The 72089-nt window shown below is 39.1% G+C and overlaps 1 protein-coding gene and 2 pseudogenes across 3 annotated transcripts; 1 reads left to right on the top strand and 2 right to left on the bottom strand.

The window, feature by feature from the left end:
- Window positions 1-12518: 12518 nt before the first annotated feature.
- On the bottom strand, window positions 12519-57121 carry EMB (embigin). 3 transcript variants are annotated; one of them, XM_042995034.1, is made up of 12 exons: window positions 56929-57120; window positions 45036-45125; window positions 44473-44562; window positions 43902-43991; window positions 43331-43420; window positions 26687-26870; window positions 26366-26454; window positions 18153-18280; window positions 15475-15754; window positions 14417-14450; window positions 13501-13555; window positions 12519-12920 (listed from the first exon to the last, which is right to left on the bottom strand). In XM_042995034.1, the coding sequence occupies exons 1-12, from the start codon at window positions 57032-57034 to the stop codon at window positions 12903-12905; spliced, it is 1254 nt and encodes a 417-aa protein (XP_042850968.1). In that variant the 5' UTR covers window positions 57035-57120; the 3' UTR covers window positions 12519-12902. The 3 variants fall into 3 exon arrangements, with proteins under 3 accessions (XP_042850968.1, XP_042850978.1, XP_042850971.1); XM_042995044.1 differs by lacking the exon at window positions 44473-44562 and having other exon boundaries at window positions 56929-57121; XM_042995037.1 differs by lacking the exon at window positions 43331-43420.
- On the bottom strand, window positions 33410-33580 carry LOC122232425 (annotated as a pseudogene).
- A 4235-nt stretch (window positions 57122-61356) lies between the features above and the next one.
- Window positions 61357-70363, top strand: LOC122230678 (annotated as a pseudogene).
- The last annotated feature ends 1726 nt before the right edge of the window (window positions 70364-72089 follow it).

The raw sequence follows: 72089 nt of genomic DNA, 5'->3' as shown, positions 1-72089 counted from the left end.
AAGCACATTATTATCTTTCGGTCGGCGTACTTTCTGTCCCTCAGCCTGTCATGCTCTCCCCAGATATATATGTAACTTTAGTCTGGTCTCTGCTTAGACCTCCTCCGGAAAAGCCTCCCAACTACTGTCCTTAAACAAAAGCACAAGTTAGTCTTTCTTTGCTTTATTTTTTTATAGCATTTATTAATCCCAGTTAATATATATTTTATTTGCCTTTTCATTTATCTGTCTTCTCCATTAGAAGGTAAGTTCCATGAGGTAAGCACCTCACTCTGTTTGCCACTCCATCTCCCAGACCCTGAACCCTTACAGGCACAGTTGTATAATATATACATGAATGCATGAGTGACAGATTATACATCTAGGCATCCATCTGCTATTCTTATATTGTCATGAAGTACATATCCTATATATTATACCCAGAGAGTTAGGCTCATAAGCTGATATGACACTGGGCACTTTTTGTTTGATGGTGAGTTTGTTAAAGTTTTCCTGAAGAGCCTTCAAAATCTTATGTGGTGAATTACTATGTTGTTGGTTTCATTTGACACACAAGAAATAAGAAGAAGTTTGGTGAGATTAGGCCATAAGATTAGTTGTAATTTTTTTTTATTTGATAGGAAGAAACCAAAAAGGAAATGCAATGAATTTGGTGTGCCCCGTTGTTAACTGAACTGGTTTTGACACAAGTATTATCTACTATTATACAATTCAAAATTCAGCAAATATACCGTTCTCACACTATTATGGGATTGTTTTATGGACAAGAGTAGAATTTTCCCTCAGTGGATATTTCTATCATCAATCACACTGGAAAGATGTCAATCTTGAGGAAGAAAATGAGCCTCCAGAGGTACACCAGAGGCTGAGAAGTGCAAAAGCTTTCATTTTCTCTAAGCGTTTTTCAGACATGTGTCCAGGACTCTGAGAAGGTGAGATGGTGGGAATTCTCCCACTGGTGGAGGCAGCCTGGATTCACACAGGAAAGGAGTCTGGTAACCATTCTGCAGTACAGGGCTGCAACCCTGTAAGAATTATAAATTATTTTCAGGACGCCTGGGTGTCTCTGTCGGTTGAGCATCCGACTCTTGGTTTCGGCTCACATCATGACCTCATGGTTCAGGAGTTCAAGCCCTGCATTGGGCTCTGTGCTGACAGTGTGGAGCCTGCTTGGGATTTTCTCTCCCTCCTTCTCTCTCTGCCCCTCCCCTGCTCATGCTCTCTCTCTCTCTCTCTCAAAATAAATAAACTTTAAAAATTACTGAAAAGAAAGAATTATATTTTCTATGCTATATTTCCTTATAGTGTAGTGAAGCTTATAGTAACATCTTGGTAAATGTTCTCTATGTAGTGAGGAATTTATTTATTACTGCACTAAAGCCATCATCCCATTTTAACAAAGGCCACCTAGATAAAAATCTCCTTTATGTGCTCTTTTCTATTTATATCCCAGAAATTATTTAGCAGAGAAGAAACCATTTTTCATATTTTATCAAAAATTGGCTCTTAGTTTTTCACCCACCACTAGTCTATAAATTCTTTAGGAACTGCTCCTTTCACCCATGAATTCCCAGTGGCAAGCACACTACTGAGCAAAGTAAGCCCTCAATAATGGCTTGTGGTAGGCATAAACAAGTCTTTCTAACAGCATTTACAGCCATTCCTATGACTTGAATGAAATAACATACATAAAATTTCTGTCATAACAAATTTAATTGAATCTTATGTGGTGCTATGGGCCTTTGACAAGTGAAGGCTAAAAAAAAATGAGCAAGAAGAATTTCAGTATGCCTGTATTGCAAACTAGGAGATGAAAGGAAGTGACAAGAATGTTCTGTACAACTTCCATCGAAGTTCTTTCCCACGTTTTTGCAATTCCTATTCCATCTTTCAAGACACATAAAACTAAGATTGAGGGTAAAGAACCTGGAAAGAGACTTGGGGATAATTCGGGCCCTTTCCTCTCAGCCCAACTGTGACCTAATTCTGAGAAAATAAACTAGCTTCAAATTATGACCTCTCTAAATACCTTCACTTCTTTCCCCAAAATGCAACTTCTTGGATTTCTGAGGCTAAGGCAAAGGAAAGTGCTGGCTAATAACCTAACTTTGTTCCTCACTAGATATGGGTAGGCAACGGTTTTGCCAGATAACACTTAGTAAACTCCACTGCATTCTATTATGTGTGGTATGAAGGGGAAATTGATAGAAGATGAACATGTAAGTTCCTATTTATGATCTCAATGGCTCAAAGCTCCTGAAAGTAAAACATTTTGCCATGGCTCCCAGGATTTTGCAAAAATTCAACTGTCCTAGTTCATTCCTTTGGCCACATTCTTTCTCAAGTCAACCCAACACAAGACCTTTCAGCTCCTGTCTTCTAATAGCTCTCTTTTGGGCTGAGAAGCTTCCAGTCTAAGCTCAATCCTATGGACACTGATTGCTTTTGTGAGACATATTATCACAAGTAATCAGAGCCCATTTAGTCTGCGTGCACAATGGTAGGGACACAGATACAAAGGAATTAGTACTTTTGGCAAATCCCTATGATTAAAACAGAAAAGTAAGAATGACAGATAAATTTCACATGGTGGAAAGTCAGACCAAGAGCCCAAAATGAGATGATGTCTCCTGCTATTTCACAAGAGAACATTACCATTTCTTTCTACAACTGACTTTAATGGACGAGTTTTTGGGTCATGAACTCAAAGTGTACTTTCATGATGAATTGTTAAGCTCTAAATGATATGATAGAAAATAGCAAGACACTACTTAATAGTTGTGAGATCAGAAGACTAATTTTCATGGCTAAGGATTCATTTTCTTAATTGTGGGTTTCCCCTATATAAATAGATTTACATCATTTCTATCATCTCTTCATGTACTTTTATAACATTTAAAAACAAAACAAAACAAAACAAAACCTGGGAATACAAACTGGTGCAGCCACTCTGGAAAACAGTATAGAAGTTCCTCAAAAAATTAAACATAGAACTACCCTATGACCCAGCAATTGCACCACAAGGTATTTATCTGAGGGATACAGGTGTGCTGTTTCGAAGGGACACATGCACCCCAGTGTTTATAGCAGCACTATCAACAATAGGCAAAGTATAGAAATAGCCCAAATGTCCATTGATGGATGAATGGATAAGATGTGGTATATATTTACAATGGAGTATTACTCAGCAACCAAAAAGAATGAAATCTTGCCATTTGCAACCATGTGGATGGAACTAGAAGGTATTATGCTAAGCGAAATTAGTCAGTCAAAGACAAATATCATATGACTTCACTCATATGAGGACTTTAAGATACAAAATAGAAAGGAAAAAACAGAAGGGAAGGGAAGCAAAAATAATATAAAAACAGGGAGGGTAACAAAAACATAAGAGACTCTTAAATATTGAGAACAAACAGTAGGTTACTGGAGGGGTTGTGGGAGGGGGTATGAGCTAAATGGGTAAGGGGCATTAAGGAATCTACTCCTGAAATCTTTGTTGCACTATATACTTACTTGGATGTATATTAAAAAAATAAATAAAAATAAAAAGCACCCTTGGCTTCTGTTTAGATGAAATATACTTATTTGTTATAATGCATTACGCTGACTTATTTTATATTTAACTAAAGGTTTTCTTTGCCCCAACTCAAGAAACTTCAGGGCTTTACTAGGAGCAAAATTAAAATGTAATTTGATTATGAGTTTCAGAATTTCAGGAGAAGTTTTGAAAACATAGAATGTTTCCAAAAGCATAGAATTTTAATGCTTCCTGAGCTACCTAATCTAGAAGAGTAAATAGGCTGGCTCAAGGTGTCATGAGAGGCAGATGTCTGCCTCCCTTGTAAACACATACTGCCAAATGCGATCTCTATGCACAAACTGTCCCCTGACACTGCAAATCACTGGGAACCCTGACTGATCACCCTTATCTCCTGCTCCCCATGGTAGCAACAATAATGGCTCCACACCCCTATTTAAAGAAACAAATATGAGTTAATATAGTTATGATAGGGAGATGATGTGAATATGAGTATTTACTATTATTTTGCATGTGCAGATATATTTTATAAACGTAAAAGGTTTCGATTCAACCTCCTTGATTACGGATTTATTTCCAAAATAATGCAACTTTGTTGTTGTTGTTGTTAGCATAAAGCTAAATTGCTCACATATAGTTAGGTACAATGAGAGATTTAATATAATTTCCATTTCTTACATAGATACAATAGCTCAGAATAAAGGTTCTTATGCTCAGATGATCTTTCTCAAGTTTGTACATAAATATTGTCAACCTATCAATGATGGGAAGAAACTTATAAACTTGCATTGACATTTAAACAAGAATAAGAAATGGATTTCTTTTTTCCTGGCCAGGACCATCAGATAAGAAATTACAATCTTAGCTCATCGGTTTGTAACCATCCCTACTCTTTACTTTTTCACCAGCTTTGAGCTGACCTTTTAGGTTGATTTTCTACCTGAACCTATAATTAAAAAGTAAACATTTCTACCATATTCTTTTCAGAATCTAATCATTTAATGCCTAGCCTACTCAACCATTTCAAACATTTTCTTAAACATTTTAGTTTGAAAAAATTATAGATTCATAGGAAATTGCAAAGATAGTTCAGAGAAGTCCCATTTACCCTTAATCCTATTTCCCCCAAAGGTAATACCTTAGGTAATGTAGTACAATATCAAAAGAAAAAAAAATGGCATTGGTATAACGTGTATGTAAAGTTCAATGCCTTTTTCACATATGTAGATTCACACAACCACCAAGATACAAAACTAACGGATTATCACAAAGGTCTCCCGAATGCTATCTCTTTGTAATTACATCTGTGCCCTCTTCCAGCATGGCTAACCCTTAAGAAACATGAATTCATTCTCCATCTCTATAATCTTGTTATTTTGAGAATGTCATATAAATGGAATCATACTTTTTGAGATGGCATAAAGTCCTTGAGATCCAACTGGTTTACATGTATTAATAGTTTGTTCCTTTTTATTGCTGAGTAATATTCTGTGGTTTGAATGTAGTACAATTTGTTTAAATAGTCATTTTGGTTGCTCACAATTTGAGGCTATTATAATTAAACCTGCTATGTACAGTCATGTACAGTATTTTGTGTCAACATACGTTTTCATTTCTCGGACATAAGTGCCTACGAATGTGATTGCTCAGATAAGGAGTGTTTACTATTGTTAAGAATCTGCTACACCAAAATGTCTATACATCTCCACAAGCAATGTAGGTGAGATCTCATTTCTGTGCATCCTTGCCAGCATTTGGTATCGTCAAAATTCTTTATTTCCACTATTCTCATATGTATATAGCAATAGCTCTTCATTTGCATTTCCTTAGTGACTAGTGATGTCGAACATGTTTGTATGTGCTTATTTGCCCTCTATATATCCTCTTTGCTGAAATATCTTTGTGGTTTTTGCTCATTTTCTGATTGTATTTTTTCTTTTTGTTTCTACTACTGAGTTTTATGAGTTCTTTATATATTCCAAATATGAATCCTTTGTCAGGATACATTTGTCTTTAAAAAAAAAATTTTTTTTTAACATTTATTTATTTTTGACACAGAGAGAGACAGAGCATGCGCAGGGGAGGGTCAGAGAGAGAGGGAGACACAGAATCCAAAACAGGCTCCAGGCTCTGAGCTGTCAGCCCAGAGCCTGATGTGGGGCTCGAACTCACGGACGGTGAGATCATGACCTGAGCCGAAGTCGGACACCCAACCGACTGAGCCACCCAGGTGCCCCTGGATACATTTGTCTTTTTATCCTAAGGGGATATTTTGCAGAGTAAAACTTTTAAATTTTGATAAAGTATAATTTTTTTCTTTCATGGATTGCTTTTTTGATGTCATGCCTATACTCGCTTATACCAAGCCCTAGGTTCCAAAGATATTATTTTACTTTTTCTGCTAAAGGATTTATAGGTTTTTTTTTTCATTCTATTACTCTTTTTTTTTTGTTGTTTTAAATTATAATAAGGGGAGCCTAGTTGGCTCAGCGGTTAAGTGTCTGAGTCTTGGTTTCAGCTCAGGTCATGATCTCGCATTTCATGAGTTCAAGCCTTGTGCCGGGCTCTGTGCTGACAGTGCAGAGCCTTGCTTGGGATTCTCTCTCTCTCTCACTCCCCATCTGCCCTCCCCCACTCATGTGTGCACTCTTTTCCAAAATAAATAAAACTCTTAAAAAATTGTAATAAAATTACCATAAAGAATATTTGCCACCTTAACCATGTTTAAATGTACAGTTCAGTAGCATTAAGTATATTAACATTGTTGTAAAACAGATCTCCAGAAGTTTTCATCTTGTAGGACTGAAACTCTATACCCACTAAACAGCTCCCCCTTTCCCTCTCCCAGCAGGAGCTAACCAGCTCAAGGCACACTTTTTTGTTGGGCTCTCTTGAGAAGGATGAATTGTTTTACCAAACTTCCCATAAGTATAATGAAAGGGAAAAAAATCAGTTTTTTCTATTGAAAATTGAAAATATATTTTCTTTTTTAAAAATGTTTATTTACTTTGAGAGAGAGAAAGAGAGAACAGGAGAGGGGCAGAGAGAGAGGGAGAAGGAGAGAGAGGGAGGGAGAGAGAGAGAGAGAGAGAGAGACAGAGGTAGAGAGAATTCCAAGAAGGCTCCATGCCAATGAGGAGCTCCATCACAGAAACTGTGAGATCATGACCAGTTGGTTGTGGAACTTAACCAACTGAGCCACCCAGGTGCCCAAAAATATATTTTCTAATACTCACTTAAATCCTTAATTTGGAGGAAATTTTATTGAATTTAATTGCATATTAAGTACAACAAAAAGCTGTCTTTAAACATTCCAATATAGACATTTTCTGTGCTATTTACATAAATCAGAAAGGCATTAATGGAAATTTAGACACGTATGCTAAAAAAAGAGAAAATATTAAAATTATTAGGAAATATGTCATCATAAATCCATGGTCCTTGATTTAAAAAAAAAAAGTAAAGTTTATGGTCGAATTTTTATCTTAAGAGATACAAAAGCTGTTAATATAATCATATTTTGTGATATTTTTGTGCCATTAAGTAACATTATAGTTAATTTCATATGTAATATGTCTAATATTTCCATTTATCAAATAAAACATAGAAAAATGAGAATTTGTGCTTTCCCTGAAGTACAGTACAAATTAAATAGCAAAATCAATTTTTGTGAGCAAAAGTTCTGAACCATAATAGATAACACACCAAAATAATATAAGATTTTAACCAATATCCTGTAAACAAGTTTTCCTAGCATTTTCTTATTTGGAAAATGAGAGAGTAAGAAACATAGATGTCCAAGTTAATCACGTGATTAAAAGTAATTTTGACAATGCTATTCATGAGTAATCTTCACCAATTTTGTAAGTAAATTTTATTATAAAAGCATAATGAGGCATTCCTGATTCACTGACAATCACAGATATTATTATGATACATTAATCACGAAGATAAGCAGATCCAAAGAATTGCCCAATTCATTTCACAGGTTATCAAAAACATGACTTTCTTTTCCAACATCTCTCACAACTGTGAATCATACTTTTGAATTATAATAAATTTTAATCACATTACCTTTGGAAAGTAATAAATCTTTAAACTTACTAAATTGTCTCATAATAGGTATTTGTCTATAGTGACTCTCACCTGGCATTTTCTAAAGATAGTTCTTTCCCTGACCTTGAATTTATCACTCAAACTTGCTATACATGTTACTGCTATGCCTAGGCTAGAATATCCATAAAGTACTTAGTTCTTCCCTGCAGACGAAAAATGTGACCATACAGGTCCATTTTCTGTCTGTTGTCCTGGTGAAATGATACATATGCTTTCTTTCATTCTCAGTGTTTGGATGATAAAGCTAATGTTCACACTAACTACTGAGGAGTAAAAATAGGGGGAGGTGGGAAGAAGGACTCTCCAAAGGAACAGAAGGGTCATGATTCCCCAGCACCACTCATAGGGACACAGCACAGATCCTATAAGCCTTGAGGATAAGATTGTGGAACTTCTTTAACTGACCATCTGAGAAAATAAAAATTTTTTTAAAAGATACTTGATATAGATAATAGCCTCATTTTCTAAGACGCATGTAAGCAGGGGCTAAAGATGTTCAACATGGTTGTTAAACGAAGACTCCTGAGAAGGACTCCTTGAATTTCCATCCCAGCTCCAAACACCGTCTCCCCAGGTTTTGGGTTTCTCATCTCTAATACAGCAAATGGTAATATTTCCTGTAGCATAAGGATGTGATGTAGGGATTCAAGGAGGCAACACATGTCAAAGCATTCAGCACAGTGCCTGTCACATGCTAAGCACTCGACAAATGTCAGGTTTTATTATTTAATGAAATTTATATATTCTTAATGAGGAACTCAATTTGGCATCTAATTGACCATCTAGATTCAGTGCAAATACATTCCTAAAGACCACAGAATTGAACATAGGCAGTTTCAGTTTTCTTTTTCTCTGGATAGGATAGAGTCAAAGTTAATCAATCAGAATCAAAGTAGATATTATGTAAATATGTATAATTTAAGATTCCAACATAATTGAGTCATTCATCTATTTTTCATTCATCCAATAAATATTAACTCAGAGCATGCTTTAAGTAGGTCACTGTGCCTTTTTTTAAATGTTTATTATTTATTTTTGAGAGAGAGAGAGAGAGCGAGCCTGAGTGGGGGAGGGGCAGAGAGAGAGGGAGACACAGAATCCGAAGCAGGCTCCAGGCTCTGAGCTGTCAGCACAGAGCCCGATGCAGAACTGTGAGATCATGACCTGAGCCGAAGTTGGACACTTAACCGATTGAGCCACCCAGGCACACCTGTGCCTTTTAACTAATACTGCAACACATACTTGAACTCACTCCCACCTGAAGATGAACAAGGGTAATAGGGAGTAAGTCCCCTAATTCACTGACTGCATAGCCTTTTTCAATTAGAAAAGTGCATTTTCTGTAAGGAAGTATAGTAAATATTCAGTAACCGTCTTGTATAAATCTATTTAAATGCCTCAAAGATGAAGACCTAGGGAATAAGTGAGCGGAACTGACATTTTTTTTCTTTCATGAATTTGATTAAAGACAAATCTTCAGTGATCAAAACCAAACAATGAAACCTTTCTTTAAAAATTTTTATTTAAGATAAAATTTTGAATGGGATTCCGAGATACTCTAAAGTACTATAAGGTATTGGTGGGGAAGAGAAATGAGAAATGAGGTGGGGGGGGCGGGGGCGCAGGGGACACTACAGCACCATGCAAAGGCTATAATTGCTAAAGTTGTTTATATTTAAATTCAATACATTATCTCATTAAAATAAAAGATAAAAATAGGGTTAATATTCCAACTGTCCATGAAAAATAGAGGACAATAGGAATTTTAAATAAATTGAAGGGGGCATACCTTGTATAGCAGTTTAGGAATCAGAGCTCTCTTCACTCACTAGATATTAATACATTATGAAAATCTGATGACGCTTTTGACTCTATTACTGTGTAGTTTTCAAAGTAATAGAAGCAAACATTGACTCAAAACCTTGTTTATCTCTGTTAAAATAATGTGTTTTAATTCTGATGTCACAATTTAGATTGTTCTAAAAATAACTACAAATTTATGAAACTTGATTTTTACTGATACATTTACCTATTCAACACACATTTTGTGACATCTCTAATGCACCCTCTCTGTGGTAGGTTAGGTACAGGACACAGGAAGAAGACAGATGTTACAGGGTAATAAACACAAAGAAATGTGGAGTTATTTGATGAAATAACATGGTATATATTCCACTGGGTGTGAAAGATCTACCAGGAAATAACATCAGATTAAAATTTTGAAAGCTAAACTCGGGCCAGTCCATGGAAGGAGCACAGGGTGGGGGACAGCATTCTGCACCGGGTCTCTGCATATCAAGGCTAAATCAAGACACTGGGGAGAGATTAGCAACTTGGAAAACTGCAGTATTAAGAAATGGGCACCTGGGTGCTCAGTCGGTGGAGTCTCCGACTCTGAATTTCGGCTCAGGTCATGATCCCACAGTTTGTGAGTTCAAGCCCTGTGTAGGGCTCTGCGCTGGGATTCTCTCTCTCCCTTCCTCTCTGCCACTCCCCTGCACACACAGGTGCGTGAGCACATGCTCTCTTTCTCTCCAAATAAACTTAAAAAAATAAATAAAAGGAATATCAAAGGTGAGTCTGCAGAATGGAAGCTGCCATATTAAGTTAGCATAGCGAGATCTGTGTTTTAGAAAGATGAGTCGGGCAGCAGTACAAAAAATGGACTAACAGAAGATGAGACAGAAGAAGGAAAGCCAAGCCCTTGCTACTGCAGTGGTGAGGGTGGGGTGGGGAAGGCAATGGGTGGATTAGTGAACTACTGAGAAGGGTAAAGAAACAGATTCATTAATAATGAGTATTAGTTAATAGAGGAGAAGAAAATGTCATAATGAGCTCTGGGTTTTGGCCTGAGTACCTAGATGCTGAGAAAAAAGAGACAGATACAATGGGGGAGAAGATTTACATTAGAGCATAAACTGAATATGAAAGTATCTGGGAATTTTAAGACATCATTAAATCTACTTATTCTGCAAAACTCTGTTAGCTGGAAAGATTAATAGAACTTCCCAACATGTCTAATATATAAAGATAGAGCAGTTTTCCTACGTCAGCTTTTCTGCTTGCTTAGAATTTTCAGCCAATTTACAATTGGTTATTATGAGTTAATCCATCTATCTTCCACATGAGGTTAGTTAATGGAAGCCTTCCATTTTTAATCTAAGAGTCTGAAGTAATTTTCCAGAAGTTCTTCCAGAGAGGATCTAAAAAGCCAAAACTCAACTTTAATTTTCTGAGTACTTTTTCTGCTTAAAGTCACTGAAATGAATTGCCTTTGCTAGGAAAAATAGCAAGCATTGACCCTTAAAAATTCAACTTACTATTTAAACATTTCAGATTACCAAGGGGCAGCAATTTTTCTTGCTTGAAAAATATCTTAGCCTAAATAGTGTTGCAAAACGTAAGGATGCATACTGCCTATGAGCTACAAATTGTTTTGTATATGCCAATCATAAATACACCATTTTGAATTGTACTTAGTCAAATAATAGGTCTCATTTTTCACTGAATTCAAATTGTTTATATTAATTAAGTGACCTGATTGGTTGTCTGCCATCATATAGATACCATCCAAGAGAATTTTATCAAATACTGAATTAAACCAAAACAATGCAAGGCTTATGGCTCTGAGACTAAGAACGAAATAAAATCTGCCATTACTTAAGGGATATCTAGTTCAATAAAACGTGTATGTGTAGTTAACATGCTTTACACAAAATACTCTGCAACAAAACAATGAGCAGCTTCTAAGTCACGACTTTATGTGTATTACTCCTATTAGTAATACTTTTAACATTAGTTAAGATGCCATATAAACTCCAATTTTCATTAACACAATTTTATTATTTTCTCAGCCAGGACACAATGTAAATTTCTAGAAGTTATTATTATTATTATTATTATTATTATTATTATTATTATTACAAATCACTGAACTCCTCTTCTCCAAATGTGAGTCTCCTAGTCACCAGAAATCATGGGTTTCTTGTCACCGTCCCAACTCTTCCCTCTTGGCTTCTGCTTGTTCTGATGGCTGCTATACTGGACCCACCAGCACTAGGGACACTGAGGCTTCACATCATCATCTTCAACACAGTCTAGTGTCCTGCAGTATGATTTTAATAGTCCACTCAAAGCCACTGACAATTTTTCATGATCTATTTCATTTGATTTAGTTAAAGTGATTTTATGAAATATTTCAGTTATACACACCAACGGAACCATTCTAATTTTGAAGAAAAGTCTACGGCATTTACAACAACAGAGAAGAAATACTTTAGTACCTCTGGGTTTCAAACAAAGGAATCGTGACTAGAAAGCACTAGCAAAGCCTTTTTAGATATTTAGCTACCCATGAGTATCAGGGCACCAGGCACCAAGTCAAAGATACCAGGAAACCATGAACCACAGAAGCAGTGCTTCTACAGAACCCTGTCGCAGTGCTATATTATGACTATATGGACCTATAGCCTACAGCATCAGCCCAGGTGTAACTTATGAAATCCCAAACCCATGGCATTTAAAAAATGCTCCGCATAAAGACTAAGAGTCATTTTTGCCTGCTGTCTGAAAGCAGTGGAGAGGAGTGAAACAAAGGTCGGGAAATGGGCTTTTTTTGTGGTGATGGGAGATTTGGGGCAAGTATATGGTTATATTTCCTTGCCTTAAACTGCTATTTGTGGAGGAAAAGTATGTTTTTCTTGTGGCGATTGTGAATTGTTAGCAAAGGCAGAAAGTATTCATTTCCTAGTGAAGATGGTTTTTTTCCAGTGTGACAGAGGACGAACCTTACATGAAAATTATTACAAATATTTCTATACGTAGTAAGCATGATTAGAAAAAAACAACTTTTTAAGGCAAATGGCGAAGATTTTCTCTTTAATGAATTCTTTGGTTATAAACAGGTCTTGAATGACATTAGTTCTGTGTAGTATTAACTGGTTTTGCTGGTATCTGTTCTGTGCATCCCTTGATGACCAGGATGAAATTAATTATCCTAGGTTATAGCTCATAGAACATATTTAATATAATTTACCTTGCTTTAATGTAAAAATAACTGCAGACTGAAAATATATCTTTAGATCCCACATACATATATTATTACAAAGCTACTGCTGAGCAATATATTGCATAAACTTTTCATCCTTTTAAAAATAAAAATTCAGATGTTCTTAATAGGAAGCATAAATAAAGCTGAAATACAAACTGCACATGTTCCCATGACTCTTGACACGATGTTTCGCTCTCATTGGCTCACGGATTCCTGAGTTAAATAAAGCATAATGAAACATAATTAGCATGTCCTAATCATTCTAGAACTACTTATCACTCTAGCAAAGCAAAAAGTGCTAGCAAGGAGTGATCCAAACCACTGCCAAAACCAACAGTATCCATCCTAAATACTGTGGAAAAAATGTTGATGAACTATGAAAATTTGGATTCTAATCAGTAAAGAAAATAAGCTAATATGGATTTGTTCATAGCACCAAATATATGGCAGTATATGAGAATAAAAGAGGAAGATCCAGAAAATCTATGATAGAAAAAAAAATAAGACTATATGAAAAGTAGTAAAAGGAACTAGCTAGCCCATGGTGATATATATATATACACACAGTGCAATAGATCTACTTTTAGGTTTGTTGCTACATGTTCTATGGTAGAAAAAAGATGTCATTTATTCTTGCAGAACTATAAATTTTCTTCTATAATATTGTAAACAAGCATATTCAAGCACATAGTAAATGATTAGGTTTGTATGAAACTAAAAAGAGTAGCTGGAATAAGAGTCTGTGTATATGAATTTTTCCTTTTATTTGGAATATCCTTTGGAAGTAACTTACATTTTTTCTGTGCCTGGGGGCATTATTTTCTACACCATTGGTATCGTCTGATTTCCTGTATAGAAAACAAAAAAGAAAACCGCTAGATATTTACATTACATCAAATCAAGTCAGTACACCATCTATACCGTGGCCATCAGGTTAAAATGTGAAAGGTCAATACAGACAATTCATTTTTCCCAAAAATGTTTTACTCATAATGTTGATTTTGTTTTTATACCATTGCTTAGAGAAGAACTATTGCCATAGATGACCGTAACCAAGTCCTGTTTATTTTATGCAGAGGGAGAACTGCTTCTCGCCCAACATGAGTGAGGACTTGGGTATATGAGTATAACTTGTGTGCTGTTTTGAGGCCTGCAAGATAACAGCCAATCAGAATCCGAAGCAGGCGCCAGGCTCTGAGCTGTCAGCACACAGCCCGATGCGGGGCTCCAACTCACAAACTGTGAGATCATGACCCAAGCTGAAGTCGGACGCTTAACTGACTGAGCCACCCAGGCGCCCCCTGAGCAATTGTATTTTTAAGGAGCATCCTAAGTAACCAAAGATATAGCCAAGTTTGAGAAATACTACTTTACACAATAATACTTCCTTATGGTTATTGAACACCCCTGTGCATTAAAGCCTAGGCTAAGCATTTGGTCCAAAAGCCTTATACGGCAAATGCTATCATTAAAGCCATTTTGTTGAGGAGAAAACCGAAGCACAGAGAGGTAAAAGTGAGTGGTGGAGGGAGGAGGGGAGGCTCCCTTGCAGGCAAGCCTCCCCACAACACAGATGTGTACAGAAAATAACACCTGCATGATGTTACACTTGTGGGTTTTGTTTTTTCACCTGCAAACTTTTATATTCAATTTCATACTTGTCTGTATTTTGCTCAAGTGAAAATTAATCTGTAAAAAATAATACTTACAGCTGTTCAACTTGTTCAAATTCTTTCCCATCATCTGTGCAGCAAAAGAAGAATTTATTAAGATTGGTTTGTTATTCTTACGGATCACGTATGTTGAATTCAACTTTCCCCAAGTTAAAAATGCATTTGTGCAGTTTTCTCTCTTTGGAATGAAAGAGAGACATACCACACAAGACACTTCCATATCGATCATGTTCTCCCTTTTCCCTGCTCTCTAGACCTCAACTGCAATTTTTTTTAATTTTAATTTTATTTTTTTAAATGTTTTATTTATTCTTGAGAGAGAGAGACAGAGACAGAGCATGAGAGAGGGAGGGGCAGAGAGAGAGAAGGACACAGAATCTGAAGCAGGTTCCAGGCTCTGAGCTGTCAACACAGAGCCGGACGTGGGGCTTGAACTCACGAGCCGTGAATCATGACATGAGCCAAAGTCAGATGCTCAACTGACTGAGCCATCCAGGCGCTCCTCCTCCAATCTCTGATCAGGCATAGTCTAGTGTCTTGGATTTTCAAAATAGGGCTGACTAATTTGTAATTATTTAAGTTAACAAAAATTTAGTACAAAATCAGAAAAGTATATAGAATGTAAGATACATTTTCTTAGGGGACCATTGGCTTCTCAACCTGTAATCTGTAAGATACATGCTACAAAAATAGAAAACTGACCAGAAAATGTCTCTTTTATAAGAACTCCAGAATGTTTGATAAAATATTTTTGAAACGTGTTATCTAACTGAAAGACAGTCTTTGAGATCTTCTATGTTAAGCTACGAAGGGACTTACTAATATTCCAGTACCAAACCACATATCACCTAATTGGTATTTAGGTACCAGCAACACCAAAGAAAAAGGGGGAAAAAAGTATATTTTCATACTAAAATATTTTAGGAAGTTGAAACAGAAAGTCTATCAGTATAAATTCATAGTACTTTCACCATTAATATTAACATAAATACCACTCCAAATAACAAAAGTTAGACATTTCCCCCAAACTCTTAAGCCACTATAATGTATTAAGTCATAACATGAGAAGATTACTCAAAAAAAAGAAATCTTACCTATGTGCTTCTTTTTCTTTTGGGTGTATGTTTCACAAAGCAGAATAACAGCCACTAAAATAGCAACCTCAACAACTATTCCAAGAAATGGTTTGAGCGGCACCAAGTAACTCAGCACCACAAGTTGAACGCGCTCTTCACTCTCGCCTAACTGGAATACTGCATGGCACCAGTAAGATCCCTGATTGTCCTCTGTAAGTTGCATTATCTTCAGCCTTGTTTCATTAGCATTTGTTCTATTGATCGCATACTTCTCGCTCATTTGAACATCAATAGGAACCTAACATGAGGAGACATTAAAAGCCATTCCTATCATATTGCATAAAAGATACACATCCTAAATAATCTAGTTTGAGCAAAAGGTATAAGGCATAGTAACAGAGTCCAAGAGTTTGCTCTCCCAAAGGTAGCAAAGGAAAGGGATATTTTAAGTGCTAAGCACTCAGTCTTTGAAACTATAGTGTATAGGTGCTCGTGGGTAAATATCAGAATTAAAATTACACAAAAATTCCAGCCATCTGGGTTACATGTTCTAAGCCCTAACTAGCTGTTTAAAGTCCTTCCTCCCTCCCATACATCAAATCAACTACTGAACTTAATGAAGCTATTTTTTTTTAAATTTGTTTTTTAACGTTTATTTATTTTTGAGACAGAGAGAGACAGAGCATGAACGGGGGAGGGTCACAGAGAGAGGGAGACACAGAATCTGAAACAGGCTCCAGGCTCTGAGCTGTCAGCACAGAGCCCGACGCGGGGCTCGAACCCACAGACCATGAGATCATGACCTGAGCCGAAGTCAGATGCTTAACCGACCGAGCCACCCAGGCGCCCCTAATGAAGCTATTAAATCTGATCATTTGTATAAAGGAAGATCACTGGCCCCTGGCACCGGGAGGTCCTCAGACTGGAACTGAGGGTGAAATCTTCAGGCCTTTGAAGCTGACATAGAGGGAATGGTAGAAATCCTCTGTGAGTCTGGTAAATGTGCTTGTCTGCACACCTTCTGTCTTCTCATACTGAATTTCTTTCTTTATCAGGCAAGGTGGCTTCTGGGATTCACTGGATTTTCCCCAGCCTCTAAAGAGCCATACGAAACTGCTGTGGAGCTGATTTATTTAACCCGTTTAAATTAAAATTTATTCTCAGGCCATTTGATGCCTTCACTGCACTATCACTCAACTGCCCTGCTTGATAAGTGCTAATCTGCATACAAATATTCTTAGAGGTTATCTGATAAAGAATTGTCTGTGAGTTTATTATTTGCACCCCCCACCCCGCCAAAATTTTAGCAACCTGGCTCCCTGTGCACAGAGCTGCCTGTGACGTTCAAATGAAACCCTCTCTAACTCAGAACTGATGAATCACAGTAATGCATGTTTAACAGGCACCCCGGATGATTCTGATGCAGATGATTTGTCTACATTTTGAAAAAGAACACTTGACTTAAAGTTTTGACCTGCACCCTCTTCCTTACACTTTCCTCACATCCTAATATGACCCAAGCTGAGGACCAAATTGAGAGAAAATTACGATAGCAAATGAAGAGAGGCACGGACTACATCCTGAGAGTTTAATATCATCAGATTTAGGTTATTTTTTCCCTAGTATCCCATATACATAAATAAATCAGGCTATCTATTTCAAGTACTACAATTGATACTTATCTTTATAAATTTACATACTTAAAAAAATATTTACACACACAAAAGGATTGCCTTTCCTAATCACCAATGAGAAGATAAGCAGAAATGTGACTGGTTTAAATTTACTCCTAAGTGACTTGGAGCTTTCTCTGAAAAATCAAACCCATAACAGAATCAGACACTCTCCCTTTTAAGCCCTTCCTCTGGTTCTCTTCAATAGTCTATGGCAGTATCAATTTTGTCTAAGAAGGAATTTAGTATTTCATTGTAAGGTCTACACTGTCTCATGCTGTCCCTCCTAGAATTACAGCTTGTTTTAATTTCACTGTTCACTAGTAGCAGAGTAATAGACGGTGTTCCCCTGGAGGACAATGTGCTAAATTTCCTTGCTCTTAGAGGCTATTTGGGAGGAAGAAAAAGAGTGAGAAATGATTTTTTGAATGCTCATGTTTTTCTTATTATCAGCTCTTTGAACAGCCATTAATTCTTTAACAGGAACGTAAAGTCTTTGGCTTCCCTTAGGACTCTGGAAGTCCAAGAAAGGCCAATGACACTCCCAAGACCTAAGTTTAAGTTACCAAATTTTTATTCTTTTCTCAAATGGCGCCACTGTGTTGCATTCTATCACAAATGTTTCCAGAGACAGAAGCTGAAAAAGAAAACTCTCTACTTTTTCTAGATACTTTCATGGGATGATAAGAGAAGAGAATCTTTTTGTTAGGGTCATTTCTAAACTCATCAACTAAAAGCGAATTATAACTTCCTTTCAAAAAAATGAAATTAAGTCTCTAAATCTAAGAAACAAAGTACCAGTTAATGAAACATTAAGAGTATCTTCAGATGTAAAATGTAATATGCTAAAAACATTCAATGACAACGGCATTTATCACTGTTCTTCTTCATGAATACATATTAAATAGTAAGATAATAGAAGTACAAATGGTCCTAGAAATTCTGATTCTGCTGGTAATCTTATTATTTATGAAATAAAAGTTTCCATTTTGTTTTCTTCAGATCAAAGAAATACGATCTTACCTGTACACTCCCATTACTATGGTACCAGGTCCAATGTAAAGGAGAGCAATGTTGACATTTACACATCAAGACAGTTGAATCCCCCACGTAAGTGATCAATGGTTTGTTTTTTCCATGAATCTCAGGGACTAAGAAATATTTAGAAAAACATGTTACTGAAAGAGTTTGAATAAGGAAACTCATTCAAGTTGAGGACAAATTCTCCTTTCTTTCATTTTCTCATTAATATAATTTGCTTTATGTAATTTTAGCTTCATACAACATGAAACCATTTATTTTTTAATTGGAGCACAGATGACACACAATATTACATTAGCTTCAGGTGTACATCACACAGTGATCAGATAAGTCTATATGTTATGCTTACCACATGTGTAGTTACCATCTAACACCATGCAACACTATTACAGTATCATAGACTATATTCCCTATGCTGGACCTTTCATTCCACGCCGAAACTGGAATCCTGTACCTCCTACTTCCCTTTACCCATTTTGCGCATTTTCCCCACCACGCCCCACCCCTCTGGCAACCGCCAGTTTGATGTCCCTATTTATGACTCTTTTTCAGTTTTTGTCTGTTTGTTTTGTAGGACAAATTTCCTAAGAAATTTACTACTCACCGGTAACAGAATCAAAGTGAACACTGAATTTAGAAAAATTAAGTTTTAAGGATGTGAATGACTTGGTAAAGAAAATTAAAACAAAAGAACATAAGCAAAGCAATAAAAAGACAGCCACCAGCTCCATGGTGGAATCAGTTTCTTCTTATTGACCTCAAAGGATATATTATGGAATATACTTACACTAGAGATGTAGACTGATCAACAAAGATTACTTTTATTTATTTATTTTTTCTTTTAGTCATTTGAGCAGATTTTTGGTTTTGTGTTGTTCTTCCCTTTTTTGTTTGGCAACAGAAAGTATAAAAGATAACTGGGCACTTGCTGGATGTATGAATTGTAAAGATGAGGAAGGGGAAAATAATTAGTAATGACTAGGAAAGAAATTCTAACTTGTATAATCGCCAGGGAAATGGTAAAAATAGGTTGGAGAATAGGTTTTCTTTATAGAATCTGTCCTAGGTGATTAATGTTACAATGATGGGTGTGGGGAGTCTTCTTTATTCCTCATTGTTTAAATTGTGCCTAAATACAATTGTGCATATCACCCTCTCCTTCATCAAGACTGCTGACCAGCAGAGTGTTGAATGAGGCACTGCTAATAAAAAAGAGATGCAAATAAGAGGAACATATGTCACCCATGACAGTATAAATGCTTTAAGTAATCATAAGAAATGTAACTGAGCAATCTACAAATCAATGGTTCTCAAGCTCCTCAAAACTAAGGAAACATGTTTTTATGAAACTGAATGGTCTACAATTTTACATTAAACAAAGATGTGAACTGCCAATCTGAATTTATAATCACTCACTGATAGTATATGAAAACCTAGTAAGGTTCCACTAGGGTGCTCCTGAGAGAGGAGAGAGGTGCGTATATATGACTATCTTGATTGAAGACATCCCAGCCAGAGAAGATATTCTGTGCATTCCTTTGACTGAGACCACTAGTGTCCCACACTCCTTATTGGTCACCATTAGGCTGAGGGATATTTAGTTAATATGTGGTTAGTATGTGTGCATTTCAAAGGTCAAGTCATTAAGTGTTTGAAGGAAGTCAGCCCAATGTGACAATGATGTGACAAAGAATTGATTTGGGTGCAGGAAATACATACATTAAAATTACAGTTTCAGTGTTACTACTGTTGAGGACGTAGGTAGGACATACCTATCCTGCAGTGTTGTCGTAGAGGATTAAGTATGGGATCATAAAACATTAAGTACTTGGTACAGAGTAAACACCACAAACTTTTGATCATGGACTAGCTCTGCTTTTCTTAACCGATCCTTCTTACAAGTTGTAATGCTCATGGCCTTACTACATAGTGTCATTAGCCAGCTTACTAGGATAGATTATCATTATGTGCGAGGATGATTTCTAGGTCATGTAGTCGTTTTGGACAGAGAAGAAATAAGACTTAGAATAAAAAAAGAAAACTGGAAATTCATCTGAATATATCTCAGAACTGTAGGGACCTGTAAAAACACTCCAAAATGGGGGAAAGCCTCCAAGCTGAGTCCTTGATGGACCACCCAGCCCATGTGAGAAAGGACATTATCAAAGTAAAATAATGAAAAATTCAAGGGATGAATTCACAGGAAACAAGACCCAAAAGAATGTAGAAACAGTAGCTTTGAGATGTGGGTGATGGCACCAATCCATCCTTTAATAACATACATTAAACAACTTAGTGAAGCTGTAAAACAAATTCTACTGCTTGACACACACATTCAAGTACTTGGTGAAAGCAGTTAAATAAGATTTTGTTTGTATAAAGATTACAATTTCAGTATAAATTAAAACAATTAAATCAGAGTGCCTCATTACTGTTCCTTTGAATGAAATTAGTTGAAAGTTAAGAAGTTAAAAAGAAAATCTTGTCAGGGTGCCTGGGTGGCTCAGTCAGTTAAGCGTCTGACTTCAGCTCAGGTCATGATCTCACGGTTCATGGGTTCGAGTCCCACATCAGGCTCTGTGCTGACAGCTCAGAGCCTGAAGCCTGCTTCGGATTCTGTGTCTCCCTCTCTCTCCACTCCCCCTCCCCCCCGCCCCTCTCTCTCTCTCAAAAATAAATAAACATTAAAAAAAAGAAAAAAAAAGAAAAAGAAAGAAAGAAAATTTGTTTCCAGACCTATGTAGTATACGGAGCAGAAAGAATATATGGAATAATTTTACATACTACATATAATCTAAGAACAAAAAGAAAAGGGCCCATCTACCACACACTAGTTTTCACAAGAAAAAGCAGAATAAAGTAACTAATACTTTAACATAATCTATGACCTAAATTTTTAAATCACAGAATAATTGCTGTCCATGTGCCTTTTTAAAAATAAAAGTAGAGTGTGTCCCTTGCATAAGTGTTCTGTCCTATTAAGTCAAACCACTTTTGTTCAGTGTCCTAAGTCTGTGGCTACCCCCCCCACCCCGGGCTCATTCGTAGACCTGGAGAGCCCACTCTAATGTAGGAAAATAACCAATATAAGAAAACTGGAAGCAACTCTAGGATCTAAGAGGATAGATTGACCATCTGTCCTGATATTAACATGCCTGTATTCTAATTCTTGAGAAGACCATACTTTTCAGTGTCAAGATGTTACAGGCCTACATTATGCTGAACCATAGGACATTTTGTTCTGTTTTGTTTTTCTTATGGTAGATCCAGCTTCCTCACTGGACACTGGAGTTGGTGGCTATAGAAGCCTGGACTGAAGCCCCTGGTGACCTCAACAGAGGTTCCCTTCTCCCATCCAGCCCTCCAGCTTCCCAGTCCTAAAGAGGAGGATTATCCTGTATTGGTCGTGGTCCAGGGCACTGATCAGGCCCTGTTCTTCAGGGATAGAAATTTGGAGGTATAAATACCATAGCCTCACACTCAGCATGTTTTTTTCCAGCTCAGGAGGGTATATACTCTTGTCTTGGTAGTAAAGACCAAATGGACCTTGGGCTGAGAAGGAATATATGGCTCTGCTTTAGTTGAAGGTCAGTACAATCTAATTGAGAAAAGAGAAGCCTTCCATGTGGCATAGGCTTCCAAGAATTTCAGCAAGGTTTGTGGCCAAGACTGGCCAATAACAAACTGTTACTTTGCTTGACCATCCCTTTTTTGTGTATATTTTCTTATTTGAGATTTTGCTGTGAGAAGGAATGACTGGACCTAGTGAGAATGAAGTTATTTGTGGGCCTTCTGACAAAACACGATCTATCAATTCAAGATCACTTCCTAATCATACTTCATCCCAGTATGTCCAACACCTGGTGTGGCTTTATTCTTAAATGAAGTATGAGAACACAGAAGCTCTTGGAAAGATCAACCCTCCTTCAGGTGAGGCCTCAACTAAAGACTTATAAATGAAGCAGAGATTTGAGCTTGGCTAAAATAAGGATTCTTTTCGGAAGCCACGAGGCTCCTTCCAAACCTCAGATGAAGCAGAGCCACACTTCTTGAGTTCCACATGAAAAGGTACAACATGTATATATCTGGCACTGTTTTTCAGTAGTGCAGCTCTGTTATAGTTACTTCTAGAGCTAGGCTAGGCTCGCCTCGAAACAAACACTGCTTTGAAGGCAGACTTTGAAACCAGTTGTGTTGGCCACTAGTCAAGGGCACAGTTTCTGCTTTCCTTGTGTGTTGATCTCCTATCCCAGATACCTTTCCTGGTTCTCAATCTCAGCATGATTCTTTCTGGAAATTCATTAGGACATGCTTTATTGGGAAAATCCGTGTTGAAATAAGATCAAAATATTGAAATCTACCTGTAAGCTAAGAATCAAAAGTGGAAGAAAGGCAAAATTTGGGGGAAGAAACATGGCAGAAAAACACTGTTTTTCAGTAGGCCTCTAAGAGGCACAGGGTTGGAAAGCATGACTGGTAGCTGAAAGGGGATTTTCAAGAAAATCTGGGATATTTTATGAGGTTTGGGTGAGGAACATACAGCTCTCCTGCTAAATCATTCCAATGAAATGCTAAGATCAGGGTACAGACAGCAGACAACTAACTGTGCAGTGACTTAGTGATGCTACAGGGAAACAAAAGCAAAATTCTATTTTCTTTTCATCTCCTCTGTTTTCTTGACTATCCCCTAGACTCATGACCAAGAGGACATGAACCACTGCTCTGCTATGCTTTATATGGCTGATAACAGCAGTATGGATCTAAATAATAAAATGCACTATGGTCAGGAAACATGAATTTGTTTGAACTTCTCCAGAGGTCACAGTTGGTTGTGGGCTGCTACTTATGTTTGGAAATATTTATGCAAAGAAGGACAGTGATACAGTAGTCGAATGTGTTCTGTTGACCTTCTGAAACTTTGGATAAAGCAGGACAGGTGAGAGTCTTGGGAATGGAAGAATCCCAAGTTTGAAGATGGCAAAATTGCTAATTCAAACTTGTGTCTAATAAGATGCAATCTGGGATGTACCTGGTGACAGTAAAAGCCCAATGGAGTTGTAAGGTGAGAGATTTACATTTGCATATTCATGGACTAGAAAAAATCAGCTTGTGTCATTTTGGGCTCAAAGACATAAGGTATTATCAAATTAGGAAAAAGATCCTTTTCCATAGTTGAAGATAGCTAACTAGACTTCAACACCAGGGTTTGAAGCTGAAGTTCCAACTGACTCTATTATGCTACTCTTCCATACTTTGACTCCTTGGAAACTTCCTAGTAAAGGCAGATGGCCACTCCAAGACAGGTTGTGCAGTACTTGGTACTATCAAAATCTCACCATGACTTCTAAAAAGTTCTATGTGCTATTACTTGTCCTTCACCAACCAAATTTCTGCATCTTTCTACTACGAGATTTTAACATTGATGAATATCGTAGAAGTTTTCAGCAACTATGTCGGAATACTTGACCCACTGCCGAGGAACACCATAGCCCAGCATTCATTCATCTTTCTTGAGGGAAAAGTAACCACTGACATATTAGCACTTGCAAGCTTCCACGATGACTTTGCTCTCTCGCCTGTACCGGCACCAACAGCCAAACACACAAAGTTTGCTTTATACTAATCAGTGATGTTGAAGCCTTTTTACAGTCTTGTGGTAATAAACCAACCCGCTCCCATAAAGGCCAAAGCAGGGATTTTGCGGATGAACTGTTCTGAGGACTCAGGCTCATACCCTATAGTTGACTCATATAGTCAAGAGCAGAATGCGTTTTTTGGCTGGATTTGAAATAGAGGATAAAAAAGCCTTTTCAACCACACTCAGCTGTAGCATTGCTAAGGAAAAATAACCCTTCTTCTTAGGAAGAACCACAAACAAGCCATGTGGAGACATAATATAGTAGGATATTTATAAAAATATGTATCTTACAGATCTAACTACATAATAACTAGTATGAATGAATTATTCTGCAGATGCCTTGAAATTGTAATCAAATGCAATTTCTCCTCCAAGCAATATTCAATCTAGATGAATTAAAGGAAATTATTATTTTACCAAAGAAGATCTGGAAAGCCCAAACTTATTAATTTTCTAAATAACTTCAGGATACAGTACTTAAAAGTTACATTAATGATAAGTGGACATTAAAGACCAAAACACTGAGCTAAACTACTTTAAGAATACTATAAAAAGAAAAAAATAGTAAATATTCAGTGGCTCTATGCATTCCTCAAGCATTTGATTTCAAACCTAGGCCCTGTGTTGGTGCTCCGGAGACCAGCCAGAATTAGCCTCGATATCACAAAATAGATATGGAATCCAGAGGCCTTCTCCAAGAACACTCAGCATTAAGTGTATTGGCACATTGAAAAGTAAAATGCTTCTGTTCATCTTCACATTAGAGGCAGGAGAAATCACTACTAAATAATAATTTAAGTAATGTATTATAAGAGAGCTGATAGGAAAAAGTATAATATATTCAATATTTAAATTCTGAACAGGCATTACTAGTACATATTTTTATTTATTTTATTTTATTTTTTTAATGTTTATTTATTTTTGAGAGAGAAAGAAAGAGACAGAGTGAGAGTGGGGGAGAGACAGAGAGAGAGGGAGACACAGAATCTGAAGCAGGTTCCAGGCTCTGAGCACAAAGCCTGATGCGGGGCTCAAACTCACAAACCATGAGATCACGACCTGAGCTGAAGTCTGACGCTTAACCAACTGAGCCACCCAGGCGCCCCACTAGTACATATTTTTAGAAAACAGTACTATTTAGGAGGGGGGAAAAGCAATTTTTAAAATTGAATCTCCTGGAATCATTTTAAGCCTGAAGATTTGATGAGTATTTCCTCAAAACTATAGGATTTCTTTACACATTGAAGGGAGACTCAATAAAATGTTTACTAGGATTGTGTGTATGCATATGTGTTTAATATTCTTTTAGCTCATTAGGAAGGAAGGAAGGGAAGAGGGGACTGGGTGAGGGGGAAGAGGAAGGAAAGACAAAGACAAGGGAAGGAAGGGAATAAGAGAAGGAAATGTATAGTGTATCTATCCTTTACTAAATTAAATTAAGCAAACAGAGGAAAAGAGGTTAAGAGAGAATGTCCATGATCAAATAATCAAAGGATGGTAATAGTTTCTGCCTTTGCAGAGACCAAATTGCATGAACACAAGGATTTATTACATTTACCGAGTAGGAACATTTACAAAACCACATGAAGGAAACGAATCTGTGAGTATAGAGGGAATATAGGGAGGGATGTAGGAGCAAACCATCTTAAATGAAGACAATACTGAAGCAGGCCATTCTGCTCTTGATGGGGCTTTGGAGATGGTATCCATATTTTGTCAGAACAGCTAGCCAGACTTCAACATTTTCAGGAAAAGTAGAGAACAATTTCTCATGTACGCTGGGAAATTAATGTAAAGCAAAGCCCAAAATAGTGAATATGGCAACAGACCACATTTCCCAAATACCAGCATGGACATTGTGGTTCTCGAATCCATCACAAAATAGGGGTTTTTCATGAAGATAATTATCCAACTCAAAGATCAGTCTTTATTATGAGATTGAGATCTTTAAGGTTTTGGTTTAATGATAGTAAAAGTAAAATACTCTGATTTTCCTTTGTTTGTACCACAGGAGAGTACTATGGATTGTATTCTGGAGTGTGTCCTTATTTGAGGAGATCAAAAACAGGCAACCCTTTGTGCATCTCCATATTATTTTTAAATGTTATGGATCCCTGAAACCCCTAAGTCCTGGAGCCACTGATAGATACATAACACCAGATCGCATTCTCACAGTCCAGGGGTGCAATAACAGATACCTAGAGGGATAGTATAAAAGCTCTGAGTTTAGTGGGCTAAGCAAATGAAAAAATAAATGAACTCAAGAGACTGTTATGACTTGCAAATAACCTGGCACCCCAATCTTTCAAACTAAAATTTGTGCTTTAATCTAGGGGAGGGAGGCTGGATGGCAAGTCGATTGGGAAACACAAAGTCTACCACTGGGAAGACTGGGAAGCTCCATTTTTAAGGTCACAACTTAGGATTCAGTGAAAAGCATATGATTTTCTCTCAGCTCATTATGTTTAGTGCTGTAATGATAACTTAAATATTTGGATATTTAGAATTTTAAAAATTTAATGCTGAAATTATCACTCTATAAATTATTAGTACTGACCTTTGAAGTTAAATGTACCTCTTTGTTCCTTTTCTCCTCCAAAGAAACAAGAATAGCTTCCCATTTGTTTGCTATTAATGATGGTAAACCTAAAGAGAATTTATTAATATAGACTTAGTTCTCAAAACACTTCTTGATCAAACTGAAAAAGACTTAGCATTCAGTCAAAATTCTAAAATAGAAACAGTCCCGTAAATATGCAAAATAGAACATTAGCATAACTTTCAAGAGACAGCAACGGAAAGAATGCCCAGTCAGCAAAAATGTTAAGAAGTTAACAAATTTCATCTAGCCATGCAGGTTAAAATTTTATATACTTACATGTACTGGGCATACAGGATGCATCCTGTTGCATTGGTGAGATAATTCTCAAGTAGTTCATCACCTTTTTTCCAAGTCACATTTACTGAATTCACACCCCTAGATATTGTGATTTGGCATGTGAGTTCTATATTAGAAGGTCTTTCTAAAGTGATGTTTTTTTCCACCGGTACATTGGAATGTTCTATTAGCCACAAAAGAAAACCAAGAAAAAAAAAGTTGTAAAGTTACATTTAGGGGAGACCCAACATATATATATAGATAGATCTATATCTATCTATATATCTATATCTATATATAGATATAGATATATAGTCTATATCTATCTATATATCTATATCTATATCTATATCTATATCTATATCTATAGATATAGATAGATAGATCTATCTATCTATATATATATGTATATAAAGCAGTTTTAAGTAATCAATAACAATGCTCTATCAACCTTTTTTTTAAATGTTTACTTAGTTTTGAGAGAGAGAGAGAGAGAGACAGAGCATGAGTGGGGGAGAAGCAGAAAGAGAGGGAGACACAGAATCTGAAGCAGGCTCCAGGTTCTGAACTGTCAGCACAGAGCCCGATGTGGGGCTCAAACCCATGAACCGTGAGACCATGAAATGAGCCAAAGTCAGATGCAGACCGACTGAGCCACCCGGGTGCCTCAATAGTTTCTTAATGTAACATTCCTTTGAAGAATTATTCCTCTGTCAACATAGATTAGGTTCCCTATATTAATCTTTTTCATTGTCACAGCTGAAGAAAGGGTTTGTTACATTGACAGAATAGCAAAAGCCTAAGGCTATGATGTTAATCTTAAAATCTCCAGCTGACAAGGATGTACGGAATGAGCACTGTATAAAGGAGTGCCTTATGCTGATAGCACAGAAACAGTCCAACTGCAAAAACAAAGGAAACCTAAGGGAGAGAATGAAGTAACTGTTGGGACTCCTTTCAGGAATCATGTTCTTTGTAGTTCTGACAAGAATGTATCAGTATCCAGCAAATGAATGAAGAAACTCTAGAAATCTGACACAATGATGTTGCAGATCTGGGCATTTTGCATGAATTGCTGCAACCCTCCCCAACACACAATTGTGTGTCCCTTGGGGAGGAACACCCCACTACCTAAGCTGTACTTTTGTCCCAAAATATAAAATAAAATAAAGGGGGAGAGGGTCCTGAAACGAAGTCTCTAGATCCATCTACCAGTTTACAGGAAATACAGAGGATGGGAAAAACATGTTAAACTGCACCCCGTGAAAGTGATCAACAAAATCTGGAGTGTGAGAAAACTCTACAAGACGAATGATCTGGTTTTGTCAACTGATAAATTAGAAAAGGGAAAGAAACGAACCTAAAAATAAAAAGATACTTTAAAAACACGCCTTTAGAAAAGGAACTAAAACCAACCTGTAATATTTAGGGATGTACACCTGCGTAATAACACAATTTTAAAAACCAAGGCTGTGACTGTATAAAAATCAGAGTAGTGCTGGTTACTCTTAAAGGGAAGTAAAGGGTTGTGTTTGTGGGAGGGCACTGCCTTATAGAAACATGTTTCTCAATCTCATGCTCAGTAGCGTGGTATCACTAAGAGCAGAACGCAGAGCCAAAAATGTGGAAAAGAAAAAAGAGAACCTAAGTAGCATAACATCACTTTTAATTCCACTTAAAACTTTACAGAAATGCTTCCTTAAGCAATGACCAGGTGCAAAGTTAGCACAGGTAGTGTGAGGTGCTTGGTGAGCACAAGCTTGAAATAACTGCTCTCGGAATTACAAGAGTGCTGAGTAAACAACAAAAACAAAAACAAAAACACCTAGGTATAAACAGATCTTAACAACATCCAGTTATACAGGGAAAAAAACTGAGTCAGACAAACTGGAGGAATTTACACGTTTTGGCTCATTTTCTGAGTGCACCAAAAATAAGACTAGGTACTAGTAAGCATGAGAAAATGTTTTAAGATTTTTTATATTCGGTCCTAAACTTCTATCTTCTGTTCCTCATTCGCCTTCAGCTCTGGGGTACCCTTAAAAGTTAGTCCTGTCTCTGTCAAATGAAGAAATTTACTTCACTAGTCAATTTCATAAAGGAGTTCTCTACACAGTCTGTGCCTTCACCCAATATAGCATATTCTGGTATCTTATTACCACATTACAAAAAGTGCTTTACCATAGGTTAAAAATGGCCTTGTTTAACCTGACTACCTCTTTTCACAGCTCATGTTTTCTTTAATGTCTCCCAAGTATCAGCCATTGATTGCCAGGGACTACATACGCCTTGAAATTCTCTTTCCCTTGCTTCTATTTCAGGATTTTAATACTTTGCTGGCCACACCAACTCCTCCAACCACCCATAAATGTGGTATCCCTTGGAACTTTGCTCTCTGGCCCCTTTCCTTTTCAATTTGACACTCCCATGTTGGATTCAACTATTATCTCTAATCTCCTTTATTCACAAAACTCTTAGCTCCATTCCAGACTTACTTCTGGATCCCCATGTCCATAGCTCTGGGTGTCTACTGAGCATCTAAACCTAGATATCCCGCAGGTGCTTCAAACTCAATATATCCAAGGGAGATGGATTAGCCTTCTCTTCCCCTGACCCACAACACTGAATCACATATGGGAGAGTTCAGTTGATTCCACCTCTGAAATGCAAATATATTTGCCCAGTTGTCTCCAGCCACTTTTAATGTATGCCTTTGAGGTGATTCAGGACACACTCCCCTCAAAATATGTCACCTTGGTATCCTGGATTTTTAAAAACATTTTAAAATGTATTTTATTTACTCTGAGAGAGAGAGAGAGAGAGAGAGACAGAGAGAGGTGGAAATCAAAAGATGGAATCAATTTCCACCAAAAGAGATGGAAATTGGCAACATGCAACAACATGGATGGACCCCAAGGACACCAACCACAAGTGAACTAAGCCAGCCATGGAAGGACAAATACTGAATGACTGCACCCATCTGGAGGGGTCTGCATTTCTTCAGCATTTGCTCATAGCAGTTATGGTCTTTGCTGGTCCTTCAGGGATCCTTAGAAAGCTGAGCTAGTTTGCTTTATCTCCTTGCTGCTGTGTGACAGGAAATCTTAACTTAGAGAAGGAAGGGGCCACAGGAGGTCAAAATGTCCAAGGCGCGTCTATTGAAAATTCTTTCACATCCTGCAAAACTGCTCACTTGTTGCTTCAGGGACAAAGTCTTTGGAGATTTCTGTGAGTCTTTTCCCCAGGGCTAAGCTGAGTGTCAGTCATTACTGCTGGCCTCTGCTCAGCAGAGTTTATGCTGGCAAGGTACCCCTGCTCAGAATGAGGAGTCCCAGGCCTTGGAGCTGCAGGCCATCGAGCTGCCAGAGGCCCGAGAGGCCGGAGCACCCAGAGAAGGCTATTTTGACCCTTGCATTATTTCCCTGGCACCTCGTGGGGCTGATGACAGACTATCTTTCTTGCGGGAGGACTCGCGAGAAGACATGGCAGCACTATCACTCCTAGCGAGAGGCCTTTACATTCCAGAAGGTAACTCCGGGACACCACGCTCTTTTCAGTGATGTGGCTCATTGGAGCCTTCCAACATTAGGAAGTTATAATATGAATTTTCACCCCCATTTCACAAGGCAGCCGCCCAGTGTCAGGTTCCTTGCCTGACATTGCTGACAGGGCAATACAAAGTATCTTCATGTTGGACACCTCAGTTTCCTCATCTGTAAAATGGCACAATACATATTTCCTGAGACTGCAGAAAGAATTAAATGAGCTATCATGGGGTAAATGTTAGTAATATATTAATTGCTGAATAATTCCCCCACTTAACTTCCTATCACCATTTATCTCACTGGGGAATATAACAAAAGCTATGTTACCTAAAGTTATGTATTTTTCACATCATTCCATCTTTATAGCAGTTCTATGACATAAGTACCATTTTTATCATTCCTACGTCAAAGATGAGGAAGCTGAGGCAAAGGAAGGTTACCCATCTTTCCCTAGATCACATATCAAGACAACGACAGATGTTAATACAAAATTAGGTGTGGCCGGGTTCGGATTCTTACAACCAATGATGTGTACCGACTCTCAAAGATATGAAATTCTTATGATAATGGAATGCGCTTCCTCATCACTTTCAAACTATTAAACTGCGGTCTTAAATGAAAGAAAATATAAATAAAAGATGAAATAAACTTATAATGCAGCAACATAGCAATGTGATGACAGATGGTGTGATCAACATACTTTAAACATTCACACTTTCAACTGAATGCGTGTAGCCTTTCTTTGTGTCAGGCCAGTTTCTCAGCCTTCCTTGTCACCTCCCTGCTTCTTGGAATACTTCGCAGAAGCTTCTGCAGCTTGCTTTCCTATCAGAAGATCAAAAACATGTAAAAAGTCTTGCCTCTATTTTGTAGTTAGCCAACAAACTAATATGTCCATTGAACTCAATGGACAATGTTTCAACTTCCCCAAAACCACAACTGCAATGTATTTCTGCTATTTTGGAGTGTTGCAAAAACATCCATGACATCAACATTTCTAAGACTATACCCAATTGCTCAATTTCTGAACTATATTTTTAAAAGGCTGTTCTTAAAGTCAAATGGTAATTTACATCTGTCTCTTATTTTCCTAATTCTCTTTTATTTTCATAATTAAAAGTTTTTAAGTATATGGACATTTAAGCAATTTGAAATCTTCAGAGAAATGACAACAGTAGGAACTTAATGGGTCTATTTAGGAATCATATCACTCAAAATAAAAGTCTACTTTGTTCCTCTATAGAAAAAAAAGTGAAAAAGGCAAATTGAAATTTCTTGCATAAGACAGTGTTTCCAAATATGCTTTAAAAGCAGTAACTTTTATTTGCAAGAGTTAAATGTACCACAACATAAAAAAACTGGTAAAATGGGACAATTCTGACTGGGGCAGAGATAGGAAATATGGGGCTCTTCTTTATTTTACTGTAGATGTCAGTGAGGTCCCATGTTACATCCTAAGATATAGATGGAACATTTAGAATCTTGACAGAAATTGTCAGAAGGCCACTTGAACATGAGGCCAACATCTGTACACAAAACGGATTCCTATTTTTAACATTTTGTTGCTCCATTTATATGATGCTTCTTACTGTACGGAGTTTAACTGACTTTATGAAACAATTCCTCTGAATAAGAATAAAATATGGTATCTTAAACTTCATATTCAAAATTTGTACAATAACACAAGAAAATTGCTCCTTGCTTCTTGTAATTTTCAGCTCCTCCCAAATTAAATTTCATATTGAAGTAAAGAATCATGATTATTTTTTTTCTCTGCATCTGTTATTTAGATGCCATCTGATCAGCACAATACTGATGTGATAGAGTCTAAAATACACATGGTTTGTCAGTAAGATACTACCCCACACTAGTCAGAGTGGCTAACATTAGCAACTCTGGCAACAACAGACGTCGGCAAGGATGCGGAGAAAGAGGATCTCTTTTGCACTGCTGGTGGGAAAGCAAGCTGGTGCAGCCACTCTGGAAAACAGTATGGAGGTTCCTCAAAAAGTTAAAAACAGAACTACCCTATGACCCAGCAACTGAACTACTAGGTATTTATCCAAGGGATACAGGTGTGCTGTTTCCAAGGGACACATGCACCCCCATGTTTATAGCAGCACTATCAACAACAGCCAAAGTATGGACAGAGCCCAAATGGCCATCGATGGATGAAAGAAGATGTGGTATATATATATACACACACAATGGAGTATTACTTGGCAATCAAAAAGAATGAAATCTTGCCATTTGTAACTACGTAGATGGAACTAGAGGATATTATGCTAAGTGAAATTAGTCAGAGAAAGACAAATATCATATGACTTCATTCATATGTGGAATTTAAGATACAAAACAGATGAACATAAAGGAAGGAAAGCAAAAATAATATAAAAACAGGGAGGGGGACAAAATATAGGAGAATCTTAAATACAGAGGACAAACTGAGGGTTGCTGGAGGGGCTGTGGGTGGGGGGATGGGCTAAACGGTAAGGGGCATTAAGGAAGACACTTGTTGGGATGAGCATTGGGTGTTATAGATAGGGGATGAATCACTGGAATCTACTCCTGAAAACATTATTGCACTATATGCTAACTTGAATGTAAATTTAAAAATAAAATTAAATAAATAAATAAATAATAAAATACATGTGGCTCCTGAATTCCATAACCTTAGAACAGAAACTCACCAACATGCACAAGAAACCTAAATGGGTATAAGCCTAACCTGAGTATAAAATGTATATTTAAAAAGTATATAATAAGGAGCACCTGGGTGGCTTAGTCGGTTGGGTATATGACTTTGGCTCAGGTCATAATCTCACAGCTTGTGGGTTCGAGCCCCGCGTTGGGCTTTGTGCTGACAGCTCAGAGCCTGGAGCCTGCTTCAGATTCTGTGCCTCCCTCTCCCTCTGCCCCTCCTCTGTTCATGCTCTGTCTCTCTCGCCCTCTCAAAAAATAAATAAATGTTAAAAAAAATTTTTTTAATGTATATAAGAAAAGTATGTGTGTGTATGTATACATGTGTCTGTACACACACACACAGTCTCCAAGTCTTCCCTTTGGGATCCCTCAAGCTCTAGGAACTATGTGACTGGTGTTATATAAGCACAGCTTAGTCTCAAAATTTTTGGAATTTTATGCAGGCAGCATCAAAAGTCAGGGAAATACTAGAAAATGTAGATGGCTTCTACACAAATGAAGCCGGGTTTACCAACCATAATTCAAAGATTCAGCAATATGATGGAAAATGTTATAAAATTAGCCAAGAAAAGATGTTAGTTAGACTTCATTAAACTGATAAGAACAGATACTACACTTGATCTTAGCCAAAAGGCCGAGAAGCGATAGTTAGACTTCATTAAATGAAGTTCCTGCTGGTCACTTAGTACCAAGTATAACAGTTATTTCTCTACTTTCTAAACTGCCTTGAAATCATTTCAAATAACCATTTAAAAGGGACATGGTTCCATTTGAATTTTAGAAAGGCACATTTCTTCTTGTTTTCAACAATGTAGCCTTTAATTTGAGGGTATAGCATTGAGTAATAATCCATCAACTAAATACCTTTTTATACAACATAAGGAATAGGAGGTACTGTAATAACTGTTCATATCAGTTAGAGAGAAAATACAACTAATAGTTAAACTGTTTTAGTAATAAAACAGGTTACTATGATTTCCAGATAACTAACACAAAATTAATCCAACACTGTAGTAGTAGATTATCCTATTTTTGGATAACCAGAATCTGAATACCATTCCTGTACGTGTAAGTTTTAATGAGAGGCAAAGCCCCCTCAGTCACTATGTAAGCCGAAAAACCAGATATTTCTTCTACCTCTCTGAGGGTAAGGGCATGGCCACTTGACAAATCATATTCTCCCATCCAGGACTTTAAAATTAGAGAGAATGACTAAAGGCCCTACACAGAATTGAGAAATTAATCACACAGCAATGGCAAACGTTTAGTAATGATAGGGTATGTGTTCATATAGTCATTCATTCAAAACTTATTTACTGAACACCTACTACATGCCTTTCATTCATCCATTCATTCACAATTGTACTAAAAATCTACTAGGTGCCTTTACTCTGAGCACTGATATCAAGAGTACAGTATTAGCAACAATATCTTAACCAGATGATTTCAGGGTTTCTTGCTGTCTGCCCTCCTTAGGTCTTTGGCATATTCGAGACTTTGGTTTCCATCCGAATCATAAATCTGGAGAAATAGAAAGCCTGGGGGACAAGCTTTTTGACATTGGTGTGGGCAATGATTTCACGGATATGAGCAACAAAAACAAATATAAACCTGTGGAACTATAGCAAACTAATAGGTTTCTGTATAGTAGGGGTACGCAGGTGGCTCAGTTGGTTAAGCATCTGACTCTTGATTTATTTAGGCTTAGGTCATGATCTCAAGGTCATGAGATAGAGCCCCGTGTTGGGTTCCACACTGAGTGTGGAGCCTGTTCAAGACTCTCTCTCCCCCTGCCCCTCTCCACTGCTCACTCTCAATCTCTCTCTCTAAAATAAATAAATAAATAAATTGAATTGCATTGAAATGAAATGAAATAAAATGAAATAAAATAAAATGAAATAAAATAAAATAAAATAAAATAAAATAAAATAAAATAAAATAAAAACAGGCAAAGGAGCTGAATAAATATTTCTCGAAAGAAGAGATACAAACGGCCAACAGATACTTAAGAAAAGGGAACTCCTGTACACTGTGAGTGGGAATGTAAATTGGTTTAGCCAGTATGGAAAACAGTATGGAGATTCCTCAAAAAAATAAAAACAGAACTGCCATATGATCCAGCAGTCCCATTTCTGGGTATGTACCTAAAGGAAATGAAATCAGGATTTCAAAGAGATATCAGCACTGCCATGCTCACTGCAGCATTGTTCACGAGAGCGAAGATGTGGAAACAACCCAAGTGCCCATAGAAAGAAGGATGGATAAAAAGGATGGAACATTATTCAGCTGTGAGAAAGAAGGAAACTCTGCCTTTGACGATAACAAGGATGAACCTGGAGGACATTATGCTAAGTGAAATAAGCCAGACAGGAAGAGACAAATACTGTATAGTTTCACTTTTGTGTGGAACCTAAAAATAGAAAGAAAAAAGCTGAACTTGTAGAAGCAGAGAGAGTAGAAGGATGGTTACCAGGGATTGGAGGAGTGGGGGAAATGAGGAGATGCTGGTCAAAAGGTACAAGGCTGCAATTCTGCAGGGTAAGACTAGAGAGCTAATTAATGTACAGCATAAAGACTACACTTAATAACACCGTACTGAACACTGCAAATATGCTAAGACAGTAAATTTCAGGTGTGCCCATCATACAAAAAAACCAACTTTGTGAGATGCTATGTTAATTCATTGACTATAGCAACATTTCACTATATATGTATAACAAATCAGTATGCTGCACACCCTAAATACATACAATTTTTATTTTCTTATTTTTCTTTTTTTTCTTTTTTCTTTTTTTTTTAAATTTGCATCCAAATTAGTCAGCATATAGTGCAACAATGATTTCAGTAGATTCCTTAGTGCCCCTTACCCTTACCCATTTAGCCCATCCCCCCCCACACCCCCTACAATAACCCTGTTTGTTTTCCATATTTATGAGTCTCTTATGTTTTGTCCCACTCCCTGTTTTTATATTATTTTTGTTTCCCTTCCCTTATGTTCATCTGTTTTGTCTCTTAAAGTCCTCGTATGAGTGAAGTCATATGATTTTTGTCTTTCTCTGACTAATTTCACTTAGCATAATACCCTCTAGTTCCATCCACATAGTTGCAAATGGCAAGATTTCATTGTTTTTTATTGCCAAGTAATAATCCATTGTGTATATATACCACATCTTCTTTATCCTTTCATCCATCGATGGACATTTGGGCTCTGTTCATACTTTGGCTATTGTAGATAGTGCTGCTATAAACATGGGGGTGCGTGTGTCCCTTCAAAACAGCACACCTGTATCCCTTGGATAAATATGTAGTAGTGCAATTGCTGGGTCATAGGGTATATTTTTTAATACATTTTAAAAAGGAAAAAAATTAATTGTAATGGATATTCTAAGTCGAATGAGATTTAAATCACAGGTGATAATACAATATCAGAAAATCATTCATTCCCCTCCAAATTATTCTACAGATTCAGTGAAAAATCAGTCAAAAACCAAGCAGTATTTGTTGTGGAATTTGATTCCAAAAAAATCTACATGAAAGAGTAAAAATGCAGGACATTAGAAAACCTATTAAAAAGAAAAGAACAAAGATATAAAGATGTATCATAATGTTTCACAAAATTAATATTAATGAATTCATGATGCTAGAAAACACCAAGAAATTAATGGAATAAAATTTCTGGATTGCAACTTGGAAACTATTAGTGGTCAAGAAGTCAAGATAACAGTTACCACGAGATTTGTTTTTTAATGAATTAGAAGAGAAGAGAAATTATCAGTTTAACACAACTATTAGGTGTGGGCATAGCTTAATGAACATTTTGTTTAGTGTGTGTGTGCATGTGTGTGTGCTGTGTGTGCATGGGTGGTGAATCAGGTTATAAGGTAAATTCATTTCTTACTGTGCCCAACTCTATAAAATGCCCGAAACACATTGAAACAATAAAGGAACAGAATAGCACATGGGAATTTGGAATATGATTAGGGTGATGTTTCAAAGCTAAAGGAAGAAGGAGAACTATTCAATACTGAGTGTTGAGACAATGGCTATCTACATAAAAATAATTTAATAAAGTTAGTGCCCTATCACACACAGTAAATAAAAGTACATTTCAAATGGATTGAAAACTGAAAGGTGAAAAACTCCTATGAAAATACTTCTATAAAAATGATAGGAGAAAACAAAAACAGTGAAACTTCCTCACAATAAAAAACACCATGCAAATGTTTAAAGACAACTGGGAGACAGTATTTGTAATTTCAGTAAAAAGTACAAATCAGTACTTAAAATTTATAGCTGTCTTCCACACATCAATTTAAAAATATATAAACCCAATAGATAAATGGATACAGGATGTTAACAAACACACATATACATATATATAAGTAGGTCCAACTCCAAAATGCAAATTAAAACAAAAGTGATACAGCTTTTAGTGCTCATGCTGCCAAAAACCAAAGAGTTTAATAATATCAAGTGCTGGTTAGGATCGAGGGAGAATTATAGTCAAATATGGGACTAAGGGAGAGGTAAACGGTCACTTTAGAGGGCAAATTGCAAGTCTGTATTAAAATTAAAATGCACATAATTTCTGATTCAGCAACTCTACTATGTGGTATTATCCCTAGAGGAGCACATGCATTCATGCCCAGAGAGAGAGATGTAGAAAGAAGTGTTCATTATTGAATGGTTTACAATAGAATAAAAGTTCAACAAACTGGGGTACATTGAGAGGAAAATGTCTAAGAAGGCTGGTATATTTATACTGTGTGCACAAGTAAAAGAAACAAGCTATGCCCATGTAATATGGCTAGATCTCCAAGAATTAATACTGAATGATAACAGAAAGCAATATGCAGAACAATACATTTGGGTTTAAAACACTAATTTTAAAGAATACAAAACAATGCACACAGTACTCTATAGTTTCTATGAATACAAACACACACACACACACACACACACACACTCATTGAACAGAGGTTACTCCTGGAGAGGAGAGACTTGAGACAGAAGCAGGGGTTGTGCAAAAGGGCTTTGACTTCCTCTGACAAGTTGTTTTCAACACCAGAAATTCTATTTGGCTATTTTTCAAACATGCTTTGTCTTTTTTTTTTTTTTTTTGATAGTGTAATATTTTCTCATGTTTTAATATTTCTTCTTCTATACCTCTACCTACTATTTCTATGATATAACAACTCTAGACAATCTAATCCTGCTGTTCCTCAGTGGACTCTCAGTCTTGGGGACTACTCCACTGTATTTTGTATTTCTGACTTGTAAGTCCTCAGTAGAGATTCCACAGCCAGAGCAGGCGATGTGTCCTTCCATAAAGTTTTTTCATTTGCTTCTCTGCAGAATTAATACCTGCCAGGGTCATGTTTGTGTTATTTTTCAGCTTGCAGGCTCCTGTATAATCCAAGTAATGTAAATGTGCACTCTAAATCTCATTGAGGGCAGGCCCTTGACTTTGAGTACTCAGGGTCTTTGTTTTTGATGCAGAGCAAGGCTAAACCAAGGCTAAAATCATGGCCTGGTGCTAACCCACTATTCCCCACCCCTTCTCACTTCCTAGGCCAAACCTCTTTTCACTGTATTTATAGCCTTCTGGCGGTTTTCAGTTCCACCTTTCTGGAAGGATCGGCTTTCTGGGGATTTTCAGTTGGAACTCCCCTCCTTGCTTAGATTCAAGGCCTTATTCTCAGATCTGTGGCTCTTGGAACTCAAATACCTTGTTGACAAACACAAAGAAAACCAACACATCCGTTCACAAACTTGATGCCTGATCATCAGTTTTGGCTGGCAGATATTGTTTTTACTTTTTGTGTACTTAACTAAATACTTAAAAGAATGTTTGAGATATTTTAAATTTTCTAGATATGGTAGGAGGATTTTCAGATTCCCTAATTTAGTATATTGCTGGAAATAAAAGGTTACAATATTTTTTTTAATGTTTATTTATTATTGAGAGGCAGAGAGAGACAGAGCATGAGTATGGGAGGGGCAGGGTCTGAGGGAGGCACAGAAGCCAAAACAGGCTTCAGGCTCTGAGCTGTCAACACAGAGCCTGACGCAGGGCCTGAACCCACAAACCGGGAGATCATGACCTAAGCCAAAGTCGGACACTCAACCGACTGAGCCACCCAGGCGCCCCAAAATGTTTCAATATTTTTGAAAATCAACTCACTTTTACTTATGTAATTAAAAATTAATTTAAAGTGCTAAATACAAGGGTGCCTGGGTGGCTTAGTCAGTTAGGCATTCGACTTCAGCTCAGGTCACTATCTCTCGTTTCATGAGTTTGAGTCCCACGTCAGGCTCTGTGCTATCAGGAGCCTGCTTCTGATTCTGTGTCTTCCTCTCTCTCTGCCCCTCTACCGCTCACACTCTGTCTCTTTCTGTCAAAAATAAATAAACATTAAAAAAAAAAAACCTAAAATCCTAAATACATATCAGAGAAACAGAAACTACTTCTCTATACGTGCTTTATTGAAGATGTAGCTTTTGACTTAATTCTGAAAGACTGGGAAGATCTGAATGTAAGCAGCAGACAAGGGAAGAGATGGGACTATATCCTATCAAGTTCCCTGTCCCACTTATGCTAGGATGTCCCGTCCCTGCTCCTTACCACCATCATCTAACTTTTTCATTAGATTCTTCACCCAATGTTAACAAGCACGTGATTATTAAATCATTTGTCTTCTTATGTTGATGGGGTGGGGCACAGTTACACAGCTGTTCTTTAGGTATAGAGCAGTGGTTCTCAACTGGGTAGATTTTGCCTCCCCAGGGGACATGTGGGTGGCACCGTGTGGAGAGCTTTTCGGTTGCCACAACTTGGTGAGTGCTACTCAAATCTAGTAGGTAGAGGCCAGGGATGCTACCAAACATCCTCCAGTGCCCCCCAGTAGCCCCACCGCCCCTACAGCAAAGAATGATCCCGTGTAAAAGGTCAGTACTTCTGCTAATGAGAAACCATGGTGAATGCGTGCAGCTACTGCCACTTATATCACTACGGTGGCTCCCTCTTCCATATCTTTCTGTCACTCTGAATGTTAATATTCACTTCGTTTTTCTCTGCACATCAGCAGCGTCTGCAGAAGGTGTGATGACTGAGAGTCTGGCCCTGAGAAACATCACACCCATTTGAACCTCCTCGGAATCCTTCTAAGGTCTTCTCTGCCACAAGGGGTCTGAGCAGCCAAATATAAGGGACTCATTATTCTTTTTCTTTTTCGACTAAAAAGTCCATTTCTTTTTCTCTCTTCCTGAATCCTTTTTCTCAATCTCATGGACCAGGTTAGAGTCTGAGAGGTCCTAACCCTGACTTCTTGCCTCTAGCTCTAGGCAACAAGGCTACCTTCCTTTCCCAACCTTAACGACTCTTCTCAAATTTCACTCCATACCTTAATTTAAATGTCTATTCCATTAGTGACTGCTTTGTCTGACTCCCCGTTTCACCAGGACCTTGCCAGGCCAGCTGCTAACATTTCAACATGGCAAATAAAATTTGTCATCAGGGAGAGCCTACCCCAACATTACCAGGGTGGTCAAGAAAACTGCCCGCTGATGTTTTGATTTTAACCTCTTTAGTTAAACTATAACACATTGATTGAGATACCAAACACTATAATATGCAGAGCGAAAGAAAAAAAGAATAAAGTAACAATAAAGAAAACACTTTAACTGCTGTAACACAAACAATGAATTTCAAACACTGGCAATGGAAAAATTAGTGATGTAAAAAAAAAAAAAAGTCCATTATCAAAAGAGTTTTAAAAAGCCCAATGATATTAGAAAAGGGGAAAAAAGGGGGAAAAAAAGAAAACCTCTTATTCTTAATCAGTTATACTTTCACAATATATTCATTATCTCCACAAATGTAATTTCTATAACAAATGTATTTAAGAATAAGGTAATTAAAATATTTGTTTTCATTGTTTTTGAAACTTTATATATTTTCAAAAATAATTTAAGTTTCCTTAAAATAGGTATAATTGTTTTAATAATACTGTTGAGGGAAATGGATAATTGGGCATTAAGAAAGACAGCATATATACTGATTAATAGCATGGCCCCCGGCAGCACACTTCCTGGATTCAAAACCACGCTTCAACTTCTCATCTGGGACCTCGGTCAATTCACTTGATTTCATTGTGCCTCCTTTTCCTCATCTGCAAATTGCAGATAGTAATAGTACCCACTGCACAGAGTTGTTATGAGGACTGAACTACATTATATTTAGAAATATATACATTGTCTGTAGTCAATCAATCCCATGTGCCTGTTAAGTAAATAATTAGCAGCATTTTAAAAACATAAAACAAGTAAACGGTCAGGCTTCCATGAATCAAAGGTCATGTTTTCCATTCTTCCAGGCACAGGATCCTGTGTTTCCCCAGCCTCTAGCATCTTTGGTAAGTAAGCATGCTAGGAGCTGGGCCAGTGTCGTCACGATGGTCCAAAATGTGCAACTAATGTATTATATTTGAATCTCTCTACAAGAAACATTTTATCTCCTAACAGAGAGATCCATTTCTAAAAGGGCCTGAGGGAAAGAGAAAATAATAAGGACAACCTAGAAATGTAAGTGCAGTTCAAGTACACAATAATATCACAGTATGAAAACATTCCACTCATAAAGTGGATTAAAAATCCTAGTGACAGCAATAAGAAGAAAGCCCGTGGTTCCTAATGAGCTTGAACACATCTTCAGACTTAACTTCTGTATTTCAGTAAAGGCGGTCCCTAACACCAAGCATTTCGATGGGCAGGAACCATGAGAACAACCTACATGAAGACGCAACCAGCTCAAAAGTCCACTGTTTCAAAATCAACGTCAAATCTTTTCTTTTGTCGAATAAAAATGAATCCAGATTCACCTAAGGAGAGATTTTATTCAAAGAGTCTATTGCGGTAAGGAAGATGCTCCAGACTTTGGATCTGTCTGCAAGTATCTCAGAACCAAACAGAAAACACTTTCCTTTTACAGGAAGCAGGGGTGTGGGGCGGCAGGGTGGGGGGGGGGGTGGTGGCAGGTCAGTGGGCACTTTTGAGGGGAAACAGAACAAACTGATGGATGGAGGCAGCATGATCGGGCTGTGCTCAGGCCTCGTGCTTGCTCAGACTTGGGGCAAACCAAAGTTCAGGGGCCTGGGAGGAAGAAAAAGCCTGACTAAAGCTTGATCAAGCCAAGGCAGATGATAACTAATAGACCACTGTGAATGCTTGGTCTCTTCCCAATGGCAGGAATACTGGTTTTAATAGAAGAGTTAGAATAAAAGAGTAGTTAGGAGTTAAACCCTCCAAACGGGTTAAGTAAGTAAATAACCAGCCCAATACCAACTGAAAAGTCCACTTTTTTCTCTCTTCCCGGACACCAACCCTTTTTTTCTCAGGGTCCTTACTGGGTAAGTGAGGGGCATGATGTTGCCAACATCACCTGGCTTGTCAAAGGATTTGCAAGCTTAGGTTCTCATATGGGTCTGTCTGGAAGAAACATTTCATCTGACGAAGAAAATCAACAAGTAGAACATGCAAAAAGTAAAAAATTAGGTAACAACACAAGACACAATTACGTTTTACAATTAAGGATAATTCCAAATACTGGAATAGAGACTGAGAACAAACAGTTGTACAAAGTCATAAGAAATGGTCTCCAAAAAAAGGTCAGTGCAAACATTCCTTTGGTATCAGAGGGGAGATGTGGGAAGCATACTGTTTGTATGAGAAAAAGAGAAACAGTTCTTAAGACAAAAGGACAGTTAAAGACCGGACAGGTATTGGATAAAACATGCTATTGACCCAATAAATGGGTTTACAGTATTTTAAATTCTAGTTATACTTTTAACATTGTTACTAAAACAGACAACTACTCTTACTCATTTAAAAAAATCTGAGATTACTTTTGAAATACTGGAATCCAAAACTGTGAAAACGAAAGCAGAGCTGAGTTTCAGCACAGAATACTTTACTTATTTTTCCACAGCACTGTCATTGACTCATTTAGTAGCATCTTTCATTTCCCTGCCTAAAGGCCTCCCAGGACCTCCTCAATGCAGAGAGATTTGAATGGACGTACCAGCAAGAATTGATGAAAACGTAAGAGCATCTGCCAATCAAAATGAACCTTCCCTTCTTCTCTGGCGTCCTTCTTCTAGAGAGGCTTCCTTAACCTTCCCACGTCTGACCAGCTGCCCCCTCCCTGCACACCAAGCACATTGCCCTCTTTGCCTTAGACTCCTACATGCTCCCTTCTAATTGGATGAGGTACTGGTATGTTTCTCCCATTAGACCATGAGCAGGGATTAATACCTCATGAAGCAAAATGCAGTCACTTAATCAAACACAAAAACTTTGGGGGGGGGGCACTGTATTATTTGAAATGTGGTACATTTACCGGTCAGTGATATGTTATGACTCTCCAAGGAAAGGTTAGAATACTTTGTCATCATTTCTCCTCGGATGGGTAGACTTGTCAAAGGTGAAGCTGTAAGAAAAAGATCAGGTGACTACATATTATTATCAAGATGAAACAATATTTTACTTATTTTTCCACAGGACTGTCATTGACTCATTTGACAGCATCTTTCATTTCCCTGCCTAAAGGTCTCCTAGGACCTCCTCAATGCAGAGAGATTTGAATGGACATACCAGCAAGAATTGATGAAAACGTAAGAGCATCTGCCAATCAAAATGAACCTTCCCTTCTTCTCTGGCGTCCTTCTTCTAGAGAGGCTTCCTTAACCTTCCCACGTCTGACCAGCTGCCCCCTCCCTGCACACCAAGCACATTGCCCTCTTTGCCTTAGACTCCTACATGCTCCCTTCTAATTGGATGAGGTACTGGTATGTTTCTCCCATTAGACCATGAGCAGGGATTAATACCTCATGAAGCAAAATGCAGTCACTTAATCAAACACAAAAACTTTGGGGGGGGGCACTGTATTATTTGAAATGTGGTACATTTACCGGTCAGTGATATGTTATGACTCTCCAAGGAAAGGTTAGAATACTTTGTCATCATTTCTCCTCGGATGGGTAGACTTGTCAAAGGTGAAGCTGTAAGAAAAAGATCAGGTGACTACATATTATTATCATGATGAAACAATATTTTACTTATTTTTCCACAGGACTGTCATTGACTCATTTGACAGCATCTTTCATTTCCCTGCCTAAAGGTCTCCCAGGACCTCCTCAATGCAGAGAGATTTGAATGGACGTACCAGCAAGAATTGATGAAAACGTAAGAGCATCTGCCAATCAAAATGAACCTTCCCTTCCTCTCTGGCGTCCCTTTTCTAGAGAGGCTTCCTTAACCTTCCCACATCTGACCAGCTGCCCCCTCCCTGCACACCAAGCACATTGCCCTCTTTGCCTTAGACTCCTACATGCTCCCTTCTAATTGGATGAGGTACTGGTATGTTTCTCCCATCAGACCATGAGCAGGGATTAATACCTCATGAAGCAAAATGCAGTCACTTAATCAAACACAAAGCTTTGGGGGGGGGGCACTGTATTATTTGAAATGAGATACATTTACCTGTGGGTGGTATGTTATGACTCTCCAAGGAAAGGTTAGAATACTTTGTTATCCTTTCTTCTTCAATGGGTACACTTGTCAAAGGTGAAACTGTAAGAAAAAGAACAGGTGGTTACATAGTATTATCAAGGTGAAACAATACTTATTTTTCCACAGCACTGTCATTGACTCATTTGACAGCATCTTTCATTTCCCTGCCTAAAGGTCTCCCAGGACCTCCTCAATGCAGAGAGATTTGAATGGACGTACCAGCAAGAATTGATGAAAACGTAAGAGCATCTGCCAATCAAAATGAACCTTCCCTTCCTCTCTGGCGTCCCTTTTCTAGAGAGGCTTCCTTAACCTTCCCACATCTGACCAGCTGCCCCCTCCCTGCACACCAAGCACATTGCCCTCTTTGCCTTAGACTCCTACATGCTCCCTTCTAATTGGATGAGGTACTGGTATGTTTCTCCCATCAGACCATGAGCAGGGATTAATACCTCATGAAGCAAAATGCAGTCACTTAATCAAACACAAAAACTTTGGGGGGCACTGTATTATTTGAAATGAGATACATTTACCTGTGGGTGGTATGTTATGACTCTCCAAGGAAAGGTTAGAATACTTTGTTATCCTTTCTTCTTCAATGGGTACACTTGTCAAAGGTGAAACTGTAAGAAAAAGAACAGGTGGTTACATTGTATTATCAAGCTATGTATTATCATACATACAAGCTAGTATGTAACAGCTAAAATGTTATATTGTATACTATTGAATGAAAAATGTTTCAGGAAGCTCCAATGAACTAGGTCTCCTATGCTCCCAGAGATTCAGAAATATATGGAGCTATCAAATGTGACCAAATTTCCAACTTTTTCTATGTTCTTTTTTTTTTTTTACTGAAAAATACCTACTGATTTATATCAAGTAGCTTTAAAAAAATTCATTGTCTTATCCTACCATTTGTAGTTTCTTTATAAAACATAAATGAAGACATTGAGGAATTAGATAAGAGTGGTAGAAAAGACAGACATGAAGAGGCAGAAAGAAAATGAGTAAACAAAGACAGAGAGACCATAATAAAGGGGCATTAAAAGAGGACAGAGAAGATACAATGAACACACAGTGAAGGTTTCTGTTTGTCTTCCAGTGACAGACCCAGCCACCCTCTACCAAAGTGACTTTTGGTTTTCCTCTGTCACTTCTTTCATCTTTTGAAAACCTTTATTGAAGAAGAACATTTCCATTTCCACCTGGCCCACTCGTCTGGAGAGTGTATTCTGGCTATGGTTTCTTTGACTTCAAGGCACCTGAACTTACCTCCTATGAAAACCACCCCAACTCTATCAAGTAAGTCAAAAAAGGGAAAAAGGCTTATTTATGAATGTAGTCTTGGCTGCATTCTTTCAACATCTCATTCAATTTAAATTAAACCTGAGCCTTTTTTAATTTCACTTTCTTAATACTCTGCTCAGAAACTTACTCCTAGTGCAAGATTAGATTTCCAGTTCTTTTCTCATGTGCATGAAAAATATCAAAATTAGTGATCACCTTTGTTGGTTCAGCTTATACATAGCTTTTACAATACTGCCTAATAAAAAATCTACCTAGCAGAACCTAGCTCTCCAATAAGCTGTATTCCAAAGGCTTGATCACTTCAACGCAGCTTTGGAAGGTAGAATGCACTTCCTCCTTAATCCTTTAATGAAATTAATATGTAAATCATACCACGCTCTGACAATGATTATAACGGAAAATATGCCCTGAGTTTCTCACTGGGCTATCAGGAATACAAAACATTTCTTCCACCCACATCTAATATTCATTCATTTATATTCTCTCTCTCTCTCATTTTCTCTCTCTCTGTGTGTCTCCCCTCCTCTCTCTCTTTCCCTGTCTCTCTCTCTCACTCTCTCTCTCTCTCTCTCTCTCTCTCACACACACACACACGGCCAAAAGGCGCTTATCATCATTCTTCTCCTGATAAAAAAAAATATTGTTTTTTCCATTCTTGAGCATAGCTCACTTAGAGGTTGTATTTAAGAGGAAATATCTCAGGAAGATGAAGGCGGATATGATTGACTCGTGGATCGGAAGCCAGGAGGGTGCGGATGGGAAGGAATGAGCTGCTCTAGATCATCTGTTCTGTGAAACTTGCAAAACATCAACTTGGATATCTTTGCTTCCTTGCTTGGGAGTTCTCTTTTCTTGGCCTAGCCTGCTGCAGAGCTGAATACAATTGTGAGGGTTCCCACCGCATTCTTTACCCCTAAAAAAGCCTATAATCCTTTGAAAATAATATTGCTAATAATACTAATAAACGATATGAGATGGTCTAATATCTGATATTTATTAGACCATATCATTTATTATTAGTAGTAGTATTCATACCACCAACAGCAATAAGAAAGTGACATAAGCTGAAAAAAGTGTTTTATTTCTAATTCTTATTTCACTTAAATAAGTAAATATGTAGAGCCCCTGATACATGCTTGATGCTGGTAAGGACAATGAGGCTGAGTAAACTTGGTCCCTCCAGGGTGACATGGGTCATATTAATATCGATTAAGCCCACAACGTGATTGAGAGTCATTAAAATTTCAGAGTGCCACCCACTGGCTGTATTGACTATAACTGGCTTGTGTATTTCCCAAATTGGCGTGTGAGCTGCAGAGTACGAAGCCAGGTTTCCATCTCTGAGGGACTCTGGTGATGGAATAGAGGTGGAGATAACGCCAAGCAGATGGGCTTGGAGGCTGGGGTCATTTTGCATTTCTCGCTATCAGGACCTGGATGGAAGAGCCCACCAGTATTCGAGCAAGAAGAGAAAAGAGGTCTAGGTGTGGCATGGGCAAAATCCAAGCTTACAGAAGCTGAAGGAATAGGAGGAAAAAGAAAAACCAAGCTTCAAGAGCAGGGAAGTTTGGGTAACTCCAGAATGTGCTAACTGTTGTAACCACTTCCCACGGCCAGTCCATATATTAAAAATACAGACATCCGTAAACCAGCCGCCACCTGTATCCTAACTTTATATCCCTTCTAAAGCATTCATTTATCTTGATCAGGCTCCAGGTTCCACTGAACAAGCCCAAGTGCAAAAGGAAATGTGTAACTCTTGCGATGTTTTGCCTTGGGAACAGTCCCTTTAAGAGGCAAGGTACACAAACCTCTTGAGTGGAAAAAGCAGGGCAAGTCTCCGGAAGGTGTGAGAATAGTAACAGTGAGAAGTCCTTTGTTTTTAATCAAAAAAGTGGGAATGTAAACCTTACTGCTTTCAGTAGGAGGACACTGGCAGGAGGCTGATTCAGCTGAGGTTGATGTTTAAAGGAAATTGGCAGGAGAGTCAGGCAGATTGGTTTGAATACTTTTCCAAAAGGATTAGGCTGAGTTGCAGAAAGAAATTCAAAAGGAGAGGCAGGAATTTTGTATCCTAACCCAAGTGCTGCCTCTGACTTGTTACCTGGGGTTTCATTTCATGGAGGAAACAGGAGGGATCAGAAAAGTTGTATAATATTGAGTGACGGTACCAAGATCATAGCATACATTCCTCAATGTATCCTGCTCACCCCTTTCTTAACCATTGCTGGAGATTTTTCCACTCGACATTCTTTTATAGGTAGTGGCCAAAATGCCACATGAAAGAGTAACATCTAATAGTTTTTTCTTTTTTTTAAATTTTTTAATGTTTATTCATTTTTGCAAGACAGAGAGAAACAGAGCACAAGTAGGGGTGGGCAGAGAGAGAGGGAGACACAGAATCTGAAACAGGCTCCAGGCTCTGAGCTGTCAGCACAGAGCCCGACGCAGGGCTTGAACTCACGGACCACGAGATCATGACCTGAGCCGAAGTCGGATGCTCAACCAACCGAGCCACCTAGGCACCCCACATCTAATAGTTTTCCTAAGGATTAAAGATTTTTCTCCCTCTGCAGGGGCGATGGGACATGAGGGTGTTGCACCAAAGAACTGAATAACATCCTAATTTTCAACTATTATTAGGTTCATGTAAGATAGCAAAATGGTCTCTACTTAAATATCTTTCACATATTATATTTTAAAATAGACATTGCTAGATGGGTTTGTAATTTATACTATTAACATTTTTAAATGAAATAAACATGTTCTAATTTCTACTTAAAATATTAAGGTAACATTTTCACATATTTAATTCGGGAGCTCCATTTTAATTGAAGTAAATTGGGAAGATAAAGAAGAGGGTAAGTAACACTAGAACACTGCATTGGGTCTTAAGATTTGCTTTCACCTGTATCAGAAAATAAGTTCAACCGTACCTCTGTTTAAGAATAAGCATTTTCTCTAAGTCCCTCCCCCCACCACCTCTTTATTATATTTTACAATCTTGGAAGGACTTCATTTAGAGAAAGGTGTAAGTAAAAGCCATTATTAGGATAAATATCATTCTCTCTCTTTTTCTCTCTCCTCCAAATAATGTGTTGATTGCTATCAACATATATAACTAACATTATTTTTAATAAATCTTAATTTTAGCATTGTCTGATACACAGCATTATAAACATGCAGCCCAATTACAAAAAGACTATAACCTAGGAATGGATCATATATATTATTTATACAACAGAGTTTTGGAACTCAGAATATATTTCCTCATGGAAGCAATGCTATATATAACCATGAGATCCCATGCCAAATTGCAAAAGCCTTTTAAGCCATGATATGACTAAACTATAGCATTAAAATATCGAATTACCAATATTTCTAATAAACAGTGCTTTTAGAATTTTACTTCTGGATTCAGGGAATATCCCCTGTCTGTAACAGCAATAGTAGAAAGAAGAGGAGAATAAGACTATATTGATCCCAGACACATAATCCAGAAAGAGTTTGTCAAAAGAGAAAAGAAGGTTTGACAAAAAATAAATTCCTGATGGGGACATTTACAAGTCAGACTTTCTAAGTCAGGGACAGATAAAAAAACAAATAGGGAACTCATATTTTTTCTACATAGAATGAGAACCATTGGACAAAAAGGTCATTTTTAGACCAGCAAAAACAAACAAACAAACAAACAAACAAACAAAAAGATGAAGAACAATTAAAAAGCCTAATGGCAAGAACAGTGTGCTCTTTTATAGAGCCTTGTAAAACTGTTTTTAAAACTTGGCCACATTGAAATATAAACAAATTGATCCTTTCGTTTCTTTTAAATATGATTTCACAATAAAATATATTTTGAAAGGCAGTGTGAAAACTCTTGTTTCAAACGACCTCTAAATGGCCATTAAGATATTTTAACAGTGAAACTTAGGTCAAAAAAACTCTTAAAAAATAAAACCCCCAAGGTTTGACTATGGGTTTGTCGAATGTGTCACTCACTAGATTATTCTTTAATGAGACTTACATTCTGTTCAGTGGTTCTCAGCTTGGGCTGACCTTTGCCTCCACAGGCCATCCGACATTCCGGAGGTCACAAAATGGAGGCCGTTACCACTTGTATCTAATAGGTTACAGTAGTTTTCTAGTAATGCCACACAAATTACCACAATGTAGCAGTTTACGTAACACAACAGAAGTTTATCCTCTCGCAGTTCTAGAGGCTAGAAGGCTGAAATCAAGGTGCAGGGCTTTGCCCCTTCTGCAGGCTTTAGAGAAGAATCCTTGCCTCTTCCTGGCTGTTGGCGGTTGCCAACAGTCTTGGCATTCGTTGGCTGATAGCTGCATCAGCCCAACTTCTGGCTCTGTCTTCACAGGGCCATCTTTCTTCTGTGTGTGTCTATCTCTGTATCCAAATCTCTCTCGTTTCTTTCACAAAGACCACAGTCATTGGGTTAAGGGTCTATCTTAATCTCCTATGACCTCCTTTTAACTCGATTACATCTACAAAGCCCCTACTCTCAAATGAGGTCACTTTCATGGGTACCAACAGCCAGGACTTGAACTTATCTTTTTTGGAGACACAACTCACTCACGATATAGGAAAGGCCAGCGATGCTGCTGGGCATTCTACAATGACAGCCCCCCACGATAGAGAATTATCAAGCCCCAAAAGTCATAATGCCAAGGTTGAGAAACCTTGATTTCAAAACAGGTACCTCCTTACTTCTGATTCTTCAATGTGATTATTTTTAGTAATCTTCAAATGGCCCTGTGGCCCTCAGGTCCTGTTCTATACACTTTAGGTGTAGATATTTTAAAGCAAGAACATCTCTTGCCACCTTTTTTGCCAGCCACACCCTCCTGCCAGGGGCCTTTTGAGGACCTTTCACAGACAGGCACTAAGGGCTGGAAGGAGTTTTGAAACACAAACCAGGAAATCTATTATAGCTATTAGCTAGCTCCAGCCTCTTGGCTACATGAGGAAAGCACTTGGGCTTCAAGATCAATCGAATGATGTATCTAAATTCCCTTTCAGGATGTCAGAACTATGTAATTATAAGGCTATTGAAAAAAAAAAAAGATTCTATCTTTGGAGTGAAGATACATTAGTAATAATATAATCACAACTTTTTAAAAATAATTTTTTTAATGTTTATTTATTTTTGAGACAGAGAAAGACAGAGTGTGAGTGGGGGAGGAGCATAGAGAGAGGGAGACAAAGAATCCAAAGCAGGCTCCAGGCTCTGAGCTGTCAGCACAGAGCCTGATGCAGGGCTCAAACCCACGAACCGTGAGGTCATGACCTGAGTCAAAGTCAGATGCTAACTGACCAAGCCACCCAGGTGCCTCAATATAATCACAGCTTTAAAAATTGCAGAAAAACATTATTTCCAATTAAAGAAAAAACACCATTTTCAAAGATAACATCTATTATTTCTAACAATATATTATTTGAGATAGTATATGTGAACAGTGACTATGTCTTATCAGGAGTAGGGGGTTTATTATTTTCATAGAATATTGTGAGGTTTTTTTCTTTTCTTTTCAAGATTTTATTTTAAGTAATCTACACCCAGCATAGGACTCAAATTTACAACTCTGAGATCAAGAGTCACGTGCTCTACCGACTGAGCCAGCCAGGTGCTCTGAGGTTTTTTCCTTCTATGTCACCGTGTGTGTCTTGTTTTTTATTTCTATGGTTCACATTATATTGTGAAATATGGAGGCCAGTGATACAAAAGTAATTTCAAAAGAATACACTGTAGGATGAACAGCCTCCACACTTACAATCTGTTTAAGGACAAAAACTCCTTTGAAAAATGATACTTAATTACATAAACTAATGACAGTTTCTCAACTCTCATTGTGGTTTAATGTCTATGTTGACTAAAGCTTTCACAGAAAGAGTTGAAATTCTTTTTTCTTTAAGTTTGTTTGTTTGTTTGTTTGGAGAGAGAGAGAGAGAGAGAGAATGGGGAAGGGGTAGAGATAGCAAGAGTGAGATAGAGAGAATCCCAGGGAGGCTCTGCACTGACAGCCCAATTCAGGGCTCAAACTCAAATTGTGAGATCATGACCTGAGCTGAAATCAAGAGTCAGATGCTTAACCAACTGAGTCACCCAGGCCTCAAGAGTTGAAATTCTTTTTCCTTCTTTTCAAACGATCTCAAAGAGAAGAGTTTCAAGCACAGAAAAATTTTCCCCTGAACCATCTGAGAACAAGCTGATGACCTGATGACCTATTCCCCTCTGAAATGTTACTATACATTCCTTACAAAGGACATAACCCTCACACCATCCCACAATGCCATTAAAATTGGGAAATTAACATTTATGCTATTACCATCTCATCCCACATCTCATCGAAGTTTCAACAAAAGTCCTTAAAATGTGTTTTTTAGCCAAAGGTTGCAGTTCGGAATTACATGTTGCTCTCAGCTGCCGCATCCCTCTGTTCCCCTTCACTCTGGAACAGCGTTAGTCATTCTTGACTTCTATGACCAGTATGGCTCCAGAATAGGTATGTTGAATATGATTAGATTTGGAGTAGACCTCTTTGGCAAATATGTCATAGAGATGATGTTGTGTTCTCATTGCATCCTATCACATGGCTCACAATTTTTAATCCTCTCTTTGCTGATGGTTTTCACTTTGATCATTTGATTAAAGCCTTCTCCACTGTAAAGTTGTTCTCTTTACCTTTTCATTAATACAACTTCACCAATTTTGTGGGAAGTTACTTTAAAATTATGTAATATTTTGTGCCTCATCAAACTTCCAATTGATTCATTTAATTAATTTACATCAGTATGTACTCATGAATACCTATATTATTCAGTGGGCATTCTCCAGTGGATACTAATGGATACTAGTCCATTATTATTATCATTCATTTTGATGCTCAATTTGTCCCAGGTTTGTCCACTGGGAACTCTCTGGCTCTTGTATCTTTTTGACACGGCCCATCATTCTTTGAGTACTTCATTGCTTTCTGGCACAAGAAGTTCAGGGTTTATCTTATACTTTCTCTTCCCTTTTTGTAAAATAACTCATTTTTCCAGGAAGTCCTAGTTACCCATTAGTAAAGAATCGTATATAGAGTCAAGATTTGGCTGCTAAGTATGGTCATCACAACTGAGAAATCAGTGGTCCCCACCTCTGTGGGCAGAGCTAATGCATGTGTATATTCACACACACACACACACACACACACACGCACACACCGTAAATAAATATATGTGAAAGGTATAACATACATACATACATACATATATAAATATATATGATGTATATGCGTTACATGTATACTTACATATACACATCTATACCTGTACATCTGTTTATATAGACACACACATAAAAGACAAATAGATTTAAAGTCATGAATTCACACTAATGCTGTCAATTGCAACCCAACACTGCAAGGTTCATTCTAGTTTCCCCTCTTTCTTTATTTCCTTCTGCTGAAAGAGAAAAACCTACATCCTATTATCCTTACTCGTTCTACTTATTTGCTCAATCCTCTTGTATGTAATCTCCCAGTGCCACAGCCACTCCTGGCCCCAAAGAAATGTCTTCCTCACCCATTTGGGCTCCAACATCTTGCACTGTTGGCTCTTCTGTGTGCTTTCCCTACACCCCCCTGATCAAGATCAGACAGCACAATGTCCGGCTGCCCCTGCTTTGAAGCCCGTCACGCTGTTCAGCTCTGAGACCTGGCTCTAGGCCACCCCTTTGCAGGAGGACACATCTCAACGTACTCGGGCTCTAACACTCCACATGAGGCCGCTCCCCTACCTGGATGCCATCCTGACCTGGCCCACTTTCTAATTCCCTGACCTGGGACCCTCTGGCTTCCTCTAATAAGGGAGCTTGCCTCCCCGCATTCCCCAACCTAATGACTATAGAACCCATTCCTAGGAGGAAGAGGACGAGATGGGAGCAAGAGGTGGGGACCAAAGAACAGGAAGAGGAAGAGCCAAGAACTAATTCTTAACAAATGCTTATATAATTTTAAATGTGATGATAATTTAGGCTCAAAAGTTTGATGCATCAGATATAACTCTATTAAACATAAGCTTATAGTTAATCTGTTCCTTTAAACAGTTTAAGGAAATGACTCAAAACTGCTAAAAAATATTGCTGAAGTTTTCTACTTAGATCTAGACTAACACAATGTCAGGCACATTAATATTTATTACTAGGTGGCTGCTGTATATGTGGGATGGGGAGTATCTCTAGAAAGGTAGTTGAGCTCTTCCTATCTCTTCCTACCTCTTCCTATCAAGAGATCTCTTGATCCCTTCCTATCTCTAGGAAGGTGGTTAATCAAGAAAGTATATAAGCAATGTCCCCCAGAAGTTAAAAATGACCACTTCAAATGTTTCCCTTGCAAACATATTTTTCAAAAGATAAACACGACTCGGGGCACCTGGGTGGCTCAGTCAGTTAAGCGTCTGACTTTACCTCAGGTCACGATCTCACAGTTCATGGGTTCAAGCCCCGTGTTGGGCTCTGTGCTGACAGCTCAGAGCCTGGAGCCTGCTTTGGATTCTGTGTCTCCTTCTCTCTCTGCCCCTCCCTCACTTGTGCTCTGTCTCTATCAAAAATAAATACATGTAAAAAAAAAAATTAAAAAAAAAGATACACATGACCCATCCCCTCAATTTGTTCCACATAAGAGTAATATTAATGATGTTTAAATATTCCCATTTATCTAATATTTGCTTTAATAAAGTGATTTTACATTTCTTATTTAATTGAAACAGCTTAAAAGAATTAAAGTGAGTCCCTTTGTCTAACTTTATTCTAGAACTCAAAGTGTGTTAGCATGCTCTTCAGCTGAAATCAAGCATTTAAATCCATACACCGTGTTTTGTCAGTGGTTCCAAACTTTCATACACATACCCAGTTATCTCAGAGAGACGAGTGAATATTGTGTTTAAGAAAACAGATATTGGAGGGGGCTCCTGGCTGGCTCAGTTGGTAAAGCATGCGACCCTTGATCTCAGGGTCACAATTCATGCCCCACATTGGGCTTAGAGCTTACTTTAAAAAATTAAAAAATAAAGAAAACAGGCATTGGAGTCAGACTGAACAATGCTTAATTTCCTATTCTACTGCTTAAATAATTATATATACTTGGGCATTTGTTTAATCTCCCTAAATTCCAATGTCCTCATCTGAAAGTCAGGGACAATAAAAGCTAACCCATAGGGTTATATACTGCACAGTGTAATGCCTGGTCCACTTGTTATATAGTAAATATGATAAATTATAACCATGTTTATTATTAAAATTTTGCCCAAACTCTTAGGCTTATAGAATACCTATTTCCAAGTAATTCAAAGTACCTACATAAAAAATAGCCAGTAAACTTCACAATAGCCTTTAGCAAACAGAAAACTGAATCTCCCAGAGATCAAAAGAGATTCTATAAAATAAAATGAAGTCGCTTCACGATTTTTAATCCTGCCTTAAAATGAGATGCTAACTTCATGCCTTTTATACAGCACATCATTCTACAGTTTTCACCTAAGTGGAGGTGAAAGGCCAGGACTGACACTATATACATACACAGACAATTGCCATACCTACATACACCATCCCAATTATTTATAACTTTGTTAATTTAACCCACTTTCATTTGTTCCCTACTTTTTTCTCTTTAGAAGTCTGCTCTGAATGTCAACTTAAACCTGACTCCCTGCTACCAACAGCATATAAATATTCACCCAATGGTGCACTCTCTAGGCCACCGCGATTCTAAAGCAGTGGGTTGAAAACCAGCTTAGGATCTCTTGATTAAATCACACGGGAGCTTTCAAAATACCTGATGTCCAGCCTAAATCCCAGGCCAACTGAATCAAAAGTTTTGAGGGCAGGAGCCAGTATCTGTAAAGCTCCCAGATAATTTTAACATACAACCATGTGGAGAACCATAGGACTTACCCAGAATGCAATGGGCCTCAGAGCTGCAACAGTCTCAGGTGAACCAGGAGTGAATCAGGAATGGGCAGGAATGGCACGGTGGGGGGAAGGGGGGGGTAAAAAGTCTTTGACCACTCTTTATAAGTGGTAGGAATGAAAAAGAGGTACGTGGCTAGGAAGTGGGGCAAGGAAATTTAGGAACTGAAGCAATCCATAATGCTTTGTCCAAGTTAACAACTAGACCCTTTAAAGGACATGTAAAAAAACTGAAAAATCTTATCCTTTGATTATCTTTCCATCTTTATGTTACAAAAAAGTCTACATGCTGTAAGCTCATAAAGGTGGAAAATCTTGTGTAGACTATCTTAATTTTAGTTGGTGATAGGCAGTATCTGTCAACCTGAAAGGCAGTCTATTCTCCTAATTAGCTGCTAACACTTTGCAATTTGTAACACAGAAACCTGCATTAGAAAGTAGGTTGGATGAAATACTTTCAACATGGCAAGTGATTATAAACAGGTGAAACTACAATGCCAAATCTGGTGTTGGTTTCGGTAATGTTTTGCACACAGATCCCTGTTTCAAAGTGTCTGAAACAATTAAAACAAAACCCGCAAAACCTTCGTTTTCAGAGACCGGGGTGTTTAAAAGAAGACACACACACTACCCAATGAGCGGGGGGCTTTGGTTGATCGGTTGTGGTTACGTTGTTATTTCAACTCAGCTCTAAAAAACACCCTCAAGTCCAGCCCACCTGCCAGGCAGGGAGGTGATATTTAAACCTACTATCGATTCCAGCGAAGGGAGTTGGCCTCGGGGAATGTGGCTTTCAGAAATCCTGGCACTTTAGCGGAGCGAGTTCCTTGCTCCCGCCCGCACCCCCACACCGTGCCGCCCTCGTCCCAGGAACACCCAGACCCGTCCTGCTACCAACGCCCCCGACTCGCGGGGCGCTCTCGGTTCCAAGATTCCCTCCCCGGAGCGGAGGAGCCCGAGCCGCCCCCGTCCTCTCGTCCAGCTTGGGCAACCCCCCAAGCTGGCCAAAGGACGGAGGGGGCCGCCGCTCCGCACCCGCGGTCTCCAGCATCCCCGCGCCTCTCCCCACCAACGCCTCTCCCCACGGGGACCGAGGCTCGCGCGTCCTTTGCAGCGCACCCTCCTCCCCAACTCGGCCCTGCAGCCATCGCACCTGTGGGCTGGCCGTCCGCCAAGCTCCCGCGCGCCGCGGCGAGGAGACACAAGAGGGCCAGCGGCAGCAGCCCCCGGGGCCCCAGCAGGCCGGACGGGGCGCGCATGGCTCCGACGGGTCAGCCGCGGTCCTCGCGCACCGCCGTCGGTGGCCGAAGGTCCTGCGCACAGTCACCAGTACCCCGGCGCCAGCAGCTAGTCCCCGGGGCGGGGCGCGCGACTAAAAGCAGAGTGGGAGGGGCCCAGGCGCCCTGCCCTCCTCCCCCGAGACGCTCTCGCCGCGCCCGCCGCCGACCCAGGGCTGCGCGCGGTCCTCCATCAATTATGCAGCACGCCAGCCGCGGCAGGCGCGTCCGGCTGTGCAGTGGCCACCTCCGCGCCGCAGCCTCTCCTGCCTCCGCCCTCCCGGCTCTGGCGCGGCTCGGAGGGAGCCTGCTACAGACGCGGCAGGTGATGTCTAGCCCGTCTCCGGGAGGAGAGCTTGAAACTCCTAACGTGTGCACACATATATACATCTACAGACTATTCTGTGCAGTTCGTCTGAAGCAGCGGTCACTTATTTGATGACACACATGAGAGGATGGAGAACACTTTCCCGCTCCCCCCGGGACATCCCTGGGTTATTAAGGAGATTTATGTTTGCGCAGGTGGTAGGCGCTCTCCAGCTGCCCTGCATCCCGGACGACTCTCTGCTCTCCAATCGCACACACCCTCCCCTCCGGTCTCTGAAGGCTTAACCGGTTCTCTCTAGATTAAGGTTTCCGAGTCCCAAGGCCCCATCGAGTCTGCTTCTCTTTTCCTTTTGTTTGCTTTGCCTAACAGCTTTTAAGGAGCCACCTAGAGGTCAAGAAACAGAAAACTACCGAAAGCAGATACTGTGTAAATGGCACAAGCCTGTTGACCTTCGTCAAACTCGAACACAGTTTTAAGATAATACTACTTCTAACCCGGCAAGACTGCAGCTTGGGATTTTCAGTGCTCCCCACCAAATAAAGTCAAACTAAAAGCTATCAGAGAGGGGAGGGGAAATCTATGTTATAACATAAGAGGCAGTAAGACCTTATGATTCTCCAGGGTGTTAGAACACATGAAAAGATTTTAAGTATTTCTCATGAATCTTGTTCCCTTTTCCTTTGTTTTGGGAATGCCAGATTTGATACTCATAAATTCATTTTATATCAGTGTCAAAAAAAATTAAAGAAGATGCGAGACACAAATTTTGAAAACTGAAGCGCTAAACAAGAGAGAGCGATGCTCACTTTACTGAGGAATGGTTAAGTTTTAACTGGTGTATTTATAAAGTATGCCTGTTTCCGGTTCAGTATTATATAGGCAAAATTTCGGAGGAGTGTAGATTATTTAAATTGGTGTTAAGAGAATATGAGTAATACAATTCACTAAGCATATTAATATTAATTAATATTTAAAAATCTGCCAAGCGCCAGGCACTGGGTTCAGAATAGGCTGCATGGGGGGCACCTGGATGGGTCAGTCAGTTGAAGGTCAGACTTCCCTCAGGTCATGATGAATTCAAGCCCCACTTTCTGCTGGCTGCTGTCAGCAAAGAGCCCACTTCAGATCCTCTGTCCCCCTCCCTCTGTCCCTCCCTCACTGGCACTCTCTCAAAAATAAACATTAAAAAAAAAAAAGCACACACACACACACACACACACACACACACTAGAGAACTACTTATTTATGAACTACAAATCTCAGGAAAAATTCTTCTCAGTGAGAAAATTATGGTTATAATGATTAACCCTTTCTAAACAAAGCCTTATAAGAGACCCTGTAGGATTAAGATGTTACATCATGGACTCTTTTGGGACCTTGACCAGACTTGCTAAACCCAAATTGCCTGATCAATGGTTGCTAAATCACAACCCTGTCTTGCTGCCCTGAATCCTGTCTCGGGATTAACTACAATCATTTGTCTATACCTTCAGAGTTTGAACAGCAAGCACTTTTCCAAACAAGCTGAACATTGACTGACCTTCCCCAGGTGTTCCTGGGAAATAGGCCCAAATTCACTGTATTTCAGATGAGCTGACCTTGTTTAAGGAAAAATTATCTTCTCGGTTGAATCAATGTGTTGGTGAACAGGAAAAAGGGACTTGCCCAAGCTGAGGCAATTGCTTTTGTTGTTACAGCAAGATAAATTGAGAAAGAAATATAATTCTTGTTTTGCTAAGCCTTTTTTTAATTTTTTTTAACCTTTGTTTATTTTTGAGACAGAAAATGAACAGGGGAGGGTCAGAGAGAGGGAGACACAGAATCTGAAACAGGCTCCAGGCTCTGAGCTGTCAGCACAGAGCCTGATGCAGGGCTTGAACTCACGGACCGTGAGATCATGACCTGAGCCAAAGTCGGCCGCTTAACCGACTGAGCCACCCAGGCACCCCTTGTTTTGCTAAGTCTTTTGACAGTCTTTTCCCATTGTTACCTGCTTTATATTTAGATAGTTGATATTTTTGACCTTATCTCAACTTCACTTCCTTTTTTCAAACGTTCTATAGTCTTTAAAACCAGGGTCTGTAATACTTTTCCTGTATAGCTTTTTCTGACCTTTCTAGTCCAAATTGAACTTTTCTTTCATGATGAATTAAACATGGCCACAAATAGTTTGACTAGTCCTCACCATGTGGAGTACTGAGGGGAAACGAGAGTCCCGTGTTTCCCTTCTTCAAGCTGGCTGGTTGGTCTCTATGACTTCTCTGGTCTATTGAACATGGCAAAAGTAACATTGTGTGAGTTTCCAAATCCAAACCACAAGAGCATCTTCTTCCTTCCTCCTCGTTCTTGCAAGACAGACTCCAGGAAAGACGTGTGACTACTTTGAGATCAACATGCTGTGAGAAGCCCAAACTGCATAGAGGGACAGGAACAATGAGATGCCAGGTGGAGAGAGGCCAAAGAGCAGGAAGGTGCTACATTTGTGACAGTCTCTTCTTGGAGCCTTAGGCAAGGTCAGTCCCCAGCTGAGTACTGTGCAGTGACCCCAGCTGATACTCCGTGGAGAAGAATTGGCCAGCTGAGCCCCGCCCGAACTCTTGGCCCACAGGATTGGGAGATAGCGCTGTCACTTTAATCCACTAAATTTTAGGGTAGCTTGTGTCACCACAGTAAATTATCCAACAGTCTCCTCTGAACTCATACTGTCCCTAGGATTAATTTGACAATTAATAATTTATAGCTTTGTGACTTGACCTTCATTGTTGGCTTCAAGTTACATTTAAATATTTTATTAGTATTCAACTGGTTATGTGATTATATCTTCTTTCCCAACTATATTACAACTCTTCTCAGTACCTCAAAATAGTTCTATACATCTTTGTGTTTCCTGCAGTATCTTAAAAAAAATAGTTACTGCTAGTGTGCTCTGTTTTTTACTTCTTAGAGAATCAGTTAGGAAATACACTTTTTTCCTTTTTTTGCTAAAACTTGTGTTTGTAGAATAATGCTATAAAATCTTTATTTTTTTTTTCTTTAGGATATAAGCTGTTGTTGAGTGAAAAGTATATGACAGGATCCTAGAAAGGTATGAAAATGAGAATGACAGGGGGAGGGGCCTGGGTGGCTCAGTCAGTTGGGTGCTCGACTCTTGGTTTCGGCTCAGGTAATGATCTCACAGTTTATGAGTTAGAGGCCTGCGTTGTGCTCTGTGCTGACAGTGCAGAGCCTGCTTGGTATTCTATCCCTCCCTCTCTCTCTCTGCCCCACCCCCACTTGCCCACACTCTCTCCCTCTCTCCCTCTCTCCCTTTCAAAATAAATAAATACAGGGGCGCCTGGGTGGCGCAGTCGGCTAAGCGTCCGACTTCAGCCAGGTCACGATCTCGCGGTTCGTGAGTTCGAGCCCCGCGTCAGGCTCTGGGCTGATGGCTCAGAGCCTGGAGCCTGTTTCCGATTCTGTGTCTCCCTCTCTCTGTGCCCCTCCCCCGTTCATGCTCTGTCTCTCTCTGTGCCAAAAATAAATAAAAAACGTTGAAAAAAAAATTTTAAAAAAACAAAATAAATAAATACATAAATATAGAAACACATAAAGTGAGAATGGGAATGTGGGTTACCTCTTTTGGAAGGCGCTATTTAATTTTTAAAAATTTTTATTGAAGAAAAACATTATATCAAACAGTAATACACGAGAGGGAAGGATGTAATATGTTTACCTGTATCACTCAACAAACCACAATTTCTGTCTTTGTCAATCTGACAGTTGAAAACAGCATGCATTTACAGTTTATATTTGTTTTATTGTAAGTTGGGGTGAGCATTTTTAATATGTGAAAATGTAATGTACAAGCATTGTTGCAAACAACAAAATTCTGTCTCAGTCGTTGAAGCAGAAAAACAAGCATTTAAAACTTGTCAGGTACTTCTTGGGATTGTTGAAAAAATAGACTCAAGGTAAACTTTGAGGAACACCAGAATTCATGGAGAGCACTGATGCCTGCCCCATCAAACACGAAGGCCAGGGACTCGGTACCCTGCGTCCACTTCTGCCTCCATCCCTGAGGCCTCTTGCGTGTCAGCAGCTGACCCTTGGCAATCCCTGCAGCCCCTTCACCAGCCAAGTGGGAGGGCTGTTCTGCTCCCCTCCGAATCGGTCGCTCACCTGGGAGTGTAAGGCCAGAGCATGAGCCTGACTAGCTTCCAGAGACCCTGAGTGTTTGAGAGAAGACAGGATTCCTAATGTGGAACTCTCCCTAAATACAGAAGCGTTTCCCAAATACAACCAGGGGCCCTGAATATGTCAAATATCCACTCCAGTCCTCCTCACTGTGACAGGCAAACTTTCTTCATCCTGATTCTTTAAAACAACAGCAGATGCTCCCCAACTTGATATGCCTTGTACCCACTTAAATGCAGACATGCCATCCAACCCACAGAGAGAACCTGCCCCACTAGAAGAGGAAGTTGGATCCCTGCCTTGTACAGATGCACATTCTCAGGCCCTGGGACAGGAGCTCGTAGTGTGTGCATTTGACATATGCTTTTGTACAATTTGCTGAAGTAAACACTGTAACTGGAATTATTTAATATGACCACTTATTTCTACTCCAACTGCTCTTGTATCTCACTGTCCCACAAGTCAGATGGCATGCTGGGTGTGTTTCTGGGATCCCCTTAAGAGCAAGTTGAGTTAAGGATACATTTCATAGGGCTTTATTATAATATAGTTTTCTGTTTTGCGGTCCCTTTGGTACAGAGACAAGTTATTGCTAGCCACCCAGTTTAGAAATGGCTTAAAGGTATACAGACTTCTTGCTGTGTGACCCAACTAGCACTGTGACTGAGTCAACTCTCTGGGCATCTTGACATAAACGTGAACAATCAAAGACCAGATCCTGATATCATATTGTCACTTGGCACCAGAAATAAGTTGATAGGGAGGAAAAAGGATGCCATAGCCAAACCAAAAGTGTATTGGACTGAATTGTATCCCCCCTAACCCCCCACACACCAAATTCATATGGTGAAGCTCTAATCCTCAGTACTTTAGAATGTGACTGTATTTGGAGATAAGCCTTTAAAGAGGTAATTAGGTTACATGAGGTCATATGGGTTGGCCTAGAATCTAATATGACTAATCTTGGACCTAATCCAATATTGAATCCTTATAAGAAGAGGAAGAGATACCAAAGGAAGCGTGCATGCACACACACACACACACACACACACACACACACACTCAGAAAAGGCTGTGTGAGGACACAAAGAGAAGGCAGTCATCTGCAGGACAAGGAGAGAGGCCTGGAGAATCCAAGTTTGCTTCCATCATTTGTCACTGTCTATTTAGTTTTTGGTAATAACTTTTCCCAGTGTGCCTTCTGTCTTGTGACATTACCACCAAGAATTATTTGTTATATAGCCAAATTAACCAGTCTTTTTAAAAAAGGGCTTTTGATACAGAGAAAGACAGATACCATATGGTTTCACTCTTATGTGGATCCTGAGAAACTTAACAGAAACCCATGGGGGAGGGGAAGAAAAAAAAAAGAGGTTAGAGTGGGAGAGAGCCAAAGCATAAGAGACTCTTAAAAACTGAGAACAAACTGAGGGTTGATGGGGGGTGGGAGGGAGGGGAGGGTGGGTGATGGGTATTGAGGAGGGCACCTTTTGGGATGAGCACTGGGTGTTGTATGGAAACCAATTTGACAATAAATTTCATATATTGAAAAAAATAAAATAAAATAAAAGTAAAAATAAATAAATAAATAAATAAAATAAAATAAAAAAGGGCTTTTGTTTCTGTCATACCTAGAAAGGCCTTCATTGCTTTAAGGAAAAAATAAAGACATCCTATGTTTTCTTCTAGTATTTTTTGCTTTCTCTTTTTTATGTTTGAAATTTAAGTTAATGTAAATGTTGATCTCTATAAATGTAAAATTATTATAAAAATTTATGGTAATAATTATGACTTACCTTCCTGTCATTTTCAGATATCTTGTACTTTAGAATTTTATGTCATCTCTGCATTTGGGCAATAAACTAACCAATCATTTAAATGAATTGTTTGTTATTTGTTTAATATTCCTGATTCTTTCTCATATTTCAAGTTACCTTAAGGAAGTGGCAATGTCTAGTTAAGAGGATGGGTGGGGGGAGAGGCTAACCAAATACATGAATAAGAAGGAGAATTAAATAACCTGAATATCTGAATATGCACCTGAATATATACCTGAAAGTAGAAAAGATTCTGTAACTGGACTGAGTCTCAAGAGATCTAGCTCATGTTCACATTTTAGAGACAAAGCAATTTATAAAAGGCAAAATTGAAGATCTCAAAGCCTTTATCCCTAAAATTTTATCTCAACCTTTACAATGTTGGGGGGAGATGGAGAGGGAGAATATTGTTCACTATAAATGATTTCAGAGTTTCAATTATTTTTAATTTTCTTTAATTGATTTGGAGATAGAGAGAGAATGTGTGTGTGTGTGTGTGTGTGTGTGTGTGTGTGCGTGCGCATGCGTGCACTTGAGGGAGGGGCAGAGAGAGAGAGGGAGAGAGAGAATCCCAAGCAAGGTCCATGCTCAGTACTCAGCACAGAGCCTGACATGGGGCTTGATCTCATGACCATGAGATCATGACCTGAGTGAAAATCAAGAGCCGGAAGCTTAATTGACTGAGCTGCCCCAGGCACCCCTACAATTTCAGTTTTTATCCAAATGTTTGACTTTATGCAAAGAGTCTTATCTCAGAATAGAACCAATATATTACTTCCCATGACATTTTAACTGTTTTGTTAGTTTTTTTCAATAAGAATTAAAAGTTAGATAAAATGAATTCATCTCATTCTCTACAAAATAGTTAGATAAAATGAATTCTCTAACAAAAAGTTAGATAAAATGAATTCATCTCTATAACTAGATAGTTGCCCATTTGTAGTGATGTCCTTGTTTTTTTTTTCATTAAACCGTTACAGAGAAAGCGTGCTCTATTTTAGTTTTAACAAACTGTGAGGTGCTCTATAAAGGTCTTTTTGAAGATGTGGCATAATCAATAAATAGTAACTCTGGTTTGTGTTCTGATGCAAAGCAGCTTTGTATTCACCCTGGAAGATTAATGGTTGCTAAGGAGAGTGTTTATCTGATAAATGTAGGTTTTGTTTGGTAAGGAACCTTTGAAGAAGTTTAGTTTTTCTCAGTGTAGAGAATCAGCAAAAATGGAGAGAGCATGTGAAAAAAGAAAGCTCTGTGTGTGGATGAGACAGCCTTGCATATTCACACTGGTTAAAAGGATATTTGAAGGCAGTAGTTTTGAGTCATAGCAGTACCACCTAATCTTTTGGTGAATTTAGAAGTAACTACCCCTCCAAATTTCAGTTTCCCTTCCTTTAAAACAGGGGGATAGTACACATCTGTCAAATGTTGTTGAGATAAAAGTTTTGGCAGTATTGCAAACTATAAAATAGAATATTTGGATGTTTGTTGTAGTGATTTTTGTTGTTACCACTATTATTGTTATAGATTACACAATTATGGTATTTTTTGTCTTGAGGATCTTTTGTGCAAAAATGCATCCAATTTGGAGCTGTGTTGTGTTGTGCACTGTAGCTGAGAATAAATGTTACCAAGTCACTCTAGTGGATTAAGGAACAGAATTTATTGACAGGGGCGCCTGGGTGGCTCAGTCGGTTGAGCATCTGACTTCAGCTCAGGTCATGATCTCAAGGTTTATGAGTTCAAGCCGGGCATTGGGCTCTGTGCTGATAGCTGGGAACCTGGAGCCTGCTTCAGATCCTCTCTCTCTCTCTCTCTCTCTCTCTCTCTGCCTCTCCCCTGCTCATGCTGTGTCTCTCTCTCTCTCAAAAATAAATAAAAACCTGGGGCGCCTGGGTGGCTCAGTCGGTTAAGCGTCCGACTTCGGCTCAGGTCACGATCTCGCGGTCCGTGAGTTCGAGCCCCGCGTCGGGCTCTGGGCTGATGGCTCAGAGCCTGGAGCCTGCTTCCGATTCTGTGTTTCCCTCTCTCTCTGCCCCTCCCCCGTTCATGCTGTGTGTCTCTCTCTGTCTCAAAAATAAATAAACGTTAAAAAAAAATTAAAAAAATAAATAAAAACGTTAAGAAAAAGAATTTATTGGCAAACCTTACAATGGATGTGATCACCAGAAAGAAAGACATAAGCCATCCAATACCTCCTCTTAATTAGCACAACACCCCTGAGGAGGCCTGCTGGTGCCAGAGTCCTCCACCAGACACACAACGTAGGTTTGGCATTCAAGGAACTGTACCTCACTGTTGATAGAGAGCAGCCTTTTTGATGGAGTTTGTGGCCAACACATACAGGCATGGTAGAGAAATATCAGCTGCCAGCATGCTGTGACCTTGGTGCCCGTGCAAAGCGAGATTTAGACACAGCAGCTTTGTGAGGGACCGAAGGAAGAAAAGCAGCACCAGAGTAAAGAGAATTGTGTAACGTTGAATTTAGAAGCAGATCTCCAGGTCCCCACCTGAATTGTACATTGTTGGGCAAATGCTCCTCTCCCAGCCTCAGAGAAAACGGAAAAGAGTAAAACTGGTCTTTAGTCTTGATCTGCAGACTTGAGGGTGTGGGTACTCAGGACTGGACACATAATTTTGGGGGCCCAGAGCAAAACTCAGATGCAGGCCCGATGTTCAAAACTCGCTAATTTTGAGAGGACTACCATAGAGAATTAAACCACGTGTAGGGCTGTTATTAGGACTCAGGGTAACTTTACAAGTTGGTTCTGCCTCCTATATAGCTGGCTGCGTGGGTACTTTACTGAAAATAGTAAGATCGGTGTCCACACGCACACTGAATGCTGGATGCTAAGACCTCTTTTATTTACTTTTTTTTTTAAATTTTTTTTTTCAACGTTTTTTATTTATTTTTGGGACAGAGAGAGACAGAGCATGAACGGGGGAGGGGCAGAGAGAGAGGGAGACACAGAATCGGAAACAGGCTCCAGGCTCCGAGCCATCAGCCCAGAGCCCGACGCGGGGCTCGAACTCACGGACCGCGAGATCGTGACCTGGCTGAAGTCGGACGCTTAACCGACTGCGCCACCCAGGCGCCCCACTTTTATTTACTTTTTTAAAAATATTTTGGGGCACCTGGGCTGGCTCAGTCGGTCAAGCGTCCAACTTCGGCTCAGGTCATGATCTCACGGTTGTTTCAGCCGCGCATCAGGCTCTTTGCTGACAGCCCAGAGCCTGGAGCCTGCTTCGGATTCTGCGTCTCCTCTCTCTCTATGCCCCTCTCCGCTCATGCTTTGTCTCCCTCTCTCTCTGTCAAAAATAAACATGAAAAAAATTTACATTGTTTAATTTAACTAAAGTTGACACATAATGTTACATTAGTTTCAAGTATACAACAGTGATTTTATAACTATATGGTATGGTCACATGACCATCTGTCATCATAGGATGCTATTATAGTATCATTGACTACATTCCTTATGCCCTACCTTTTATTCTCATAAATATCATAATAAAAATCCTCAGATTAAAAGATGATATTGTATCTATGAAAAAAGAACAAGCTGTTATGAAAAAAGAACATTTAAGGGGAAAAAAGATCAGATTTTAAAACATGATAAAAGCAACGAAAGGAGTTTGGGAACATAAAGTTGAGGAAAATCTCACAGAAAGTAGAGCAGAAAGACAAAGAGATGGCTGTAAGAAGAGAAAAAAGATAGTATTATATAATTAGTCCAGGAGGTCCAATAGCTAAATAATAGAGAAAATGGAGACAATCGACAGCAAAATAATTCAAAAATTGGGTAAAACTGAAGGAAATGGCAAGCTGAAGGTTTCCACTAAGTTCCTGGTTGAATGAAAATACACCCCTCCTGTATAGCTGGAAAATACCAAGGCACATCTCTGTGAAATTTCAGAACACTGTGGATAAGAAGAAAATCCTATAGGTTCCATAGAAGGGGATATGGAACTGGTCAAAAAATAGAATGGCTTTAACATTCTTAACAGAACAGAAACACCTCCAAAATTCTGCAGGGAAATGTTGTCAAGCTAGAGTTGTAGGCCCTGTCAATTAATGTCAATTAAATATGAGGACAAAAGAAATGTATGTTAAAGTATGAACTATCTCAAAAAAATCATCCCCCGTGCATACTTTTTCTCAGCAAGCTACTGAAGAAAGTTCTCAAAAGTAAGAGAGTAAATCAAATTAAAGGGGAAAACATGGGAACAGGAAGGGAGCTCTTAAGATGAGAAAATATTGCAAAAAATATACTCATCAAAGCATACTGAATAGTAGCAATGAAAGTGTGATTTATTTTCTTACTTTAATTAGAAATCCTATAGTAATCTGTTGTTGAATGGAATTTTTGTTGCTAATTTTTGTTAGTTTCTCTTTTCATATTAAATCTTCTCCTTGCGTGTTGGGTGATGTTGAATTGTTTATTCTTGTTTAAGATTGTGGGAATTAAAAGTTTATTTTAATCACTCTGAGCACATATATGGGACTTTTCTGACTTTGAGCTTCACTTGAAGGTTCTTTTTCTTTTTTTTTTTTAAGGTTTTATTTTTAAGCAATCTTTACACCCAAAATGGGGCTCAAACTCACAACCCCAAGATCAAGAATCACATGCTGTACAGACTGAGCCAGCCAGGCATCCCCACTTGAAGATTATCTTAAATGTTTTTGAGGAATCTTGGGCTGGTTGTACATACCTGAAAATATGGTTTTTGATAGATACCCATAATTATACAAAGGAAGTTTTCTTTTATTCCTAAATTACTGAAGGTTTTTTGTACTTAATGAATACTTTTGAATCAATCTCTCATGATAAGTTACTTTTAAAAGTAGAATTTATTTATTTATTTATTTATTTATTTATTTATTTATTTATTATGCATACATGCATGAGCTGGAGAGGGGCAGAGAGAGAAAATAAGAGAGAGAGAGAGAGAGAGAGAGAGAGAGAGAGAGAATCCTCAGCAGGCTCCATGTTCAGCATGGAGCCTGATGCCGGGCTCAATCCCTTGAACCTGGGATCATGACCTGAGCCAAAATTAAGAGTCTGATGCTTAACCAATTGAGCCACCCCGGCTCCCCAAAAGTAGAATTTAAAAAGAGATCGCACTGAATTTACTGATTGATTTAGGGAAGGTTGACAACTTTGTAATGTTGATTCCTCTTTATTTGGTTGTCTCCATTTTATGTAGTCTGAGGAAATGTTTACTTTTCCTTCATGTAAATTTTACACGATCTTAGTTAAATACTTCTTAAGTATGTAATTCATAGCATTGTTTTGTTTTTGTCATTGTTAAGGTTTGGGTTTTTTTTTTTTTTTTTTAAGTAGGCTTCATGCCCAGCATAGAGCCCAACACAGGGTTTGAACTCACCATCCTGAGATCAAGACCTGAGCTGGATCAAGAGTCAGATGCCCAACTGACTGAGCCCCCCAGGTGCCCTTAAAGGTCTTTTAAAACAAATGTTTGTATTTTGTTATTTCTATAAATTTTAAAAAGTGGGTTGGACACAGAGACTGGTGGGAGGGCTGGGGGAAGAGACCCAAGCCTAGAAAAATCGCTGACTAATGGAGGGTGGCCTAGGAGGGGGTGGTGCACAGGTGCCGGCTGGGGTCAAAGCACCTGAGTACAAGCAGAATGGGCTTTGAGCTCATGAAGAAGCTGGGGTCTGTACTTCCTGCCAGGGGCCCTACCCAACATTCCAGGGGCAGGGGTTACGCTTTGCAAAGGAGGAAACTGAGGCCCAAGGAATTTGGGTATCTTTCCTAAAGTCGCAAAGCTGAGTCCAAACCACACTGGGACTCTGTCACTAGAAGAATCTTTCTGGTCCTTGTTTCCTCATTCTGTCCTCCCAGCTTCCCAGTAAGCACACAGACCCCAAACCACCCTTGACACCTTGAGCCATGCTGTGCATTCCAGAGCACCCCACTTACCCACCCCTCTACTGTCCCTGGCATTGCTGAGCAGCCTGTGGTCTGTGGAACTGGCCCCATCCTCACCCTGGTCCCGGAGCTGCCGCAGGAGCTCCCGCTACTGACCTGGGCTACACAGCCCTATCTGGCCTGCTCCTGAGCCTGCTGTCCCACCCACTCTGAGCTGGTCGGGGGAGCGCTCCCCGGGCGGCTGCGGTCCCTGCACGCCTCTGCCCTGCTCCCTCTGGCTGCTAGCCTAATGGGTGTGCTGCAGGCAGGCCTCAGGGTACCCAGTGCAGCTGGTGGCCACGGCCATATGCCTGTCCACCTGGTCACGCTGGGCGGGGCAGGGTTACTACTCTAGACAGCCACAGTGGCTGCTGCCATGGCTACATGCTCAACAACAAGCCCCCCTTCCTGCAGCTCTTCTGTGGCTTCCTTGTTGGCCTGGTCTATGCAGACAGCGCTTTCCTGTGGCTGAAGCTCTCTGAGCTGTGGCTGCAAGCACTGCAGAGAGCATCTTGTGCAGGGCCCGGGCAGGGTGCCCTTAGACTCCTTCTTACCTCGGGTGGCCTGGCGGCGCTGCCCGTCACCCACCCCGGTGGAGGGAGGCCTCCAGCCCCTGGACCTCCTTACATGGCCTCCCCTAGCCTCAGGCCCCACAGTGAAGGCTCAGCCCAGCCCCCGCCAGGCCTGGAGACAGTGCAGCAGACCTGGGAGGGCTCCTCCGAGGTGGGCCCGGCCTGGGCCCCACTGTGGGCAGACCCGGAGGAGCAAATGCTGCAGGTGGGGATCCAGCCCTCACTCCTTGGGCGGGAGAGGGGACAGCCCAGGGTGCCGAAAGCCCCCTATGGCTGCCCAAGTCCTCCATCCCCTCTCTGCAGACACAGCAGCTGGAGCACACGGGCTTCCTCACCGGCAGGCAGCAGCGGCAATGGCAGCCACAGGCCACCTGGAGGGCGCCATGTCACTCCTGGTGGGCGGGGGAAGGTAGCACTGAGGCCCTAGTGACTCAGGGAAGAAGCTGCTTGCCCACCCCCGGGGCCCTGGTCCTCCCTAGCACATGTAAGCCTTCGGGTGACGAGAGGCTTGGCCTGTGGGTGAGTAGTCCGAGCCCCAGACCTGTCTCCGGACAGCCAGACAAGCAAATAAGCAGGGCAGGGTAGAGCAATGGTGGGAGTCTGAGCCCGTTGGTCCCCACAAGCTGGCAAAGAGAGTCTGGAGAGGTTTGCCACAATGGTGGAGTCAGGTAGGAAGTCCACCTGCCGCAGCACCTGAAAGAGCGTCGCTGACCTCTGTCCCCTGGTGGTATCCTCTCCCGGGCCTCAATAAGCTGCGCGGAGATACCTCCGCATTTTGCAGGACCCAGTGCAGAATGTAAACGTGGGGGCCTCTGTTCTAAAAGGAAGTCCCGTTACAAATACTAAACCATAAAGTTGTTACCTTTCTTCTGCGGTCTCTCTCTTGACTTCTGTCTTTTCTCCTTGGTATCTAATGTTGTTCTAAGTAGAAGAAAAAAGTTGTAATTATTCGAAAGAATCACACCATTTATATTGTTCAATACCAGATTAGATGCAAATGTAAGAGCATTTAACTCAGATGCAGACTCACTGAAATGACAGAATATAATTACTACCTATAAAATACTGTCATGTCTTTACAAAATATTTTGTTTGCAATAAGGATTATATAACAATCAAACTTTAGAAACTATTAAGATAATGTCTTATATTTAAAGTTAAGCAAGCATTTTACTTTAGAATATTATCAGAAATAGCTCAGTGAATATATAGCAAAATCTTTTTAATTAGCCACATCTCATTCATTTTCCCTTTCTTTCTTTCTTTCTTTCTTTCTTTCTTTCTCTTTCTCTCTCTAAAAATTTTATTTATTTATTTATATATTTCTAGGGCTAAACATATTTATTATTTATTATTTATCTATTTATTTTAAGTTTTTTAATTTTAATTTTTAAAATTTACATCCAAATTAGTTAGCATATAGTGCAACAATGATTTCAGGAGTAGATACCCCTTAGCCTTAATGCCCCCTAATGCCCCTTATCCATTTAGCCCATCCCTCCTCCCACAACCCCTCTAGTAGCCATCTGTTTGTTCTCCATATTTAAGAGTCTCTTATGTTTTGCCCCCCTCCCTGTTTTTATATTATTTTTGCTTCCCTTCCGTTATGTTCATCTGTTTTGTATCTTAAAGTCCTCATATGAGTGAGGTCATATGATTTTTGTCTTTCTCTGACTGACTAATTTCACTTAGCATAATACCGTCCAGTTCCATCCAGGTAGCTGCAAATGGCAAGATTTTTTCTTTTTGATTGCCGAGTAATACTCCATTGTACAAATATACCACATCTTCTTTATCCATTCATCCATTGATGGACATTTGGGCTCTTTGCATACTTTGGCTCTTGTTGATAGTGCTGCTATAAACATGGGGGTGCATGTGTCTCTTCAGAACAGCACACCTGTATCCCGTGGATAAATGCCTAGTAGTGCATTTGCTGGGTCGTAGGGTAGTTCTATTTTTAGTTTTTTGAGAAACCTTCATACTCTTTTCCAGAGTGGCTGCACCAGTTTGCATTCCCACCAGCGGTGCAAAAGAGATCCTCTTTCTCCGCATCCTTGCCAACATCTGTTGTTGCCTGAGTTGTTAATGTTAGCCATTCTGACAGGTGTGAGGTGGTATCTCATTGTGGTTTTGATTTGTATTTCCCTGATGATGAGTGATGTTGAGCATTTTTTCATGTGTCAGTTGGCCATCTGGATGTCTTCTTTGGAG

Source organism: Panthera tigris, chromosome A1, assembly GCF_018350195.1.
Source record: "Panthera tigris isolate Pti1 chromosome A1, P.tigris_Pti1_mat1.1, whole genome shotgun sequence".
Taxonomy (NCBI): domain Eukaryota; kingdom Metazoa; phylum Chordata; class Mammalia; order Carnivora; family Felidae; genus Panthera; species Panthera tigris.
The sequence above is the reverse complement of the archived record's forward strand: the minus strand, read 5'-3'. Positions and strand labels throughout refer to the sequence as shown.

What these genes read in the sequence shown, in the direction of transcription:
- EMB (XM_042995034.1), bottom strand. Translation starts at nt 57,034, where the DNA reads ATGCGCGCCCCGTCCGGCCTGCTGGGGCCCCGGGGGCTGCTGCCGCTG. An exon ending in TCATAACATACCACCCACAG is followed by an intron (nt 44,563 to 45,035) that starts GTAAATGTATCT and finishes TTTTTCTTACAG; the next exon opens with TTTCACCTTTGACAAGTGTA. An exon ending in AAAGAAAAAGAAGCACATAG is followed by an intron (nt 14,451 to 15,474) that starts GTAAGATTTCTT and finishes TTTGCTGCACAG; the next exon opens with ATGATGGGAAAGAATTTGAA.